Consider the following 70,446-nt stretch of genomic DNA (forward strand, 5'->3'; position numbering starts at 1 on the left):
AATGAGTTCACTAGACTTTAAGGGGACGTCTATTATGGAATAGCAATATTTAGTTGTAGAAAGTATCAAAATTCTTCAAGGATGCCATGGTACATAAGGAATCATCACAACACCATTTAAAGACAAACTTTCTCAATGGGATGAAATGGAGCTGAGAGCATAGTTTACAGGGAAAGAATCTTTCCTCCAAACATCACTGCTGCAGTGAATTACTAGAGCAGGAAACTCATACACACAGCTGATGTTCTTATTCATAGCTAGCCATATCAATTTTGTACTAAACAGATGTGCATCTCTTGTGCTTTTCTAAAACAGATCTTACCCTTCCAGCCACAGCAATGACTCAAATGGATCCTTTTGGAGGTAGAAGAGTACAGTTTCTGTTTTACTTCTTCAGCAAAATTTTATCCTGTTGATACATATGCACACCAAATTATCGAGCAGCAATAGGTAACAGTTTATTTCATTCTGGAGTCCCTAAAAATTCTCTAAATATGGTATTATACTATACTTATATAATACATATAAATGAGATGCTATATATGCACAATACTATCCTTATATATATCTGTACCCATATAGGATACTTCTAATTTTATAAATATATATTTTCATATAGTACACTTAAAATTTATATATATTCATACACACACAAACACAATGCATATATATTATACATATGATACGATCCTTACCGAGAAAGTCTGCTTATCTATCCTCCAAATCTGTGTGGCGCTTGGGAGAAAGCAGGCTGCCACGTGAGCTCTCTCCACACCTGCACGTTCCCTTTGGTCCACGGGGGACAGGTCAGTCACACAGACAGTTATTACCACCTCTCTGCATACTAAACACTGCTTTCAGTTACCTCAACATTAAGCTAGAAGCAATGTTATCACCAAGTAAGAATAATAATTAAAATGTTAATCTATACACAGGAGAGAAAGTGTGAATCACTGTCAAATCTTCTCCCCTCCTTCAACTGTGAAATTCAAGACTCCGATATGCGGGGTTTTTTTTAAAACTTCCTCTGACCTCCCAAGGTTAATTAAAACATACTGTTTTAAAAAGTTAACTTCAGCATATTATCAAAGAGATACTACATTATATCCAAGAAAATTAACTCCCCAAAACAATGGTGTACTTTCTTTCTAAACCAAATTTACAACATACATACTCAAAAAGTCAAAAGGTTGATGATCTCCTATACATATCCTAATCATCTTATCAATAATAAAATACCACATCAAGAATGTTTGCCAAAATAAAAATGGGAATATTTATTATCTCTTCTACTAAAGCAATGCAGATCTTTTGAGATTATACATTGGTCTTTGCAAATGTTTCTACAGCTAAATTCACACTTTTCAGCTCTGTAAAAAATTAGAAACAAACTTGATAAAAACAAAGACACAGGGTATGTCACAGAAGAGTCAGATAGTATTATAACTGTTAATAGGGATGAGCAAAGAAAGCTCATGAGTATATTGAAGTTATGGCATTTTCTGCATCATCATCATATTTGAGTGGGACAAAAATGTTTTAACAATTTCCTCAGGAAGAGGATAGAAGGCATAGGTACATTTTCAGATATATTTCCCAAGCTTTCAGAAGTCTGATAGACCGTTAAATACTGAATTTGATCAAGAGAATCTAAACATTACTTAGTAGTACTACATGCACATGATGCAGGGGAAGAAAAAAAAATTTAGACCCGTGCATACAGTACAAGACAAACTGTTACAATTGTCAAACGTGCGCTGGACAAAATTTAAAGTTTATGAAAAGTTTTATTTGCGGTCATGAAAATAGTTTCAGAAGCACATAATTGTACGCATTTTTCAAAGTCATCTTCACTTGGCCTCCTGAACTTTCTTGGCATTCTGTTTTTCTTTTGCCTAGAAAGCAGAAGGAGACGATGTTAAACTCTGATAAGATAATGATACGTACTTTTTCCAGCTCTATTATAACCTATTATAATATTCCAAGCTCTATAATAACCAGCTCTATTAGCATGCAATTGAATTAGAAATCCAAACAAAGCAGGAAAATCTTAAAAGTTGAATTCAAAATTAAAAAAGAAAAAAATTAAGAAGTAGTTTACATTTTTTGGAACAAGTTTAAACCAACGTATTTCTTCTAGACCTGTACATGCACAGAGAAGCACAAACTCTCTACTGTCTTCTTTATCTCCCAGACAATTTATTAAAATAGTATAAATCTAGACATTTCCAAAACAGCTACTCTTATAAGTAGCCTACAAGCCTACTCTCATATATAAATTCAGCAAAATAAGCTCATTAAATTATATACAGCTCTTTTTCCAATGAGAGTTCAAAATTAGAGAACCCGTCTACTGCACATGGTACACATGCAAGCCAGCATTATGACGTTACTACAATTCAAGTATTTCAGTACCTATACAGTTTAATATCCTTGACAGGGTGACAGGAGATATGTTACATAATTGAACAAACATGTTTCAATTTAAAACTTGATAGAAAAATCAATGTTAATAGGTAGGCACCATATAAAGGCAAAAACAGTGAGCCAGTACACCAGTACCAGGAAAGAGAGAATGGAGAGCTAAATTTCTTCAAGCAGTTTAAACTACCAAAAGTTCTGTGCAAAGGTTGCCATCTAGTGTTGACAGATAGATCAATAGAACTGAGTATTAAGATTCCAGGCAAGAGGGACCAGTCTTGTATATAGACATGATTTAGGCTTCTCCACACTGAAAAATTAAAATTTCTACTAGAATTATGATGTATAACTCCAGTTAGCATGTGGTAGAGTTCCCAGTGCCATTCTGGCATCCTTTTTTGAGTTGAAGATTAAAAGTACATATATTCATATGCTTTGTGTTGTACCATCTTATGTCCTGTAACATCATCATCTAGCTGATATTGGGTTGCCTCTGGATATGTTACCATTAAAAGGCTTTATTTAGGTTATCGAAGGGGAGGTACAGTTTGCCTTTGTGCAGAAAAGCAAAGCTGGTGGCTCCCTCTGTCCCCCCCATCTCAGTTAGAATTGCAAGACACTATCACATAAACCAGCAATACAGCTGAATGTAGAAATTTCCAAAAAAATACAACCCATGCCATGCATGCTTCCTAGGTATTTGACTATAGTATTAATTTCAAGTAGAAGGCATGAAAAATTATAGTAGTGTATTGTTTTTAAAAAGTCATCCAAAAATACTCACTTTTTCTACTAGTGGTATTAACTGCTGGTGTTCTGCTAGAGTCTTTAATAATTCCATGATGAAAGGCAGGTAGTTATGTTTTCTTCTAATATTTTCAATCTAAAAATATTAAAGCAGTAACAAAATTATTATATGACTAAAAGGGGATTTTTCTTTCCAAAAATTGGTTCTTTTCAAGTATCAGCCAGTAAAAAATAAAGTCCAAGTAATAAAATTCTGAACACACCACATAAGAAAGTACATGCCAGATGAATTTACTGCATAAGGCAGAGACTGTCCCTATGGTCTTTTGCCATATTAGCCAAAACCCCTCAGGGATTAAGTAGGTTCTATGGTTTAAGTTACTGACAAGTATTGCCATCTGACAAGTATTGCCATCTGAACTTTTTACTTCCTGTTTAACTTGTGATTTATCATCTTTTGTATTTTTTACACTCCTTAGCAAGTCATGGCCTGAACCTTGGTTGAATGCTTAAACACCTTAGCAATACAAAAACATAATTATATTCATTACGCTGAATAATTTGCAGTAGAAAAGTAGGAAGTTCTGCTTATTTAACTGGGAGGAATGACCTCCCTAGACTCAAAGGGCAGATCCTAAGCGGGGGGGGGGGGGGGGGGGGGAAGGGAAGGACCTTAGGACCTTTGTGCAGTGTTTCCACAGTTTTTCCACATCCAATTAATAATTTTAAGTGTTTTGCCCCACCAATTTCATTTGTTTGCTTACTTGCACACTTGGTAAACTGCATGCTTTTTTTTTTTTTTTTTTTTTAATTTTTTGGTATAATTTCTTCAATTACATCATGATCAAATGGAATAGAGACTGCGAGACAGACAACCATGCCACTTTACAACTTTGAAGAGGCACTTAACACATGTCCTGTAGAAACTGATTCGAAATTATCATTAGAATTACCGAAATATTGCTCTTGTACCTTCGAGAAATTAGTGAAATAAAGTTTCTGAAAAAAAAAAGTTTCTATACCCTTTCATATATACATCTTTATCAAAGTTAATACAGTTCCTTTGAAGGTAACTTATTTTAAAGCTATTAATTTTGTAATTATCTAGGCACTTTCTATCCAAAAAATGTTATGAGATTAAAGAAGGAAAACAAAACAAAACAAAACATGAACCCCCCCCCCCCCAAACACACACACACAATTTGGTTACCTGGATTTATTTCCTCAAAACATTCCCTGAAAAGTATTTTGGAATTATTAAAAAAAAGCTGTAACTTATGATCTCAGAGAAACTTTCCCTTATCTCATTTTCATTAATACCATTTATCCTTTAATTATCCTTCTTCTCAACTGATGCATCAACATTCTTCACTAATGCTAAGGAGGGCTGTAAGAGCTAACATAAATGCTCTGTAGAAAGAGGCAAGACTAACACTTCAAAGTCCTAGTAAAAATGGAAAAAAAAATCCTACCAAGCAGCCACTGTAACAGATAGTAGTGTAATTAGTGATTCTAGCTGTAACATGCTGATCAGCCTTCTGCAGCACATAAAGCAATTCCCTTGCAGGAGTTTCAGAATTCACTGTGCTTAATAAATAAAGCAATCTTTTTAAGTGAGAAAAATATAAAGAAAGCACCAAACAAAGGGAGCTACAGTGAACATCACAAACTGATTTGCAAGCTCTGTGCTAAAAGGAAGCAAGCTTGTAAGCAAGCTGTGAATTCAGGAATAGCATGCCAATTTACATAAAATACATACCACACAGTTCTTTCTTGTACCTATCCAATTCCTTCAGATTAACTGCAATAGCCTCCCACGGACATGAAAGCTGGCTCTTTCTTATGTTTTTTTTCAATAGTTTGGCCAGACAAAGGCTACATACCTTGTATCTTTTTAATTTTTGGTTCTCTTCTTCGATTAGCATCTGGTATTTTGCAACTTCTGACTGTATAGAACTTAACATATTACCACTCTGGTCTGTATCCATAGGTTCCTCCTTCCACAAAAAGAGAAAAAGTTAAATGGATGATGAAGTTACAGCATGCCTCTTTTAAAAGAAAGAAAAGTCTTGTCTTTATGATATTTCTATTTCTATACATAAACAGTCAGTTTTGCTTACAGTTACAGGAGCATTCTAGGAATTTCTGCAACTAGTAAGTCTTTGAGCTCAAGTACTAGGAAAAAGAATAGTTGCACTACTGTGGTATATTAACCGGAACAGAGAGCCACAGTGATGTGGTCATACTGCACCTAGGGTCTGAATTAGCTCACTCAGAACTAACCAGAGCTGTCACAAGTATCTCCACACAGCACTGCACTGTGCTTGACAGGCATCTTATAATCCTTTCCCTGCTTTTCTTGGTTAATGCTCCTTTTGGAGCAAGAGAAGAAGGAAGGACAGAGGAGGGGAATAATAAAGTGAAGACACAAAACTATTATCAAACAGCTCCAGTAACTTAAATACCCTGACCTACCTCTGCAAGCTGCCGCTGTAACTCTGCAATCCTCTGCTCATATATCATTTTTCTGTCAGATACAATGGCCATCAAGTTAAATCTTATCTCCCCTTCGCTGTATCTAAATGAGAGGAGCAAGAAGTTTTCAAAATTAATCTTTTTACATGCCAACTCAAAAACCTCCACCAGGGTTTCTTTCATTATAAGGGAATGCATTTTGCATGGAAAAAAAAAACCAAACAAAAAAAAAAAAAGAGCTATGAAATTAAGTTGCACTGCAGATCTAATCCTATCATGAAATAAACTCATATCTTGGATCAGCACTACTCAAACTGTAACTTCCAGTAACCTGCTCTCCCAAGATGTTACAATATTCCTGTCTGGGTCATGAAAAACAAAAATTTGAAACTGTAACTAAAAGACAAAACCATATATGATAGGGCTGACAACATTACTTGCATAGGACTGCTGACCACTATATATATAATTTTTAAACTTTCTCATCATTGTTACTTCTTGTTAGTAAATGGTTGAGATCTCTTTTCCATAAAACATGAAAAATAAGTTGAACAATTAGATTTGTAGTCCTTTCAGAGTTTAAATTCTCCAAATGTGATTTGGCAGTAAATGTTTTCTTTATCAAATACCACTGTACAAGTAAAAGACTCTTTGAAAATTATTTCCTAAAAGTAGCGCAAAGCCAACATTTCATTTCTAACATGTTTTGGAGGCTGCAGTTTGGGGTCAGAGTTGAGACGCTGGAAGACTTCTGTAGTATGTTTTTCTAGCCTAAATTTCCAAAGCAAGCCACAAGCTACTTAAGGAAGACCTGCTTTCTATAAATACCTTTTGTAAGGCTGGATTATCTGGTATTTTGAGTTAGAGATAACACCCAAACGTTATCCACAGTAATAACACACTTAGTTTTCACTCAAAAGATCCACAACTGTCTAACACAGAGTTAAGCCTTGTTCTTCCTTTGTCAAGAGTACTAGCAGGATCTCTCTTCACAACACAGATACTTACTTTCATTAAATAACGTATTTCATTTAGTCACATATAATATACACATAAAATGATGCATAACCCTAATTTCTTAGAAATTCAGGTGAAAGCCTTTAATCGAAGGAAGTTAAGAATAAGGAATTTTTCCACACATATAAGGTGCTATATTTTAAAAGCATCATGACCATTTACTTTTGTATACGTTTCTCTATGACAGGCCGCACAGCGCTTATCCAGTCATCTTGATTGCATGCACCTAGAAAAGACACAAAGGAAGAAAAAACTAAAACTTCTTTGCAAAGTTTATCGCAAATTCAAGATTTACATAATTCAGGCTTATGCATCACCATCAGACAGACTATCTAACAAATTTTTCGTAGGCAACTGCAGTCTCAAAATATTCAGGGTATCTTTTTAGGAGGAGGATGACACATTTTTGAATAATAATATTTAGCTAATGTACTGGCCAAACAAATGGAGAACTACTAAATTTTAAGGGCAAAAGCATTTAACATTTATTCTGTTGATGACAAGAAACAACAGAAAAATTGTAAATTATGTATGATTTTTGTATGATACAAAAGACTAACTGGTATGACAAATTAAGAAAAACCCAGGCTGATACACAATCCTCCCTCTTCCATAATACTTTATTCTGTTATACATTTAAGCAAAGTTTTCATGTTTTAACAATGTTCAACACTTGCAAAGCTCTTTAAAGAAATAATGGTTACCCATAATTAATTACCTCTTACTTATGTGAAGTACAATGCAAAGACACTAAGACAGAGATTAAATCTCATTTTAAGGCCAGAACAATCAGGCAGTTTCAGAACAACACTCCATCCTGAAAACTTCACACATTCAGAATATCCCAACTGCTGGCAATCTCAGGTCAGCCCTCCTGACTTTAGCAGGCTAAACAGACATCTTCGTTTTCTGTCATCATTAATTATTCCACAGAATTTCTCCCAAGTAAGCTTTGATTTAAATGAATTGTTAAAATAAAAGATGTTTAGAAAGATGTAAAATATTACCTAAATCAATTGGTCCTTCCCTTAATCCATCTAGTTCATACAGCCGTCCATTAACAGGAACATAGCTTACAAAGTGAAATGCATCTTCCTCTTTTGCTGAAGACTTTGCATCAAATTCAAACATCTGTTGCCTGCAAAGAAAATAAAAAAAAATTGCAGTGAAAAATAATTGCCTGAATTTTGCCTACATGCACAACATTTAAAACACCCTGTTACCTGGCAAAACTGTTGTGAACCTGCCGGATTACTTCTGAGTTGCTTAGTGCCAAACCTTTCATCTAAAAATCAAAACCAGAATAAAATTATAAGCCTTTGTACAAACAATACTATAATACTTTAAATTCAGAAAATAGTAGGCACTTACCGCAGCATCAAAACTTTGTGAAAATTCTTTAAATTCTGAGAGAGTCTCTCCTAGATGGATATCTTGATGAGCACAATTTAATAGCACACTTACTATGGCTTGAGTAGCACAAGCATTATTTATTACCTAGAAGAAAGTGCAAGTGTTGAGGATTTGTTCAGTACTGGTGACAAAATTATAATTTAAGTTGGGTAATATTTTCCATTTATAAACACATGTTATTGCTGATTTACACTACAGCTTCACTCTAAAAGCAGGCAGGAAATCGGGTCTAAGTAGCACCCAAAAAACCCTTGCTGCAGAGACTAATACAGAGAACACCACTTGGGCATCATATACAACTCAGTGATAAAACAAGTATTTCACACCTCTGAAACTCTAACATTTTACTGCTTCACCCCCTCCCTAAAGCAATTAATGAAGGACAAGAAAAGACAGGAACCATTGATTATTATGGAATGACAAGTAAAGTACTACTCAAAGCAAGAAGTTAAAATCAGGTTATTATTTCTAATGTCTTAAAAGAGAGAGTAAAAGAAGAAGAAAAAAGAAAAAAGGAAAAAAAAATAAAGCACATCACTCTTCCTAATAGGAGTCCAAAGATGATTGATTTGGGACAATAAGACACATCATGGAACCTAGACTTTTTTTAAGCTGCATCAGAAGAAGCACATCAAATGTTTTAGGGACAAGCCAATAAAATTTAAAGATGTCCCAGTCTTTTCAATGAGACAGTTTGCTGAATAATAAACCATATCAGAATTCAGATTTTTCACTTATTTCTTAATTTGCAATACACCTATCAATTTTAACCTAGCATTTAAGATATCAAATTGTGCAATACTGTTGTACAGACTCTATTGTTGTGTTAAACATCTCATTTTTAGAAAATATAGATAAAGCCCTTGACATTACAGCCATGCCTTTAATGTTGTTTAACAACAATCAAACTTAGGTGCTGTATTTAAAGAAATCAAAACAGAAATTACTAGGATTATTAAATATTATCTCAGAGGATTAGGTATTTTTCTTTCTTTTTTTTTCTTCCCCTCCATGTTCTGCAATTGATAGGCACAATGCAGACTGAATTAAAAACACCATAATCAAATAGTAGGATGGTGTAAGTAATATAATAGGGATTTCATATTAACAGTTTCTTCTCAGTGAGCTGTAAGAGAGGAACAACACGAGAGGAAAGAAAAAAAATGTTGTTTTATAGTCAAAAGCAGTTCCTAAAGTAAAACCTTTCCTGTGACAAAGCGTCATGGGGGTGGCGGGAGAAGAGGAATCCTGATGTCAGAGAACTTTTTCTATTGCAGTTCCTGCAAGGTACAGGATGTTACTCATCTGAGTCCATCACATCATCAGCCAAAACTAAATCAGGCACTGAAAGACTGGATTACATTCCTCTACTGAACTTTTTTATTAAATGACTGACATATAAACTTAACCTCTTCCCCTTGCAAGATGACACTCAGTTTTGCATAGGAAACTGAATTGATATAGAGCTGTTTCATGAAAAAAGTGGAATTATACTCCTGGAATTGCTCTTAACTATGCAAATGTCAGTAAAGGGAGACTAATTTCCCCAATATTTACTAAATTTTGCCCACTCAATATAGACAGCCATAGTACAGATGACAGAACTAGGCAGAAAATGAGCAGCCCATTCCTTGCTTTTCTTTAACCTCATCGCCCTTTGCATTGCTATTTCTGCTTCAGAAACAGCCTCAGACATCACCTGCTTCTTTACATCTTTGGTGAGATTCAACTACGTTAATACTATATACCATATCAGATGCTAGGTTTTTTATACTTCAGTAACACTTGGGTTCAAATCACATCCCTACAGTCCAGATGACAAACAAAGAAATAATAAAACACTTAAGAAAAAGCACAATTTATTTAACTTAAAATGTCATGAAGGGAGTCAGTGATACATGCAGAATACACATTACAGTGATGGAAACCTCACAGACTACAGGTACGCAAGCTAAAGGCTAGAGTTCATACAATTACAAAATAAAGGACAGGGAAGGAAAATCCATCAGGCCAGTGAAATAATAATGAGTAGCAAAAAAAAAAAAGAAAAACAACCAAAAAAAACCCCCACAGTGTAATAGAATGACAAAATTTAAAAGAATTAATGCTATAACATAGGAAAGAGGACCAAGAACTAAAAGTTCTCCAAGATACGACTGGGGAATGATATCACAGACAGTAGTAAAAGTAGCACTAAGATGAATGCAGAAAGATCCCGAGTGGACTACAGTGAGCTAACCTGAAGCAGTAGTTGCAAATTGTATTAATTAAGCTGACAGAGAAAGGAAAAAGAAGGTAATATTAACAGGAGAGAGAACTGTGGCAAAAAGTATGATATTAGAACGAAGGGACACCATAGTGAGCTTCAGCTGCAAAAATGATAGTCAACACACGACATTAAAGGGAGAGAAAACACTGTGTTATAAACAGTTCTTCAGGAAAAGCAATGATGGATGGAATAATCGGTTGCTCTGACAGAGCACTAACCCAATAATGAATTCAAAAAAGTGAAGAGAAATTAAGAGAGAGGTTTTGAGTCTAGACAGGAACTGAAACAGCTGGATACAGGAGTTCGCAATAACAGCAAAATTAGGAGGAAGAATGAAACTCAGCATGGAATTTGTGGTCTCAAATATCTGCCTTTCAGTATAGATATATTTTTTATTCCAACTACAGTATAGAAGTAGTCTGTCTAAGTGTACAAGAACCAAGTTAAACCAAGTATCTTATATTACTCATAGAAAACAATGTGCAACAAATGCGGATCTTAGATCAGCGGTCCCCCGCTGATGAAATGGAAATACATTACAGGCCTACAAACACATCATAAAGTGACAGACTGAAGGTAAGGAAAAGCAAGCAGGAACAGTCCTGTAGCTGAAGAGGAGGAGAAGGAGCAGGTAATAGGTGCAAGGAGACAATGTGTTCCTGGGTCTAGATGACAAGAGAGAAGTACCGAGACAGAAGGAGGAGGTACCTAGCAGAGGTTTCTGGGCAGGGTGAAGAGGGCAGAGCATGAAGGCGGCAATTGCAGCACCAAATGTGGATGAGTGCAAGGTTTATTACATAGGCACAACATCCTATCAATGCACAGAGCCAGTCCAGCACTGCTATACACCCAGGCTAATGAGTCCTCTTAGAGAGACAGGGGTCAGGATACCCATTCACCTTAATTTCCAACATATCTCTGTTACTTAAGGTGTCTCAGCATCGACAGAAAATGTATTTTCTGCACTTACACAGTATTACAATGTATGCAGTTTGTCCCAGAAAGATTCTTTTTGGCCTAATATTTTGACTTGACTCGGGAAGATTTTCTGTATTTGTTCAGAAATCTCTACACTTGCCCGTACGTTTGCCCAGGAAGTCCTGGACAGATATTTGACTGATCAATATTTATAATCCCAGCTTAAAGCAGGTACCCACATTTGAAAAATTTTGCTAATGAAACTACAAGGTGCACTTAATACCTGAAATAAAACAACACTACATATGTACTAGGTGTTGAGGCCAGACTTGGGGAGGGGGGTGGGGAAGAAAACTGCCATGTTGCCAAGTGAAGCTTAGCTTAAAAAACAAAATAAAACAAAAGGCAACATGGCATGGAACCACTTGATTAGACTACTCTGTCATGTTTTCCTATTGAGATTCACAAATTCAAAGCAGGTACCTTTCTCTAATAATCCAATCTGAGTTTCTGAACCAGCTTAAGGCACCAAATACAGCACAAAGGTCCTTGATTTACATCTTCCATTCTATTATTTATTTTGGTTAAAAAAAAAAAAAAAAAAAAAAAGCAGCTCTGGACGGCCTTGTGCTGTAACAGCAAATCTCATAGCCTCATTTACAAAGCATCCACGTGTTACAAAACAGTTGGTTTTACACAGCCCAATGCCAAAAACTCAGCATTAGGACAAAGTTCTAAATTTGCTTAAAACCCTACCGTATTTGACTAAAGCAGCCTTTGGAATAAAGGTATGCTCCTCCTACCAGCAACATTCCACTACCAAAAATCTGTTTCTGATTTGATTTGATGCATTGCAAGCTCACTTTTCTTCTTATGAAGTAAGTTGTTATTCCAAGTTTAGCTTCAACAGTCTAATGTTACAGAATCCAAAAATCTCAAAAAGTTTGATTTTAAATCAACAGAAGCATTGGAAATGTTGAAAAAAATACAAATAATGAGCTCCCATTAGTGACACAAAGACAGCCATAAGCCATTTTTTTTGTTGTTAACAGTATCATTAACTAGATCTCGCTCCTGAAGGTACGTAGCTTTTATTCTCAATTAATGAAGCTAATGTTCTATTATCACAATGCAGCATAAAATCAATACATGGCACAAAATAAAGGCATGAAACTAGTACTTCAGTAATAAAATCTGAAAGGGCTACTTAAAAAAAAAAAAGATGGAGACACCCAATGTCTGCAGCAACAGTATTCTTTCTTCCTCAAGAGATGTTTCTGCTTCTGCAATGATCAGCACAGAATACAGCTGTTCAAAACAGAGCTGAGGACTGCTGAACAGATTGAGGGGTTCAATCATGTAACCACTGTGTGTAAAAATAATGGTAAGGGCCTACTTAAGCAACACAGAAATTAGGAAATTCAGAGTTAAGGCTGAAATTGTATCCTTAACTCACCTCATTGTGCCTAGGTATCCTAGCTCAAAGGGTATGTAAGATCATCCAGAGTTCTGTGGCCTCAAATAGAGGACCATACCATACCTAGGCATAACAGGGAGGCCAAATTTAACATGAGTGCACATAAAAATGACCATAAAAAAAAAATTTAATATGCATGCATATTAGACAGACTTTAAAATTTAGCTTCCCCCCCCACCCAATATACTCATGATTTAACCTTGAATAAGATTTAGTTGCTATTTAAAATTCAGCCAAAACATCGCTATGAAAGTGGGTATTAGTAAAACGTGAACATGCACAAGCTTCTTATAAAAAATTGTGTGTGTTTCCTAATGCAAATTTAGCACTATTTTGCAAGACACACTGTTCCAAAGTTGTGGCCTTTTATACCTGGCTAAGGCTTCCAAATAAACAAACAATTTCAAAATGGAGCATTTAATTAAACATGAGCAGAAATAGAGCTATGCTGTTAATATCATTGTTTATTTCCCATACTGAATGGCTATTATGTATGTAACACCTACTTACTCTTGCTTATAGAAGATTCAGAATGACATTTTAAAACTTCTCTGCAGTAAAACAGATTATAATAGATCTGTTTAGATGGTAACATTTTTAAAGAAAAAAAAATGTATGGGAAGGAAAAAAATAGTCAAATAATCTTTTTGAGATTATTAGTGCTCCATGTCACTTTTGAAGACATAGAGCAATAATCTTAAATGTTTGCTACACAACTGTTTTACTGCAGACTTTCCAGTTTGTCACAAAATTTTGCTAACCCAAGCAAGAAATCTATTTGCTCTGTGATTCCATACTACGAGTGAACATAAGGTTATTCTATTCATCATATTGTTTTAAAGAATAAAGAAAACTTGCACAGTTTTGCAAGATTCAGGCAGCGTGAATTTTTTTTTTAAACTTTTGTATCTCTGTATTATTTATTTTTAGAAAAAAAAGGTCTTGACAAATTATCTGAAAAAGACTGTTGAAAGATAACAAACGCCCACCTCCTCAAAGCCACCATACAACTGGACTTAAACATGTGGAGGGGAAAATAAACAGGAAAGGGACACGAGCCCAGTTGCATGATAGTTTGGGGGGGTTGCTATTTTACAGTAAAATTATTTAATATCAATGCTTGTCTTCCCTTGTGCTGGTGGGTGACTCAACAGGATTCACAGACCATGGTTACAAGAAATGCAACAAGCTCAGCACTATCATAAAGAGGTTCCCATTCCCCCTCACTTACCTTTTACCAGCTTTGGCTGGTACAGACTCAGTGAACCAATACATCTCATAATGTGGCAAAAGACCAACCCAGAAAAGACACAAAGAAAACCTACAGAAAACTGCTGGCTGATGAGCTGAATTGGCTCATGGAAGTTTAATGAGCATCTGAACCATCATGAGAGAAGAACAGAACCATGCAGTCAAAAGCAAATGCAGGTTGGGAGGACCAAGATCTTCTACTCTCATCAGTGGCAAATTACCAGCTCAACCATTTGCTTGAGAAAATATAGCCTTAGAAAACACTATCAGTACTCCCAAGACAGCTTGTCAGTTTGGATCTCTGACAAAGGCTAACTTCCCCCAAAGCGAAAGTGACCAAAGCTAAATATGTATTACAAATCCCCTCAAAATATAAAACCAATTTCTTTCATTTGTCTCTTGATTTTTATTTTTCACTTTCCTGTGACTATCTCAGTACTTATTCAGTCACAATACCTCAGTCCAGGCAAAGCTCATCTGACAAGAAATCCAAGCATACATGTATCTATATCAAAAGTTTTGATTTTGCTAAGCCACTGCACTTGACTAACAAACAAAACTAGAACATTAAAAAGATATTCCAATTTTAAACTCTTGGCAGGTTACTTCTGAAACATATATTTCATGCCACCAAGCGGCATAACTAGGTACTACTATTTTAAAAAAATGAACATTTTTGTTAACTGCTTTCCACACTGGAAAATTAGTAAGTTCTTAGAGTCACTCCAGCACAGTCAGCCTCCTTAAAGAACAGCAGGTGAAGGATGGGGAAGATCAGATGATGATCAGAAAGCTCCTTAATCTCAAAAGGCAAAGGGAAATTTAATACTTTCAGTCTTCAGAAGACAGTAAAATATGAGTGCTTCAAAGAATGCTACAATATAACACAGACTTCTGACTGTTAGCCTTTAATTTTATAGTGTTTTTGTTAACAAGTTTAATGTTGTGCAAATTTTGTGATTTACATTCTGTAACTCCAACTTCAAGCTCAAAAAAAAAAAACCCATCATCTTAGCTACTTGCTTCTAGACACAGTGCCATGCAGCAGAAAGAAACTGGATGGGGGCGGGGGGGGAAGCAAACAAAGTGGAGCAAAGAGACAAGTGCTTTCAAATTTTTCAGAGGCCACAAGAACGGCCATTCTGGGAGAACCTCACCTTGTGACAAGAAACAAGACAGATAAAATGAGGGTAAATCATCTTTAATCTGAAAATCTCCCTAGGTTCAAATCAGAGTTACTTCTTCCTGCCAGGTAATACCCTTTGAGAGTTATACTAAGAATTTTCCCTGAGGTTCTTTGTGTCAAGGCAATTCCATAGCCACAGCCTACTGATCATTAACAGTGTGTTTGATTAGGTACAAAGTGTAACCTAATAAAACAGTATTCATGAGACTAATCAAACTACAAAGATACTAGGTAAACTACTGCTGAGCATCATGTCATAACAGAGACAGACACTGCTCAGCAGAACTGAGGAGCTACAGCAAGGGATGAATAAAGAAAACAGTATTAGAAAAGACCAAGTCATCCAGAGGAGCGTGAAACACTAAGAAATGGGATTATAAACGAATCAAATGAAAGATAATTATCTGCACAACAAAAGCACATGTATGGAGAAGCCCGGAGAGCTAAGGATATACCTAACACTATTTTCCACATTTCTATTTTTACTTAGAAATGCATAGAGACTGCTTTATATCTTGAAATTTACATACAAAGCACTTTTCGGTTTGTGGAAAAAGCAGTCTATGTGTGAGACTTCTTAAAAAACCTGATGATTTGCCCTTTGATGTGAATGCTAAGTAGCTTTGTAATTAAAAGGTATAGGGATATCTTTTTTGTTTAAACTGTTACATTTACCACTGTTTGAGAAGCAGGTGTTCAAAAATAAACACACACACACTTCTACTTTCATTCAAGTTACTTTTTCTTGTCATTCTTTCCTGCAAACAAAAACACTGATGTGCAGAGCAGCCTGTCAAAGCTAACACAGAATTTCAGTACTATTCTGCATTTAATGAAACACAGTGGATTACACTAGCATAAACAACTTTTCTGTATTTTCCAATATAAACTTGCGTTTCTCATTTAAATAATTAAAATTTAAAACTTCCAGACAAAAATGGTCTAGAAAGTCTTATAATACAATCCCACTTGAGTCATACTGACCTGACTAAGTAGCATTTGAGAAACATAAGAGAAAACAACTGTACTGAAGTAAACATCTCTTCCTATAATCTTTGTTGAAAGTGGTTTCAAAACATAGTTTGCTCATTCAGCTTAAAATAGAACATTTACTAAATAATTCTTTAGGCACAGAAGAGTTACTTATTCTTATTTATTCTCCAGCTCTCTCCTAGGAGTTTTACCATTCTATGCATGAAAAATTTTTTTTCTGACTTAACAGATCAATCAGACATGCTTTGTTAATCATCTTTTAATACACAGTTCCTATTCTCCCAGAATTTGTTAAAGTAATTCCACCTTGTAAAATACTCATCTTTGTGCACATTTTAACAAATTCTAGTTTATCTTTCAGTATTAAAAGCTGTTTCATGATCTAAGAAAACTATTGAACTTGCCATACCTGTTTAGCAAAAAATATTGTATCCAGTCTGGAATCCTGAACAACAGAACCTGCCGGTTCTTCTCCGGGCTGCCATTTGAAGAGGAAGATCAACCCATGTACTGGCCTGAAAAATAAAATTGGTAGGGGGAAAAAAAAAATCCACTGTATTGATGAAAAATATCAAAGCCAGAAACCTCTACTATTATTTAATTGTATCCTGGTACAGTAACTCAGTTAATTATTTCTTTCTAAACATAGGGAACCTGTACTGAAATTTGCAGACATGGTCTTTAAGAAGAACATATTTCAGACTTCTTTCCATACGCACCAAACAATCCCAATTTGAAGTAGTGTTTAGTTAGTAATTTTCATAAGTCTGGACTGGTTTTACTGCTCATTGCAACTATTATAGTTGTACAACACCCCTGTGAATTTGTTAGTAACAAATAAATAGCTACTAAAAGCTTTGCCAATCATACATAAGAACAGGAACTAAAGTTTTGGTACCCCTTCTAGGCATAAGTGAAACATTCAAAGATAAAAGGAGCTTCTTGTGAAACTCCACACTTTGAGTTATCACTCTGAGTATTAAGAGAAATCTGTTTTTCTCTTATACTAAAACCTTGCCTTGCTATTCAGACTGCACGTCTGCACAGACAATAGCCTTCTCTTACTCCACGTTGTATTTGGTATTCTAGGAAATAATTCTTTCAGAAAACTTCAGCAGCATTAAAGCAAAAACTTGTTCATCATAGCAATCTGAATTTAAGGTCAGCTCAACGAGCATGCCACAACAGGTTTACCTACAAAAGGTAAACATGCTACATACTAGATAAGAAACTTTTCAAAAGCTCTGATCAGAAGTCTCAGACATCTGCTTAAACAATGGATCTCTTGAGGGATCTAAAAAATCCTAAGAACTAACATATACTTTAACATCTTACTGCTTAACTTAAAATATTAGATGTGTGTCTGAGAAGGAAGGAAGCTGTACATCTTTCTAGCTTTGAATGGTGGCCACCTTACAGTGCGACCAAGCTAAGCTGCAACTTTATGAACAACACAGGTAATGTTCTGATGAAGAACCATATGAAGCATATTGCAGGTAGCAAATAAACCACTGCTAAAGCAACACTTTTGCCATTCAGGTGCAACTTGTCAAATATCTTCAGTCAGACAAAAGTTCTACAATCACATCTTCTGTACTAATTGCTACAGCTTCTGAAAGTGTAACTATACAAGTGTAGGATATCTGCGCAGGAATAGAGCATGGCCCAGGTTAGGTGACATTTTCCTCTTAAAGCCTTATATGTGAACATGGATAACATTTAATGCATCATGGATGGAATGGCAAGAGAATTAATATTGACTAACTAAGGCAGAATTGTTCCATCAGTCATTGTCAGTTACGACAAGAACATTTGACTTCACACACATATCAAGGTGGTTCTGCAGGAAAGACAGGTTCCAAACGTGCATAACTACAGTAAGTAATATAAGGCAACAGATGCAATACTTTATGCAAGGAAAGAAAAAAAAAAAACAAGGAAGAGAAGTAAAGCAATTTGTCAAAGGATATAGCACAAGCCAATGACAAAACCATTAGAAATCTATTTCCATTTTCCAACTGCTATTACCGTCACTTCCCATAAACAGGGAAGCTAGTTTAAGTACAAAGTCGTCAATAAAAGGTCATTTAATTGCCAAGTACTGGATTAAATCAACACCCTAACAGACTTCCTTGGAAGCTGAAAAAAACATTACCATGAGTTGAGTACACATTTTTAGTGAGTTTAAACAGATTTAAATTTAAAGTGCAGATTAGAAAAGAAAGTGGCTTACTTCAATTTTTCAAAGTTCTCTGGTTCCAAACTCCATATTTCTTCAACCTGTGCTCCTCTGCAACCTGAACATGGAAAGATACAGGTTTCTACAACTACCCCATTTAAAAAGGACACAACCAGTAAGAAAAGAGACACAAACAAAATTGGAGTAGTAGTTACAATGTGTATGTCCGCCTCAGAATAAAGTCTATTTACAAGCTCATTTAAAAAAGCACTGGTCAAGAGAAATTATTTCAGGAGTTTCCTCTGTGTATGCTGAAGTTGTCTTTGTAATGCAACTGTATTAAAAAGAGAAAAGAAAAAAAGAGCAGAAGAGATTAATGTATCTTTCATCCCCTCTCATGTCCTGGGAAGAAGAAAACACACCATTGAAGTAAGACTTTAAAGACATTTTCAGCTAGTCTAAAGCAGAACTTGACACATTATGTACCTCTAGACAATCTTCTGAAGGTAGCATATGGAAAATATTGTAAACAATACACTCAAGCAAGACATTAGCATAAGGCAGAGTCTGTAAAAGTTCAGACATGTACTACGTGGAAGATCAAGCTATTAGTCAAATAGAAACACAAAAGAAGAGCTAGGCCTGGGGTCACTTGTGAGCTGTAAAGACACACCAGAAATTATAAATCAGTGTAACCTAGAATAAAATCATTTCGCATCTTTGGCCAAAATCCTGCGCAGACACATCTGCTGTTACAGCCACATACTCACAATACTGCCCATTACAGCAGAAGCAAGTGAACGCTGAGTCTTGCAAATCCCCTTGCAGGACACCCAGCCCCTGCCAGGCTCGCTGCCTGCTCCCCGGAGGAACCAGGGGCCTCTTTCCCGCAGACTCTGAAATCCAGGCAGCCCCCACACGGCCCCCAGATGCCCCCGGCACTCGGCAACGCAGCTGTTCTCCCCCCCCCGCGACACTGCGCCCAGTCCTCCCCCGGGCCGGGCCGGGCCGCGGCCTCAGAGCGCCGCCGCCCGCCCGCCCGGGGCACGCCGCCGCCCCGCCAGCCCCTGCTCCCTCACCGAAGCCCTTGATGAGCTCGGTGAAGACGCCCGGGTCGCTCTCCATGAGGCACCACTCGCCGGCGCTGCTGCCTCCCGCCATGGCGGCGGCCGCGGGCTCCCAGGCGCCGCCGCTGCCGCCGGCCGGCTACGCTGCGAGGTGCGGGCACGCCGCTCCCTTCCCGGCAGGCCGCGCGGCCCACGCTGCCGCAGTCATCTCTATGGTGAGGCGCGGGGCGGGGCAGGAAGCGCCCGCCGCGACCGGATGCGGGGCAGCGGCGGGGCGGGGCGGGCGCGGCCGCATCCGGGTCCTGGAGATGCTGTCAGGGAGCCGGGCGGGGCGGGGCCGCGGTCGGGGGCGCCTCACGGAGCCGCGCAGCCTCGGGCCGCCCCAGGGGGACGCGCCGCCGCCGCCGCCACTGCTCCCCGCGGCGCCCCGGCCGCGCTCAGCGCTCGGCCTCGCAGGCAAGTGCGCGGGGCGGGGCAGGGCAGGGCGGGGCGGGGCGGCTCCCCCCGGCGGAGGCCGCTGCGCCGCCGCCCGGCCCTCGCCCCAGAGCGGCGGGGCCCGCGGAAACGGGTCGCCGCTCCCGGGGGCTCGGAGGCGCCTCCTGAGGCGTCTGGATGGGTGGTAGCGGGGGGAGCTGGGCAGCCGCGTCGCTTCGGGTTTTTGGATCTCTTTGCCCATGATTTGTGTTTTACGCCTTCCTCGCAGCGGCGAGCTGAGCTCGGGGGTTCTCAGGCACCTGCCTGAGGTGCTTTTTTCTCCTCATTGTGTTCTAGATCAGTTAAACTGCCTTTCCTCCGCAGGCTATAGCGTTTTTAAGCAAGTAGGTTTTAAGCAAACCTTTTAAGGAGAATTAAGCAAATTCTTAAGTGGAATTTTTGAGCCAATAAGTAGTTCCTATAGCCTAGTATCCAGTGTAGGAATCTTTATTTGGTGGTTATGGCACTTGTGATTTGGGAAACGCTCTGCTGACATCCCTGTTTAGGTGGAGAGGCTTATATTCTGAAGTGCAACAGCTTATATTTTTGTCAAAGTTCTGCTGTAATATGTGTGTATTTTGTTTAAAAACATAGATGAGCGTGACAGTTAATAGTCTCTCTGCTCAGTAAACTTGAAGTTATTCTTTATAATCCTCAGTTCAATGATAATACTAAACTCTGAAAGAGCAAGTGAATACAGTTTCTTGTAGAACAGAAGGCATATGGTTTTGAAGTATTTGAATTTAAACTGGACAGTGTAAATTATTGTCTTTAAAATTGCAATGCAGTTTTTTTCATAAAACATTCAACTTAGTCAAAATTTAATTCTATGTGTTTTCTCAGAGTTTACTTCATCATCATCGACATAGCAGTTCAGTTTAAGAACTTGTTAAGTTAGAACTTGTATTTCTATTAAAGTTTTCTGCTTTAAGTATGGTTTCTTTCACACACCCCCGAAACTTACACTTTAGGATGTTTTGCTTCTTCAGAAGACCAGGGCTAAATTGTCAAAATAGTTATAAGAGAAATAACAAAGGCTGACTTACAGAACTCAGTCATATTAATGGTACAGCAATATAAGGACAGAATATAATGGGCCCACTGATGGTTATTTACTACATAGTTTTGGATGCAGATAGCACCCTGCTTCAGACGGGGAAGAATGGAGGCTTTCTTTCTTGTCTGTTGCAGAGAAAGGAGAATTTTCTGTCAAATAGAAAGTTGGGAAGCTGTTTGTAAGTCAATATGTAACTTACCTAAACTGAGAAAAAAGTATATTCTGACTACATTAGTGACATTTATAGGCGCTAGCTTATCCTGCTCACTGAAGCAGTGGCTTTTATCTTCAATATTCAGAAAACCAGGTCAAAGATAGGTATCCGCTATCCTTAAAAAGCTTGAAGTTGATTTCTTTGAAATGTCCTTCGTATGTGCTCTTTCAGGATATAAATGTCAACATATTTTGAGGTCTGTCTAGAGTTTGTTTGGGTTTTGGGGGGAGGGTGAGTGGTAAAATAGTACCTCTTAGCACTACTTAATGTCTTTCTATTGACATTTTAATGGTTTTTTAATTGTATTTAACATCCTATTTATATTATTAGGTAAGGACTGAGAAAGCTGACTTTGTTGTTGTCATATTCCTCTGGGGATAGTGGGGGTGATTTTTGTTGTTTTTTTTTTTTTTCCTCACTCATGTTTTTTTTTCCTCATGGTTTCATTTCACCTGCATTTGTTTCCATTAAAATCTTACAGTTTGAATTTTACCATGCTAGATCTTCTTTGAGTAAGAACAGTGTTGTACGCCTACAAGCATTAAAGCAGAACTCTCTTGCAACTCAGAGTGTGTAAAAAACCCTGAAAGACTGAGAATGTTTATGATGTTTCTTGCTTTTTAATGTCAGATGTAAAGTAAAACAGAATTTGGTGCTGTGTCTGTGTATTTTCCTGGACCTCACTTCAAATCTGGTAGAATTTGAGCCTGTAATAAAGAGAACTTTTTTTCTCTCCTTGAGCTTCTGTTGTTAAAAAGCTGTTGTCTAAGCACACTGAAATCCACCCTTTTTAAACTCTCACAGTTTCGTCTGACTAAATTTTTTTTCAGTATTTTACCTGTTTACTTTAGCATTGCATTTCTGCTGTTTCTTCAGTTGGTCAGTAGTACCAATCCTTCAGCAGAACAGAGTTGGACAAGATCTGAGATATGAACAAATTTAGCATGCAATCCAGAAAGCTACCAAGAAAGCAGTATCATATTAGAAGTAGCAGTAGGGCATAGCATAAGCCATCCTTTCTGTATGCCACTCATGGGGTTTAAGTAGCTTCTAGACTGGTTTTAAGGAAATGAATTTATCACCTTTGTACCTTCAGAGATTTTTTTTGTTTCTTTTTCCCCAAGTGGTATGTTTGCAAGTTTAGAGTATACTTTATATTAAAATTATGAAAGAAAAATTACAGGTATGTAGATATGATATATTTACTTACTTAGGGAGTGATAAAAGAATATAGTCAGCACGTTTTCACAGTAGTTTGTAATAAACTTCACTACTCTTCCAGCAGATTTCTTAAACGTGTGAACAATGGAGGAAGAGGCAAACCAAATGCAATCCCTGAATGAAAAGGAGGTGCCAAACTCTGAAAGTGGCTGTGTGTGGCACGTCACCGATATGAATCGACTACATCGTTTCTTGTGTTTTGGTTCAGAAGGTGGTACTTACCATGTCAAGGAGCAGAAGCTGGGCTTTGAAAGTGCAGAAGCTTTAATAAGACTGATTGAAGAGGGTAAAGGTTGTGATGTTGTTCAAGAAATAAAGACATTCACTCAAGAAGGAAGAGCAGCAAAACAGGAGCCCCTGCTTTTTGCTCTTGCAGTTTGCTCACAGTGTTCTGATGCAAAAACTAAACAAGCAGCATTTAAAGCTGTTGCTGAAGTGTGTAACATACCAACCCATCTCTTTACTTTCATCCAATTTAAAAAAGATCTGAAGGAGGGCATGAGATGTGGCATTTGGGGCCGGGCACTGAGAAAAGCTGTTGCAGATTGGTACAATGGAAAGAATGGCATGGCTGTTGCTCTAGCAGTTACAAAATACAAACAAAGAAGTGGTTGGTCTCATAAAGATCTTCTGAGGTTATCCCATCTGAAACCTGCCAGTGAAGGTAATAACCTTTTATTTATAAAGATATTACATTTTAAACCTCCTGTATTTACCATGCAGCTTTATGGAAGCCAAAATACCATGGTAGAATGATTATGTCTAAGTGATGGTATCTTGTAAATTATATTTAAAAAAAAAAAGAGTAGTCATGTCAGAAATTATACCTTTGTTCATGTTAAGAGAAGCTAAAATAATCAACTTCCAGTAATTTGTTCCTACTCACTTACAAATGACAAAATAATACTTTTTCATTATTCAGGAAGATCTGTTGGTTTCAAATATGTTAGGCTTCTTACTTACTGTTTATTTACTACTTACTGTAGTAAATAAAACAATTGCTCTAAGTTGTGTGTGTTTGTATAACTGGCTGTATCTCAGTCTAATTGAGGCCCATCCTTTTTATAGGTAGTCAGCAAGTCTGGGAATGAACGTTTTAAAAAAAAAAAAAAAGAAAACAAACAAACTGCTAGCTGGTTTGTTTGCTAGAATGATAAATGCCAATACAAAGATGGTAATCCTTCTTGGAATATTTTTCTTTTTCAATAGGAATTGCTATAGTTACTAAATATATCACCAAAGGGTGGAAAGATGTCCAAGAGGCATATAAAGATAAAGCAGTTTCTGCTGAGACTGAGAAACTTTTAAAGTATCTGGAGGCTGTGGAGAAAGTGAAGCGCACAAAAGATGAACTGGAAGTTACTCATTTGATAGAGGAATATGGTTTAGTTAGAGAGCATCTTCTGACAAATCATCTGAAATCTAAAGAAGTAAGTAAACTTCTGTACCTTTGTATACGCTGTAGAGTTATACTTTTCGGAGTGTTAAGTCTAGATTTCCATAAAAAATAACTCTTATGCCAGTTTTCTTTCCAAGTTACGTAAATGAGTATCTAATTTAAAATAGTGAAGATCTTTGCATAAGTTGGACATTTATTTTAAATACACCTATTTAATGTCCAGATGTCAATTCTCGTATTTAAGAATCTCATCTTTTTCTTCCTTCTCTTTCATTGGTGATAGGTATGGAAGGCGTTGCTGAAGGAGATGTCCATTCCTGTAGTGTTGAGAAATTTAGGAAAGATGACGGCGAATTCAGTGCTTGAACCAGGAGGTTCAGAAGTAGCAATAGTGTGTGAAAGACTGGGAAATGAGAAATTACTGAAAAAGGTAAGAACTTTTTCATAATCAGTGCTTGCCTTTTTGGTTTTAATCTCTTCCTAGTCTGTATTTCTTCAGATAACTTCACAGAATAAAAAGAATGATTATTAAGAAATGTGTAGTTTACTCTTTTAAAAAAGTGAAGTGGAATACTTGCACCTTTTGTTTAAAACATAGCTAATATGACTTCACCCCTGTTCCTGAAAGCACTGTGCAAGTTAAGTATATTGACAGTTAGGATCTTTTCTTAGATTAGGCCTGTGGCAGATTTTGTTTGGTGGGTTCATCCGTTGCTTCTGAGTCTTATAATTTAGAATTGGCAATAAGAACTTTAAAAGTGAATGGAAGCTACTTGCGTAGGATCCTGGGAAGTGAATGAAGAAACTAGCATAGAAACTGAGAGGAAAAAGAAGATAGAACAGGGAGACAAGGGATAGACAGGGGCAAGAGAGCAAAACGCTTGGGAATTTAATGGTAGATAGGAAAGACAAGTGGCTTATTCTGAGAGTTTCCTGAGCTGGGGAGATTCAAGTCAGGGGACTTACCTTCCTCAAGACCACAGTGGAAATGAGAAGAAGGTGTTTTGTTTTTTTTTTTCTCATCCCACTGCTCTTCCCTTTCCCCCAGTTTCTTCTTTAATCTTACATACCTCCTGGGGCACTGGTGAAAGGAGAGCAAAGATGGCATGCCATGATGGAAGAAAGACGGAGGATAGGCATTCAGATTTGTTAAGGTTTCCTGCTGGTACTGACTAATGATGCAAACACCCCTTGAGGAGAAAGATGATAAATTGTTAATGGATCAGTAAAGCAAAGTTGTGGTGTAGAATACCTAGTGTGCAGCAGCTGCTAATTTGGTTAATGTAACAAAAGCAAAAAAAAGAAGAGTTTGGACTGTGTCCTAACAGTAAGAGGAAAATGAGTGCTACGTTCTGAAAACAGCTTTTTTTTTTGTTTAGTTCTAGTGTATTTGATACAAAATTAGTTTTAAGTTTGTTCTTTTCCTTGCTCAATTCCTTTCTCTTCAGAAGGACAGGGACTTTCTTCTACTATGAACCTGTGGTAATAAATAGCACTGCACGCTCATAGATTAAGCTATGAAATTTCACTGAAATTTCAGGTGATGGCATTAGGTAACATTTGGGATTCATCAGAGGGTCCTGGAAATAGAATGAGAGCCATTACCTGTAACTGAAAGCTGTCAATACATACAAAGCTATACAAAGACTGGGTGAGCTCTTCAAATTTAATAAATTTGAAGCAACAATATACTAAAACAAAAGTTGTGTAGTGAGCTCTTATTTTTAGTATTTGTCACTTTTTTTTTTCTTTTTAAAGTGAGAATTCAGATTTTTTTTAAATTTACTGTTGATGTATTTTGCATATAGGGTAGAATACATCCATTCCATATTTTGGTTGCATCAGAAACCTATAAAGCTGGACATGGAAGTAGAGGGAAACTTTGGTGGCGTCCTGATGAAGACATTTTAGCAGCCTTAGATGCTACATTTTACAAAACTTTCAAGGTAATATAGTTCTTTTTGTTAAGTTTTTGAAGACATCTGTGTGTTCTTAAAGTTTATAACATAACCTAGAAGCTTTCTGTTGGGTGAATAATTGTGGTAGATAACCTGTTTGAAACTTTATAACAAAAAACTTAAGAATTGGGGCTTTATTTTGTGTGTGTGTGTGTGTGTTTGTTTGTTTGTTTGAACAAACAAACAAACACAACTTCATGACGCTCAGCTTTTGGCAATGTTATTATCCTAATGTGGTCCCAGAAAGAGGAATAGTCCTTTCTAGGGTTGAAAGCAGAGGAAGAAAGGGGAAATTAATATATTAGTATATGTATGTGTTTTCTTCTTTTTGCCTTTTAGACAGTTGAACCCACAGGAAAACGCTTCTTACTTGCGGTTGATGTCAGTGCATCAATGACTCAAAAAGTTTTGGGCAGTGTGCTCAATGCTAGTACAGTTGCTGCAGCAATGTGTATGGTGAGGCATTAAACTTCTTTTATTTGTGACTATCCTAAATCTCTTGTGTGCAAAGGTAGCTTGAGCTCCTCTTTTGATACAAAAGTACTCTGAAGCTGGCTAGAAATCAGAAGAAATGTCTATATATTTTGTTTGGGCACAGATAATGTGACTAGTATGACTTTGTGCCTCATTGGTAGACCAGCTGCTTGAAGTTACTGCAACCAAATTGAGTAAGATTAAAAATAAAGAAAAGCGGTCCAGGCCTTACCTTAGCTGATAATACATTTGAAGAATACTCAGGAGCCTTGACAGTATCATGCACATTAGATTAAGAAATTTGGGAGAATGTTTGTATGAATTTGAGTTGTCAGCTTGGCCCTTATATCAGTTTCCTTCCCCTCAGCCTGAGCTTGTAAAGCTTCTTTGAACTTTTTGTTACAGAAGAGTGGATCTGGTTTGTGTTTAAAAAAGTTTAGTCTCTTATGTCAAAGAGATGAAGAAAAGAAATATGGTAGTATCTTAATTTACAGTAATTAGAGCTATTTAGCTCTGGTCTTTGCAATGCCATTTTGTAGTAATATTACAGAGTATTTAAAGTGTGGAGTGAAGCAGTAGTGTATACAAGGAACCATGCTGACTTAAATGTGAAAGGATGTGTTTTGTGTATTCAGTAGGGAATACCTTGATTCAGACATTCAAAATTCTAAATATTGTAACTAATATTTTTTTCCTCTTCTTTCTCAGGTTGTAGCACGTACCGAGAAGGATTCCCATATAGTTGCCTTTTCACATGAAATGGTCCCCTGCCCAGTGACAGCTGATATGACATTACCTCAAGTATTAGTGAAAATGTATGAAGTATGTAAAAAAAAAAAAAAAAAAAAAAAAAAAAAAAAAAACCACGTCGTAGCTATCTGTGTTTCATATCTGTCTGTATAGTAGAATATTGTGGATTTTTTTCTTCCCTTCTACTTAGAGAAAATCCAGCAAATACCATTATTTCAACTACCTAAATATTAAACATTACCATTTAGAATAGCAGTTAGGTCACAATGATCTCATTGTTAGTTAGTTTGAAAAGAATACCTTAAAAAGACTGGACAAAACTGAAGTGAAATGAATAGGTCAACAAAGAAACCTCTGTATAATAAAATATAAAGCTTACATAAAAGGTGATAATTTTGCACTGTTTACTGATTTCTGTAGTAATGTGTTCCATGAATAATGCTTTCCTTCTTTTCCTCTTTAGATTCCAATGGGTACTACCGATTGTTCCCTTCCAATGATATGGGCTCAAAAGACACAGACACCTGCTGATGTCTTTATTGTATTTACTGATAATGAGACCTTTGCTGGAAATATTCATCCTGCAGCGGCTCTTAGGGAATACAGGGAGGTAAATATGCTTCTGACTGTTCATAGTTGATGAATACAATACAAAATAAATATTTGTTATAAAAACAGAGGCTTAATTAGTTGTGTCTGTGAGCAGTAGATACTAATCTAAGTATTGCGAAAAACTGGTATATTCTACAGTAAGGTAGAATTAATAGTAGTAATTGCACATATTTAAACCCATTAAATTACTAAAAAGATTTGTAGTTAACTTACATTGCTACTAGTACTGGAATATCAATAAAAATTACGTTAGGTATTCAGTGAATGTATGCATTCCTGTATGCTATATATAACTGAGTTAGTCCTTTATAAAAATTTCTTGCATAATGAAATTCAGTTCACAGAATATTAAAAATTAAACTTTGATCTCCACAGTAGATTTCACAAAGTTGAATGAAGTAATAAAATAAGCCTGTAGGGGAATTGCCAAGAGGATGAGGTGATAGCAAGTTCCGAAGAAAGCTCATTTATGTTTTAAAAGGGCTACTAAAGTTTTAAGCTGAGCAGGTTCCCATTCCTTAGAAGTTTTTCTTTTGCTTATAACATCTGTAGAGCTTTTTTTCTAATTTTACTTGAAATAGAACTACTTAAAAATAATTTCTACAAGTATATTCCTATTATGAACTGTTACTTGAACATCAAAGTGTTTTATGTTTTATGGGAACTTTTTCTGAATTAATATTTTGTAAATTACAATAATAATTTTTTGCAAACATATATGTGAGGACATTGATCTTTACAACATGTCCAGCTAGTTGAAATTAATACCAAGATCTTTGATAACTCACCTGGTGATCCCTTGCCACAGAGTTCTTCAGTTGAGATTAGTGCTTGTTCCTACATTTGTGCTTTAAACAGAGTTCTCAAACTCTGGCCTTCATACCACTTGCTTTGAATTACCTTACAGACCGCTATCCTGCAAACTGAGCTCATTTAGCTGAATTGCCCAGGCCAAAGCTGTTGTATTTATTCAACAGACACTTGGAAATTCTTGCTTTAGACAAAAATACACTCTGACTCCTATTAGATGATTTGATAATCATTACTGAAAGTTGTCTCTTAAAATGGTCTGCAGAATAGCAAATGCAGCATTTTACATTTGAAATAATCTATGAATCTTAATATTGTAGGAAAGATGTGTTAATATACCTCACTGTAATTATTTCAATTCATTTAAATAATATGGCGATTTCTACTGCATGTTAAGCACAATATTAGCAACTAAGATCTGCAGTTCTTGGCATGCCATCTCTAATTTCTATCAGTATGCCTTTTCAAAGTGTTGTACATATGCAGTATAACAAGTTATGGCCCTCTGGCATGTTTAAGTTACTGTGTATGTGTGTTCTGAAAATATCTTTTTTCTTCTCCTTCCTCTAGAAAATGGGTATTCCTGCTAAACTGATTGTTTGTGGAATGACATCAAATGGTTTTACTATCGCAGATCCAGATGACAGAGGCATGTTGGATATATGTGGCTTTGATACAGGAGCTTTGGATGTTATTCGAAACTTCACTTTGGATTTGATTTAATTTTCTAGGCATCTGCTCTTCCCAGTGGGTCCATTGCTGGCAACAGACTTCACCCTGGGAACTCCCAGCCAAATATGCTTTATTAGAATATGGCACAGTATATACATATCAGAATGTTACCCTTTATAAAAAGGGAAGACAAGAAAAGCAGATGAGAAATCATTTCTTCTTTTCCTGTTGCACACAGTTTAAAATAACAGTGGGAAGCTTGCTAAAAGTAGCTGCAGGGTTACACACTATATAATTTAATTTCATTTATAATAGCTTATAAATACAGAGGGACTTTAAAAAAATTTTGTTTTTCCTCCTGTCACTTTGGAATGCTTGTTTTCAAGAATAAATTGATGAGTTACTCCTGGGAGGGGCAGGAAAGAAAAGTGATTTAGTCTTTTAATAATGTCAGTTTAACAACAACTCAGTTGAGAGGGATTTTTCTTTGGGCTTTTTTTAATCTTTGTATTTTAAACAAGTTACTAAGATTCAGCAGTTTCCATTGTTGTATTTTGAATCTAAAAAAGAAATATTTTCTGGCACATGTGAGACCATGTAACTGTGATGCAGTATAAAAGTTACCTGGTGGAATTTTACATTGATAACACTGAAAGTAGAAGAACTTATGCTAATCTTTTCTATTAGAAAGATTATTATCTGGATTTTCAGGAATAAAATTTAATTCTTTTTTTATAAATTGAGGAACAGGTTCTGTACAATGTAGTTTCAGAAGTGCTGTTATAGAATTGATGTGCTTTGAAGGAAATTTTACAGACTTAGTAGAGAAAGTGCTTTGAAATGGCTGGGAAGCCACATTCATTCCGTGTTTCAACTTCAGGTAGCATCAGTACACTTTCAGTGAGGAAGATCAAGTGCATGTGTCTTAGCCTACTCTTCAAAGTTAAGTGGTAACAACCAGAAACAAATCAGTTTCATTTTTCAAAAGGATAATGTATTTAATGATACAGAAACAATCTTCTTAATGAGAGTATTTCATTTTTTATCTCTTTATAGATTAATATTACTTCTAATTTCTTAATTTAATTCAATCTAACATTTTTCAAAACTACCTCCAGTTTATAGTGAGCAATTCTTAAAAATTTTTCTGAAATGTACAGTTGCCTCCTTCATGTTCTCAAAATCTTGTTTAGGAAGAGATCAAAACTGGATTTTTTTTTTTTTTTAGTCTGATAATAAGAAGGTGAATAAGGAGAAAGCTGGTGAATTTCTTACCACTTTGGGACAGGAATTGATAGCAATTCACGTGTATGCGTATTTAAGTGTGTGTGTGTTTGTGTGTGTGTGGTGGGAGTTAAAAGATCTCTTTAATGGATCACAAACTTAGAAGATGAGAGGGTTTTTTTTAGTGATGTTTTTGCACAATTCCCTAAGACATATATATGTCAGTCTTTTTTATGCCAATTCTGGCTCTTTTAAACACTGAATTTGATGTTAATTTGAAAATAACTATAACTTATGAAAATAAGCCAATTGTGGTAACTTACATGAAGGACCATTATTTTCTGCTTAAAAAAAAACCCACCAGCTTTTAAATGTAAAATTCAAGTTCCTATTATACTTTTGATACTTAGAATACTTTTCATTATGTCTCGTACGTACTGACTGTAAATTCCAAGCTTGTGTTCCGTAGGATGGATATCTTTTTTGGTGCTATCTAAAATGCAAGATTGCATGTTGCTGAAGGTATTGTGCTACATACTCATACCGTACCTTAACAAATAAATCAAAGCAGTGAGGGAAGCCTAGTCTGATGTTAATCTACAAAAACACTATTGAGTTGTTTCAAAACCATGGCTTAAAGAACTGATGGTAGGAATGTTAGCTTTCAGTGGAAATGAATGTCGTTACTTCTGAATTGTCACTGCTATTAAAACACAGCTGTGATAGAATGCTTGAAAAATGCAGGACTACCAGGAACTTGTCAGGTAACATCCAGAAAAAAACGTTCCTACAAAAACTGAGAAATAGCACTTTGAGCTTGAAAAAGAAAATTAGCTACTTTCTATTAAAAGTTTTTACCAATATTAGTATCCTTGCTAATTATGAATATGGTCACCATGAATATGGCAAATAAACTGACTTGATCAATATATGTTGGTAATTATTCCAAGTAAATGCACTGATGTTTCAGGATTGTTTTTGGCAGTAATGTGTTTTAAATGACAAAAGGATTAAATTACTACCAAAAACAGTCTAGTTAGATGTTTACTACTAAGCTAGACATGTTGAAAATAACAGGTAGATAAGTATCTTTTATAAGTACTTTTTTTATTTGAAGTAGTATTTGTGGAGTAATAGGTATTATTTTGGTCTAAATATGAAATGAAAAACAGGTATTCCAAGTAGCTTCATGCAGTTTTTGCATAAATTTACTGCAAATAAAAGTATTAGATTAGACTAATTGCTAACCGATTGAAGAGTAGAGTAGTGCTGCATCTTTGAAAGCAGTCCAGTTTAAATACAAATCCTTGAACTAGAGTGAAAGTGACGGTGAAAATTTCAGTAGAAGTTATAGAAAATGTAGCTCCCTGTATCTATTGACATTGGATAGCTCTGCCATCTGTGTTACAAATTGTATCCTGTCGTCCATGCTGGAGTGCATAATATGCTCCTAAATACTTACCATATTCTCTAAACTGAAAAATACAGTTATAGTAGAATACTGTATTCTAAATGGTTTGGTTGTACTAATGTAAAATTAGCACCAATGAGATCATGTTGTTTTCTGCTTCTTCCAGCTTTCCCACAGGTGGTTAAGTAGAATTTGCTTCTTCCTTCTCAGAAAGATAAAACAGAAGTCATAATTGCTCATCTTTATATGGATGTTTTCTGAGCTTCACAGACATCATATATGGCAGGAGTTGGGAACAGTGCAGAATAGTTCATATTACCTGAATCCTCTAAGGTTTCCACATAGAGGAAAGACTGAAGTAAATGCTAGCAGCTGACCCTTGTCTCCACTGTTTTCTATCTGGTATTGTTATTACCCTACAGTAAGGAGCGTGGAAGAAAGATGCTGCATGTTCCTTTTCTGTAGACTGAATCTTTTTCATCTGTCCATATGTTGAGGCTTGGAGGATAGTGTGACTCATTTGCCATAAATTTGTCTTGGTTTTAGTCTTTAATTATTGAAATTAAGCTGATATTTTCCAAAATGATATATGGACCTGTAAAGAGGCAATAATTACTGTAATGTTAAAAAAAAAAAAAAACAAAAAAAAAGTGAGCTAGGGCAAAGTTGCTAAGCTTAATAGTTAATTCAGTGTATCATAAAGAACTTCTCCTTTCACCAGTCAGGAGACAAGACTCTTTCAAGTTAATGTTTAAAGATTGTGATAAGTTTATTCAAAACTAAAAAATGTAGACAGGGTGAACACTGATTTCCTGATGTCTGACTGTCAGAATTATTAGGCTTTCAGTTTGACTTTCATTTCACTGTGACCACATTAACAATTCTTACAGTCTTAGACATAACAGTCTAATACTGTTAATGTTCAGGCACTTTAGTTCTAAGAAAAAAGAAAGGGATGTAACATTTAGAAGCATAGTAGAGGTATAATGTCCATCTGTAATGAAGGCTGTAACTGATGGACTTCAGAGGTCAGGTTTCTGCATGGGAGTGATAAATCAAAAGTGTGGAGAAGCCAGACAGTACTCAAGGTTTCTTAAAAGTTGTGCAACACATGCATCAGCATTGTGTAATAAACTGAATAAAGACTAATATTTTTGCCAAGGATTAGAATTTTGTGCCAGGTATTTTGGACCTTTAACAATGAAGAGGAGAGTTTGAGATGCTTATAGAACTTGAATACAGGGAAAATAGGGGTCTTTACAATCCTGTGTGTTTCCAAAAAAAAAAAAAGCCGTTTAAAAATAGGCTCGTTTTACAGTCAGCAGGGCCAGTCTGTTTAACTGGCCACTATGTAAAGGACACTAATAACTGGTCATAAAACTTCTTGCTGCTTAAAACCACTGTTAAACCTTTTTGATAAACATAATTATTGGGCTTTTTTGGTTTGTTTGGGGGATTTTTGTGGTTTTGTTTTTTGGGGGGGGTCCATAAATGGGTGTGTCTTTAAAAGGTCAGTATTCAATAAAGTATATATTCTTGGCTTAAAAAGTACACGAACAGTTTTGGAAATGTATTTTAATAATGGCTCCGTTCTAGAAAACACTAGGAAAATATTTTTCTCCAATGCAAAAAATGCCATGCTGCTTAATGATGCATCTAACTGGTAGCTCAGAAGCATTATTATTGGTTCCAGTTCTTTTAGCTCTTCTATGACCTTTTGTCTTTGCCCTTTCTTTTCCTTACTGATGTTGGATTATTTTTTTCCTTTCCCATCTCCTTGACATCTCTGCTTTATACTAGAATCTCTTTTCCCGTACAAACTCTTATTTATGCCTTTCAATGCCTCTGTTCTTACTCTGCCTTGTGTTATTGGGCATGCTAGCTTAGCTAAGTAACTTGCACTAAAACTGACATCATATTTATCTTAATTTTAAAAACTAGTTGAAGTTTTTCTTTTCTTTGATTATATAAATCTCTCAAAAATATTCAGTTTGCTGTATCAATCAAATTTTTGGTAAAATTAAGCATGTAGATCAGTCACAGTAGCATATTTTTTCCTGAAAAATGTTTATTTTAAAAAAAGTATCTAAATGGTTTTATTCTTATAAAATAACCCTTTAGTATTGGCTTGTGCAAATTTAAAGCTTCTCTCTAGAATTGGTTCAGTGGGTAGGAGCTTTCCATTCTGTCAAATGTGACCAAATTGCTGTTATTTATATACTTAGGGAAATGTTTAAATGGATATTCTTGATAGATGGGCAAATTATTTGCAGTATTGGTTAGAGAAAATTGTTAAAGAATAGTATGTAGATACAAACCTGAGCAAAGACTCATTTTTTTGTTTGTGCTTTTAGTGGTTTTAATAGCATTTCATCAGTTTACAGGTTTATTTAGCTATTTGGAATGGTTCACAGTGGACAAATATGCTTTAAGTAAATTGTTTTAAGGGCTTTTTGGCTGGAATAAAAGATATTTTATCACATCATGATACAGAATAATATAGAACATTGCTGAGTTAAGGGTTATGGGGGAAAATGCAAATCAGTAGAACAATGGTATGTGCTTTGAGAGCTAAGATTAAGGTTAGCCAATTTCAGCAGGAGGTATAGTGTCTTCAAATATGTGTGCATCCATTTGGATTTATATTTCTGATACCGTAAAGTGTGATTTTTTTCTTTAGGTATTTCTGCATTCTGAATTTAAGTTTAAATATATATATATGCATTATATATATATATATATGGTACATTAAGAACTTTTAAAAATGCTTCCTTAAGAAATTAATGAATAGAAATAGTTGTTTTGCTAATGTTACCAGCTGCTTAGTTAAGCACGAGTGACAAATAAAATGTCTATTCTATTACATTCTCATATGAAAGTGCAGTTCTACTCTTAAAAATAATTCTGAATTAAGAAGCAACAGATCAGTGCATTCACAACTCCATTTGCTAAGTTAACTTGAGATATTTGTTTCCAGCTTCTCACACTTCTTAGAGGCATGGTATTTGTGCTGGATGAGCACATATGTCTTAAATAGCATCAGTATTATAAATTTAATTCCTATTACAGAATCTTTTAGTGGGTAATTTTTAGCATTCAGATCCCAAGTTGAATCTGTGAAGGCAAACATTATTTTAAGATTAACAGCTTTCTCTTGGCAACATTGCTAAACAAAAAAATATGGAAATCTTTTAATGACAATTTTTGAATCCATTTTTCAGAGTAGAATCATGCTTTAACTGCCGTATCATGTTTAAATAACTTAAACATAACATGGCTTTTTGCCATCCAAAAATGAAGGCACTGTCTTGCTGCTACTTTCTATGAAATGGTACAAAGTTTATGAGAAAACATTTGGATGGGGAGCCTTAATATGGTAGTAATAATAATTAACCCTTTGAGTGCCTTAAGACATATCTTTCTTAAATAAACAGGCACTCATTAGTATCTGCAGGCATACAACATGCTTCCTCAATTGTTAATGGAAATTTGCCTTACGTGACAATGCCCTGGAATTTCTGAACTGTAGAACTCAAAGGGTTATTTTAGACTACTGTTTGGGGTTTTTGTTTTTTTTAAATGAGGAACAAAATGAAAAGTGAAGTCTCTGAAAAATTCCTTTGCATGCTATTATTTTTTTTAACATAATGGATTTACCAGCTTTCAAGTGCAAAAATTAATCTTCTGAGAAAACATAACTGGCCTAAGAATTCTACACAGAGAAAAAGAATACTTGGTTACCAGCATACGTGCAAAATAAATTGCTTTAGTAATTATGGATTTAGGGAGAGAGATACATTTGTGTGTGTTTAACTTGATGAGTGTGTCCTTGTAAACAAATAAGGCAGTGATGAAATTAGCAAAATGTAGTAAACTGCAATAATAATGATGTAACAGGGTCAGTGTGTTTAGTTAGCTCATTACATGTTAAAGATGCACTGTGCAAAGAATTTTATATTGAAGACTTTCTACAAGTTAATGCATTTAAATTTGACACTTGCATCACAGAAATGAATGAATTTTTCAAATTCAGATGATTTTCTTAAGATTTTAGTTATCTGAGCTGAAGGTAAATTTGATGCTTTATTTCCTTGAGGAAAGAAAGTAGTTTGGATGCATGCAGTGCCCAAAACAATGGAGACAACAGGAGCCCTATTCACAAGTAGCGAATAAAAGTGAATTGACTATAAAGTTCTTATTCTTCAACTGTGCACCTTTAATAGTGTAATGGTCCCTTTTACATAAGAAGGGAATATATTTTCCTATTTGCATATGAACATTTTTAAGACACCAGTCTTGGCATTGCCTGGTCTGGCTTTGGATGTACATTATATTGAAACAATTGTGGGGTTGTTTTTTTTTTATGTTTAACTCCAAGTGAAAATTGCTAGTAAACTGCATTCTGACTGTAGAATTTAACTACGTAATAAACTCTATGCATATAAGACCCATTTTACTTGGTTTTAAGTTTCATAATGATGTTGGCTTAATCTTAACCTAGTATGTAGCTGGGCAGTTCAGTGACAGCAAGCCATGTGGCTCCCCCAAAAGGATATTCCTGAATTACAGTGTGTATAGACTGATACTTCACAGTGTAAAGATGAAACAGCAATTATCTATCCCTGTAAAGCTACAAGAATCTTTATTTGCTTTTTCCCTTAGCACTTGGACTTATATTTTGGGAACTGAAATAGGAGGGAGGCAAAGGAAGAGAGACAGACATCCCATACCCTGTTTCCAGAACTGTCAGGGGTGGCTACTGCCTAGATCTTCCAGAGACATTTACAGATACAGAAAACCTATCAGGAAAGGTGGTTAGGACTGGAAGATCCCCCACAGAGGATCCTAACAGGATAAAAACCAAGCTAGTTTTAAAACAATGATTAACTTATTGCAAACATGTCAGAAGGGACTGGATAGTAGTAGATCTATCTAATTCTCTGGTCCTAAAGTTACTAAGCCAAGTCTAGAGTGACAGCACTTCAGTAGCCTTTACTCTGGCTCTTGAAGTTGGCTAACAACTGTTGAACAGCAGCAGCTCATTTGACTTTGATAATTTCTCTAGTGTTGGCATGTGCCAACTTTAAGAGAAGTCTGCATTCTGCAGACTGCCAAAGCCTGTATCTTGAGAAACCAACTGAACCCCTTTTTTGCAGTAGTAACTGAATTCTTTATCCCCTGATGTGACATACCATGTTTGAGAGCAATTCAAATAAAGTACAGGGATTTCAGAACTTTTTGAATACAGATTAAACTCTTCTGTTTAAAGCAGAAATTGATTCAGCTGCAACATTTGCAAAGTAAGTTCTGAAAAGTTAAGTTCCAAAAAGCCCTCCATTACCTGATAGTTTAACAAATGTTTAACTGACGAATACCACCATACAAGAATTACATAATACAAAATCTCATAGATGAAAAATCAACTCCATAAAAAGTTTAATGATGGAGTTATCAGATGCACCACTTAAAAGTTACTGTAACTTTGCACTTACTTTATAAACAATGAATGTAAAAGAGAAAAGTAAACTTATCTCCCATAATACCATCCTCCTCTATTAAAACAGATGACTGAAGCACTTCATATGCCACTCACTGACTAATTCCATATTTGCAATAGCTTATTTCCATAATTTAAATACAGCACAATGGCTCATGGCAAGTTTGTAGAACTACAATTTAATTCGAGTAAACACAGGTATTTCCATTACTATTTAAAATATACATATGCCCCTGAAAACATCAGAAGTTTAACTGTAGACACTGCTTTTAGTAGAAGATTCTAAACTAGGACATAGAATAAAATAATACCAGGCTTTACATATAGTAACATCACTACAAACTTGTTTTGCTTTGTACTTTCTTCACGATGACCCATTCGATATTCAGAGGAGAAATAAATTTAAAGGAACTATTAAACTGAACTTTGACCATTTCTTGTAACTATGTTGAAACAAAATTAGCAAATTAATTTGCAGCATAAAATACAGGATTCTTCAAAACTTTCCAGCGTTGTGGAGAAAGTCTTCAAGGGAAGTTTTGTAGGAAACAGCAATGCAGGTCTCATTATCACCCATTTCACATGCACTGGTATAGTATTTTTCTAACACATAAATCTGTACTTCTCCAAAGCATAGTATCAGGATGTAATAGCGATAAAAGACATCAGCTATGAGACAGCATCACTTAAGAGCCCCAAGAGGTAGATGATGGTTTTTATCACTATTTTGGTTGTCGTAAAGCTGAGGCAAGGAGACCAAATAATTTGCCAAGCCCATGAAGTGTCAGAAAATGATCTGTGGTTCAGAAAGCCATGTCTTGACGTCCTGTTACGTTCAGCTGATGTTGTATACCTTTGCAGTATACCTTTGTGATCTTTTAACTGGTCTGAAATTCCAGCTGTGCAGAAGGCTAAAAACAAGACTAAGCTAGGCTAGATGGCTGTTCAGAATTTTCTTCTCATTTGACATTGATGAACTAATGGAAGCAGCTTGCCTTCCTCGTGAAGCCTTTGAGTATCTGTAGCACCTCCAACAAAAGTCCCATTGACAAACACCCTCGGGACCTATCAAGCATATGAAAATCACATCAGTTACTTTTAGGAACTAAGATAAAAATCTTAAATGAACCCACATAGGGACTGTAGTACTCAACGCCAACCTTCTATGTATCTGATAATTATACTCATAATATGCAAAGATATATATACATATAGTCATAATACATTTTAATATTACCATATGATTCATATACATTTTCATAACATTTATATAGAAGGGAAACTGTTAACATTTCACACACCACTCAAAGTTAGGACAAAGTCATTATGGGAGATTGCAATAAATACAAAAACAAATAAGTCAAGTGAGCCTATGTAAAATTAAAGGAATTGCAACATAATTGTCAAGAAAATGGAGTAAATAACTCTGTACAAACTAAAACAGACTTTTATGATTCAACCAAACCTACAGCCTCAGTGGCAGTACAAACAAGATCACATCTGAGGAATACTCAGTCTCGTGAGGAAAAGACATTAGAGAATCCTTCTGCAGTACCTTGTATTTAATTTAGGAACTCACACTCAAAATTTATCTTGCCTCAAAAAAGTGCAGAATGTGTGGTCATAGTCCATGAAGAACATATCTGCAACATAATGTCTGTCTTTGCTTATAACATCTAAAAAGATATACTTACTGTTCTGCCACCAGTCATCTGCTCAAGAACGTCTTGGAACTGACTTCCGTTTTTATTCACATCAAGTTCTACAGCTGTGTAATTTACATTCATACCCTCAAAAAGTTTTTTTGCCATTTTGCAGTAGAAGCATGTTGTTTTAGAGAAAATCACAACACAGTTGTCTGAAATAATCTCCTGTATGTTCAAAAGAATGTTCAAGTCAGTGTGCATTGTAATTAAGTCCATGTATTTTAACAGTATCTAACAGTCACAAAAACAAATACGTAAGTTAGAAATCTCCTATTATGGTACCAAATACAGGAAAATCACTCCCTTTAAAGGTTTTCTGGACATTTTTAACAAGGACAACTGAGGATTTCCCAGCCATGCTATGGGGATGGCTGGCTAGTTCTTAAGAATCTTCCTAACCACTATGCTTCATTCTCATTTTTTAAGGTAAACTGAAAAGCTTGTTTAGCTTGTAAGTTCTCCCTACTTCTAATCCAGAGCCACAAGAATCTTAATGTGAGGTGTAAGCCACTTTTCTTCAAAAAGTGTTGGCAAGATAGTCAAACAAGGAGCAGAATAGTGACTTCCACCAAGGTGTCTGTCAGGAAGATACCATCCACTGTACAGTTGGCACAAATCATTCACATTTGTCCTGAAAACATCTCTGGTGGCCTAACACCTCCTGTAGGGAAGCATCCCATACTTTTACATCAGAATCAAAATCACTTCCCACCTGACTGCCAGGAAAGTCAGACCCTCGACCTCAGAAGCGGAGCTGAGGCCAAAGCGTAGCTGCTCCAGTGGAACACAAGTGCAGTGAGGCACAACCTCAGTCATCTGCAGAACTACACCAAAGATAAAGTGACTGACTCTCCCTGCTCCTTAAGGCCTCAGTAAAAGGTACACACTGTTCTTCAAGGCTAGCTCAATGATCAAAACTGTCCCAACTGCAAGTAGAATACCTCCAATTAGTTAAAACGTAGTAGTTTCTAACTTTCAGTAATCCTGTAGTTTTTTTCTCTTAAGGGAGCAAAGAAACAGAGTAGAGTTAGCATTAACAATCCCCAACCAGAAGCACTGCTTCCACCTGTGAAGCTGTGTATTACCCACAACAACTGACTTCAGAGTGAGCAGAATCATTGTGGGGATTGTGGCCTACCCTAAGCTTCTCCTGCTCTCTGATCACACACCTCTTACAAACTGTAGAGGCTGTATCTCCTTGAAGTATTTGTACAGCTTTCCCCGTCTGTAAAGCAAACAGGATATCCTCATGATAAGCAAACTGGCAAAAAAGGGTATGAGTGGGAAGAAAGACAGACCCCCTATTACTTTGCTGCAAGGATATCCAAGGTGGTTTTGTGCTGTCACTTGTGTATCTGTTCTTACTTGAAAGCAGTAATTCTACAAGGTTTAATGCCCAATACTGACGGCAACACTGAACTTAACTAGCAAACAGGAAAAACAAAAAAAGGATCCAGCCTAGGAAGACGCAGCCAGTATTTGCTAATAGACATAAAGATCCAATTCAACATGCAAAACTACTTACAGCACATCTTTATATAACTTAAGAAAAAAGCTAAGAATAACTCACTTTTGCAAACATTGAAAATGAGTACAAATCTCATAAATTCATTACCTGTATTTGATTCACAGCAGCATCACTAGACAATTCTATAGAAGTAGGCAGCCTATTTCCCATTCTAAAACTAAAAAGAAATGAAAAAGTCAGACACTCAGGCTTTCAAACAAACACCACATTATTACTGCTCACAAATTATTTTAAGGGCTGGTTTCACTCAACCCATACAAGGGTCGGTTCTGTTTAAATATGCAAGGTGATTTCTCCCTCACACATAAATCCCTTCAGCAGCAATGCCTACGGTCTCATTAGCTCTCACATACCCGCAGTAGGTTCCAAATAAAGAGCCTGATTCAGAGTTTAACCAAAACGGTTGTCTTTTCAATAAGGTTTTTTGGGGGATTGTTTGTTTGTTTGTTTTTTACAACGACAGCGCGTATATACAAGCGTCAAAATAAGGCCCCGGGCATCCCCCTGCAGGGGCTGCTCGGACGCCTGCGCACTCCGAGGCCAGCCAGGACGCCCCCCTGCCGGCTCCCCCCTCAAGACGAGGCCCGAAGACCCCCGCGCCGGCGGGCAGCTGCCAGCCCCGCCGCCCCGCGCCCACCGCCCCGCGCCGCCGCCCCAGCGCCGCCGCCGCCCCGCGCAGCGCCCCCTGCAGGGCCATGGCGGCCCGCAGGAAGGGGCGGGGCTCCCGCGCAGTCCTCACTGCGGTCGGGCGCGCCGCAGGCCCCCGCCCCTCCTCCCGCGGCGGCGTGGGGCTGCCCGCCGCGCTGCCTGTGCCCGGGAGCACGCGCCGGCCGGGGGAGGGGGCTACTCTCCCTGCGCAGGCGCAGCCGTTGGATCGCGGTGCGGCCGTTGGCGTGGCCGTTGGCGGGGAGTGCGGCGCAGCGCGTGGCGCCTCAGGCGGGAGAGCTGCTGGGGCGGCCGCGGGCTGTGGGGAGCCCCGCGTATTTCCCAGAGCAGCGGGCAGAGGGATGGGGCGGCAGGGAAGGAAGGGAGGGAGAGCGCCGGTCCTGAGGGACGCGGCTGCGAGGAGGCTCCTGGGAGGGAAAGAAGGCCTGGGGCCGGAGGCACTGTGTGTGTGGCTGAGGCAGGGTGAAGCCGGGAAAGGCCGTTCAGTCAGTTACAGTTTGTGTTCAAAGAATGGTGGTTACACACTGCTCTTATGGGGAAAAACGTCTTGGAACTGTGGTTTGGGCTTTTGCACCACGTTAATTAAGCTTTGAAGCATACTTGCGAGAGGGATATTATTTAGTGAAACTGCTTAGAGATTGAGTGATTTTCCTGAAGGCCCAGAAGTAAGTTTTGCTACAGTGAATGAAGCCAGGGCCTTGTCTCCTGTCCTTTGTGCCCAACTACAACATGCTAAGATTTTGGGGGGGGCCTTTGCTATATCAACTTAAACTCCCTTCAAATCTTCACCATTAGCATTTTTGTTCTGCTTTTTCTTTCTGCTTTGCAGCTATTTAGTATGAATATATTATTAAGTATATATGTCTTTGTTTTGTATGCATTATAAAAATGCCTCTCTCAACACATGCTTTTGTTGGCTCTCACAGACAAGAAAATGATACTATCTAAGCAAGTTAATAAAATAGGACAATTTCATCAGAAAGGATGGAAAAGATAAGTCTAGAAAAGCCAGTAGCTTTTAATTATTTCAAGGCATTGTTGGAGGTTTTCTAGCCTTATCTCCTGTGATGAAACTGATAAGCCCTGAAGCATCTAATGCCATGTGAAAACAGTTGTTTCTCTGACATCTCTTACCCTGATTTAGTGATAAAGATAGTAGTTAATATTCCTATTATGATCCCCAAAGCAAACTGTGGGAATCTATTTTGTTAATTCCCATCTAAGTTTTTGAAAGAATTAAGGAAATGAAACAACTACAATGTTTTCCTGAAACATGAAAATAATTTTTTCAGCCACTCTTTGCAATTGGTTATGTACCGTATCACTGCTTACTGAAAAACAGATGACAGCATGGTGGAAATTAATGTTTGTTGTGTCGTTGTACTATAATGACTTTGTGTCTTGATAAATAAAGTATTACGTGTCTAGAAGGTGCATCAGGTGCATTTCTTCTGAGCTAACACTGTTTTAGGTGATGCTACAGGCTTTTTTGGATGAGAAACAGGATTTTGGATCATTTGGAAGCATTTCAAATTCCGTTATATTTTTTTCATAAGTAGCAGCTCCAGTAATCATTCTAAATCCCTTTTGAGAAACTATATTGTTTATTGTTTGGGCAGTTTTGTCTCCTAAATAAATGAATGGCATGCTATACTAGTTAAAAGTGAACATTAGAGGTAATTGTAATTATATCAAGTAACTCGAATGTTCACTTTTTAACTAGTGTTGGGTGCCATTCATTATGTTACTAGATAGTATATTTGTGTATATATATTATTTTGATACAGTATGTGAATTGTTACAAAATACTTGTGATATATTCCGTTGTACTGCATGCTTCTTTGCCCTGACATGAAATGTATCACATCTCAGCACAGGAAATTATATAAAATGTTGACTTTCATTCTATTTTGCCAATCATAATGCATGCTACGTACAGGAAGAAAAATGATGCAAGTTTGCTTTTTTCATATGTAATACAGGATAATGTTTTCTGCTAAAATTGAAAAGTGTTAAGAAAATTCTGAGCATCAAAGATTAAAATAAGCCGGCAAGAGGTTTTTCTTCCAGGCCTGTATTTCCAGTATTGGTATTCTGGAGGGGATGCCACTTTGTCAGGTTTTGCTGTACTGGATTTCCAGTTTTTGTGTACTCCTGTAGAAGAAATCAACCTGGAACAATGAGAAAGCAGAAATATGCTTGTTGGAGGAGCCCTGCTACAGCTGCAACTGTTCAATTGCTCCTGTGAGAAAACAGTGTTACAGGAGCTGTATGAAATCCTGAGTGCTGCTTTTTGTACTAACAGTCAAGATCACACTACTGATAACGTGTTTGCTTCACGTTTTGTTATCATTTGATGGGGGGCTTTTCTCCTCAGACACAAAGACAGAATAAATATTTTCCTCTTTTTTTTTGGCTGTGGTATTTTGACTGCTCATTCCTGTCAGAATTTAATTGCATTTTTGTTATTGATAAAACAGATTTTTTTCTTTCTTTATATCCGATTTCCAGATTTTCTTCCTGATCTGTAGTGTGGTTGTAGTGCGCAAATTTAAGAGCTTGTGTACTGGTTTCTTGAATCTATCACTGCTGCCTGAGCAGTAAGGACAGCGTACCACTGTGAAGGGCAGCTGGGGGGGGAACAGGGGAGGAAGGACGCCAGCACAGAGACTGCTGCAATACAACAGCTCCTCTGACTGAGGGTACGTTGCCGCGCACTAGTTGCTCCCTGTTGACTGTCGTTACTGCTGCCTGTGTCGGGCAGGACCTGCAAAACCCCCGTGGCCTGTACGACGGATCGCTTAAAAACAACCCCAACGGACATTACATATAACGCAGTTCTCCCCATCAGGAGCTTTGTGTAACTGGTTTTTCTCCCGTACTGCGCGCACACAGCCGACTTAGCGCGACGTGCGAGGCCTCCCTTGCCGGGCATCACTGCCAACGCCGTGGTGGCCCCGGTGGCCGGGTCAGGCCCTCGCGAGGGCGCCTGGGCCCGGCCGCCGCCGTCCCTCAGCGGCGCGCAGCGGCGGCACGCAGCCCGCCCGGCCCCGCCCCGCGCCCATAAGGGCGGGCCGGGCCGCCCAGGGCGCCCTCTGGAGGCAGCGGGGTGCGCGGCGGCGTTGCGCTCAGGCGTCCGCGGCGGGCAGCCCGGGCCCTGGCGGCTGGCGGCGGGGTCCTCGCGCGGCTGGCAGTGGGGCCGGGCCGCGGCGGAGCGGCGGCGGCCGGCGGCGGCGGAGCGGCGCGAAGATGGCGGACGTGCTGAGCGTGTTGCGGCAGTACAACACGCAGAAGAAGGAGATCGTGGTGAAGGGCGACGAGGTGATCTTCGGCGAGTTCTCCTGGCCCAAGAACGTCAAGACCAACTATGTCATCTGGGGGTGAGCGCCGGGGCGGCGCGGCCGCCGCCGGGAGGGGAGGGGCCGGGCCGGGTCGGGGGGTCGGGCGGGGAGGGAGAAGTTGGCCGAAGTTGGGACAGCGCGGAGCGGCGCGGAGCCCCGGGCCTGCGCCCCGCCGCGCGGGGGCGGGCGGCCTCGCTGCGCCCTCCCGGGGAGGCCCCTGGGGCGGGCCCCGCGGCCCTGCCCGCCCCGCCTGGGGTCCCCGGTGGGAGCCCGGGGGAGGCGGCCGGCCCCGGTCGGCGGCGCGGGCGCGTCCCCATCCCTGTCCGCCTCGCGCGGGGCTACCCGGGAGCCCGCTCTGCTTGGCCGGTCTCGCCGCTGCCTCGAGGAACGCGTCCGGGGCGCCGCCCGGCGACCTGCGAACCGGCGCCCCGGAGGGCGGCGCGGGCGTCCCCCGGGCTCGGGCACGCTGCGGTCGGGGCCTGCCCCCGGCTCTCCCGCTGTCCCTGCGGCCCGGCGGGGCTGGGAGGCCCCAGCGGTGCAGGGTCTTGCCGGCACTCCCAAGGAGATGGGACAAAGCTGCTCCTCGAAGTTTGTTCTCTGTTGTCCGGTTGCTTTTTTTTTCTTCCCCCCCAAGCGTTATGTCTCTACCCCGCTAGCTTCACTGGCGTGTTTCTCTTCTCGCGGGGCTTTGTGTTGCAAAGCCAGTGAGGGCCAAAGCACCCCTCCCTCTGCAGCCACCTGCGAGCCCTGTCCAACTGTGTCCGCGCTTTGTGCTCCTCGCTCAGCCTGCTTCTAGCGGAGTCCTTTTCCCGGGCTCATCCTAATGCAGCCTGCTTCCTAGTTGTCCTTACTGTAATAAACAAGTAGAAATAATGCTTCTGTTGTTTTAGTGGTAGTACCAGATAATATTCTTGCTTTTTAAAGAATTTCAGATTAGATTTGTACATGTTGATTTTGCTAGTTTGAGATGTATTGTTTACTACGCAATGGAGTTAATTTTCTTCATTCTCCTTCTCTCTGCGTTTAGAAGCCACCTACTTTCAACTTCCTAACTAGAAGGACTTCAGTGAATCCCTTTTAAACCCAAGGGAAAAATATTGTCTTTCATCAAATATTACATAAGGAAAGTTTCAGTTACCTGTCAAAGAGATTACATTATCCTGTGAAGCTTGACAGAAAATGAATTTTTCAAAAAAATGGATTTTTCAAAAACACTTGCAGTTCAGTCTGTGGCCTGGGATTTTTTTTAAGTTTTCATAGTTATACTAAGAATATGAGTATTGATTTAAGAGCCTGACTTTTATTGGGGGGGGGGGGGGGGAAGAAACCTATCCATCTATGTTAATTTGTAGAAAGTCTTTTTATTTATTTCACTAATTTTACTTTGCCTTCAGTTTAAAACTAGAAATGTGCCATTTTATTACCTATTTCGAGTTTTCAGCAACTTGTTTGGGATTTATTTGCGCTTCCTGGCTGAGTTGAGGGATACTGGTATCTAGACTGAAGAGGAAGAAAAGTGTTTGTATAAGTATATAAGTTTTAAAATTCTTGAGAAGTCTTAGTTCTGTTTTCTTAAGCAAGTGTATAGACAGCTATGATGTTTCCTTTGCTTAAAGTTTTTCTCCTAAGCAATAACAAGTAACATCTAACTAGACAGGCGAGTTTTGCTGCTACTCTGTAAGGAGCTGAGGAAACGGATATGCCAGCTAAATTCTGCTGCTACCTAGGAAAGCTTAAATTAGGCCCAGGCCCAGAATCCTTAACAAAGGACAGAAGATAGCGCCTGGAGAAAAAAATCTTGTGTGTTAACCATGAAGGTAAAGCTGCCTTGAGGACGGTTTGTGGGTGAGAAGAGGATGCTCTGAGCAGAATAGAAGCAGTAGCATCATAATAGCTGTCTGTGCCCTCGTTTCTAGCGATAGATCCGTTACAGATTTTTTTGGAGGAAGTTAGTAAATCTTGGCTTAGACCAGTGGCTTCTGAGTTTTTTCCTTGGATCGGATTGTTACCAGTTCACAGCACTTCTTGTAAACCACCATGCAACTATGTCTGCCTAATCTTTAAACTGAAGGCATTGCAAAAGTGAGACCAGTTCTGTAAGCCACACTCAGTAGCTTTGAGACCACAGTTTTGGAGCCATTAATTTATGTAATTGCCAAGCTTATGCAGGGACATAGCAGGAAGACCTTAGAAAGCTTTTAAGAGTCAAAACCTTTCATACGCAGGTCGCTCAACAGGATCTGAACTATGCTTGCAGTGAGCAGTTGTTAACAGCTTCATCTTTCATGAAGCAAGTATGATTTCACTCTTAGGTGTCCACAACATGGTTGCTGTAATTGCATCTCTACCAGCAGTCTAGAGAGAGAGTAATCCAAGTCTGAACAGCAGTGGGGGCATTCCATCCGTTCTGGAATTAGAAGTAGTTCCCGTGGATATTTAACACTGTTGCTCCTTGAGCAGTTAGGCTGGCAGAAGCCTGTACGGCTGCCAGAAGAGCTGTATTGCCCTGCACCGTCTTCTCCCTGTGCTAGCTCAAGTGTCAACCACACAGCAAATAGATCTGAGGAGCTGCGCCAGGTTAAAATTAACTTAGAAAAAAAAAAATTCCCAAAATTATTTTAATCCAGGTTAGTTCCCAGATTTAGTTCACAAAACATAATTGTATGAACTCCCTTGCTGGCACAAGGAGAAGGCTAGATGGCCCAAGACTAGATGTTTTGTTTATTTTGATCTAATGGTTGATCTGTAGCCCCTGAAGAAGGATTGTTTATTCAGTTTTAAAACCAAAGAAAGAAAATCACTCCCACAAAGAAACTTACTTGCTTTGTTTACACAGTAGAGGGGGTTTGTACACATAGTTGAGAAGTTTTTAAGTAGTAAGCAGCTGGTCATGGGTGTTGTACTTTGTGTGATAGTCTGTGTGTCTAGTCTTGTAGTTTTCAAGATTACTGTTTTTCTTTGTGGATGAGAGGTAGGCCTTTAGTACCTCCATAAAAATTCATGCTTGGGAACATGAGAGGAAAAAGAACAGTTAAAAATGAATAAACTCCTGATGCCCATGGATTGACGGTGAATGGATGAACTGCAAATAAGTATCTGGTGTTGAAACCAAGCCGATGAAACTCTCTTGCATTATGTAAACATTTTCTTCAGCTTTAAGTTAGAGTTTCATGGGTATTAAGAGTCACATCTCTTAATAAAATAAAGAGAAAATAAAATGTACTGGACTTTCAAGGCACAAATTTTAGGATTCTAATTTTTTATGAAATAATTGCTGAGGTTAGTGGTATGATAAATAAGAGGATTGATTTATTCTGCTACTTTGTACGTTTGTAAAATTGAGCAAAGCAAGCTACGTTTAAATCGGTGTGCTTTTAGTTCTTTGTTTATTACAGGTTCTTACTGTCTGAATCTGCAAGGGTCACAAATTGCTGCTGAAATTTCAGTTTAGACTATTGAATTTTTCTCCTTGCTCTGCAACTGCTTGCCCATCTGACAGTTTTCCTTTAATGAGCAGTATTTTGTGTTATTCTCCTAATAAAGCGTCATCTTACAATCATAATGAGCATAGGGATTTCTTGTGTGCGTGGCTTAAGTGATGAAGTGTCAGATGTGTACTGTTGAGCTTTGGCAATGCCTGTGGCTTTGTAATATCATATTCGAAAATAAATAGGAACTGTTCAATATTAATTTTCTGAATTATGTCACTTATTGCTACATAGTCTAAATAAAAACTTGAATAGATAAATAAGTGGGCATCTTATATAATGTTCCGTGAATAAGATGCAGTTCAAAGAAGTAATGACTTTGAAGTGAGACTATCTAAAAATGTTTGTTTTAAAACAGAAGTGATAAGTGTGTCACATGACTTTGAATTCACTCCAAAGTGAACTCTATGTGAAGGAAGCTTTAGTTGCTACCAGTTCTCTGAATGTATTCACCACCTAATCGAAGGTAGCAGTGAACTAGTGAGATGCTCAAAAAATTCCTTGCTGAGGAATATAGTTTTGTTGACTAATGGTTAAGCCAGCTTTTGGATCATAGTTTCCTATCAGTAAAGATACTACACCTCTTCCTATGTCTATTACCATTGAAATATAATCCCCCCATGTGGAGACTAGGCTGTTGGAAGGAAGGAGCGGTAATAGATCCTTTATTCTACCAATCTTCCAGTATTTGGGGGCATTTTTCTCTCTGAATAAAGATGTATTTGCTTTCTCAGGCAACACTGAGAGTAATGTTTTCAACCTTCTGGTAATCAGTTCTGAATAGGTTGTTGGACCCTTTTGATCTAGTTAATTTTAGTTTTGCTTAGAAAAGCAGCAGTGGCATTGTGTGTGTGGAGAAAATGGTCTTACACTTCTGTCACATTTGGTAAGTGGTCATGTAGCTCTTGCAAGTTAAACAATATTATAATTGAGGTGTAATTTTATGATTTCCTCTTCCTTCCCCCTGTGAGCTTGCCAGTTCTGTGTCAGGTGTTTCAGTGCTGATGGTGAGCCCTAAGGAAAGCTGCTAAACGTAGAGGGGAAACTCTTTATTGTGTTAATGAAAGTTCTTCTTCCTGAAATGTCAGACAGTTTGAGTCAGACTTCTGTGACAATCTTAAATTCCCTTAAATTCTACAGTTCTGGCATGGCTTTTTGGTGGGCCGTCTTCCTTGGGCTTTGAGATGAGCCTGTTGGTTTGGCTGGCCCGGGATGGGGAAGGTGCAGCGTGGAGGAGCCCTGGCCTGGCCTGGCCTGGTCTGGCAATTCAGGCAGCTGTGCTTGTCCATTGCATGGTTGCACTGAGGGCTAGGAAACAGAGAGAAGTGTCCCTTTCCCAGAGCAGTTCAAGTATTTAGGAAGCAGTTCTTGTTTTGGCCCTCCTGAGAGGGGGGCACTGCCTCCCCAGCAAAATCTTCTAGTAACAGCCTGGGGGGTGGAGGAGTGGCGGGGTAGTTAGGTTGGATGCATATGGAGCCAAACCAGAATTAGGATTTTTTTGGGGGGGTGGTTTTTTTGGAGTTGCTGTTATGCAGCACAGATTCCTTTTCAGACTTTTCAAACAAGCCCTTTTGAAGCTGAGATTGAACTTGATGCTACTGTGTTGTTAAGTGGTTTGACTTTAGTATGCAAATTCATTGCAATTTTGTATTTGAACCTTGTGTTCTGTAAAGTTCACTGAATTTGCGTATTCTGAGTTCTTCACTGTGATATCCTTAGTAGTGCAAATTGTGTCTCGTTATATCTGAAGAACATGTAATGCTATTTTTTTCCATTTGCAGTTGAAATACATTGCTTTTCCTATCCCAAATAAGATAGTGCCTTTGACAAACAGAAAGATAAATACATTTGAGATGTAATAGAATATGTCCTTATGGTTTTCCAATGCTTGCCTGTTATATGTTATACATCCTAGCCAGCTCTTATTTCTGATGATTCTGCCCAGTTTTTTAATTCAGGCAGTGTAGAGGCTGTAAGAACAAATATCTATTACTTGTATTTCATAACATGGTTGATAATTCACTTGTTTGGCAATAGTCTGATCGTAATATTGGTGCCTGCTTTTTGAACTGTTATCTACTAAGAACTGAGGAGTTCACTAAATGAGTATGTGTGGGTGAGGCAGAGGCACGGAGGTTAAATGTTAAAAAAAAAATTTTTCATGATGTTACAGGACGGGGAAAGAAGGTCAGCCCAGGGAATATTACACTTTGGATTCTATCTTGTTCCTGCTCAATAATGTGCACCTTTCACATCCTGTTTATGTTCGTCGTGCTGCAGTAAGTAGACCATATGGTATTTTTTTTGTTTGTTTGTGATGAGTGAGGCGAGCATAATTATTATCAGGAAGTGGTGGTAGCATTTAAGTGTCTGCATTTGTCTGGGGAAAGGGAAAAAGATAAATGATAGAGTGTGTGTGTATGTATGTGTTGTGTGCATATGCTCGTGTGTATACATGTGTAAAAAAACCACACTACTTATTTGCGAGTTTGTGATGAGTGCAGTGAGCATAGTTATTGTCAGGAAATGGTAGCGTTTAAGTGGCTGAATTTGGCTGGGGAGAGGGAAGATAATGTACAATGAAGTGTGTATGTATTTGTCCGCATATGCGCACATGTGTATACATGCGTGAAAAAAAAAGAAGAAGCTCACTACTACTTATTTGCAAGTTTGAAATGATGGAAGAAAAAGGCTGTCCTCCCTTTTGGTTTTATAGCAGACAACATTTTTTTGTTTTGTGTAGTTGAATGTACTCTAGAAAGTAATTGCGTTTTTAAGCTGGGTGGCTGTGGTTGCTTGGGAGGTAGAACACCTGTGTTCCTGTTTCTGTATGAATGAATAGTTTTCAGTAAAAGTGAAACATCTTCAGCAATGGACACTCTGAGGAAATAACAGCTTAATGTCAAGTCTGCTGTCTTTTCAGACTGAAAACATTCCTGTGGTAAGAAGACCTGATAGGAAAGACCTGCTAGCATACTTAAATGGGGAAACATGTGAGTAATGTTTTCTGTTAACTTAGTGCACTGCTTCATATTTATCGGGCATATGAGGGTGGGTGAGGGGAAGGGCGGTAAACTACAGTCGACTTGCAGCTTAACTGGGACTGCTCAAATAAAGCTATGTTTTCTTTTATTTTGTTCTGTTTAACTGTTTTTATGGCACTTTGATAGAAGCTGCATTCCTACGTGCAGCTTTAGAACCAAGCTGCTTATTTATTATCTATTAACACTTTGGGGTTAATATAATCATGTGTTAGGATGCTCAGTGTTTATTTCTTCCTTTGCTGTAGATTGTCGAAAACTTTATTAATAATGCATAGATTTTGATGTGGGATAAATTCTTCAATGTAACAGAACATGTCAAATCACTGCTTTTTCAGTTTAGCAGTTTTTCCTGGTATTCAATCATCTTAAAACTTTTGTTACCAATAGTCAGAGAAAAGAGGTTTCTCTGTGACCAGAGAAAGATACATATGACTTACTGTTTTAAGGTGCTGTGTTTTGTAGTTTTTCCTTAGATTATTTTAAAGTATGTTGATATTTGGGATTGTCTATAATATAATAGAACAGCAATAAGCTGTTTTTATATTTTCAAGGGACCCTTGGGTTGTCTTTCTTCCAAAAATTGGATGAACTAGTAGATTTTGATTCTAAATTATAAAGTCATTATCCTTGACTCTGTTAGCTTTTATGTGCTGTATACCGATCATAGAATCATTGACAAATGTGTTGGAAGGGACCACAGGAGGTCATCTGGTTCAAACCCCTTCTCAAAGAAGGGTCAAATGACCCAGAGCAGCATGATCCAACTTCATATTCAGTTGAGTTCTGAATGTCTCCTGATTCAATGTTTGACCAGGCTTGCTATGAATTTTTTTTCCAAATACCTAGTTGGAATTTCCCCTGTTGCAATCTGTCTGTTGTCGTATGTCCTTTTATACTTAAATAAACCTTTTTGTACTCAAATGAAATGATATTTTTGATTATAGCAACCTCATCGAGTATAGACAGAAGTGCTCCGCTTGAAATTGGCCTTCAGCGATCCACTCAAGGTACAGTTTAACTAAAAAATAACCTTAAGGTATGTTTTATGAAAGTGTACTACAATCTTCTATTTTTAATGTCCTCTTTTTCTTGTAGTTAAAAGAGCAGCAGATGAAATATTAGCAGAAGCAAAGAAACCAAGAATAGAGGTAATGACAATAACTGTCATCAATGCAAATTTTGGGGGGAGGGAAATGATTGTATTATTTGTCTATTTTTGTAGCAGTTCAGCTTAGCTACCTATCCTCTAGGTGCACACATTACATCTGTTAGTGTGTAAGTAAACTGGAAAGAGTTTGAATTTAAGAATTTCAGCCTCTAATTTAAACTTAAGAATCTTACTTGCTAGAAATTCTAACATGTTAGATGTATGTTCTAGTATGAAAGGGGAAAGCTTGGCCACATATATACTCTAAGTAGCTGTAAGTCAAACTGCGTCTGTGTACTACACATCTAGTTGGAAATCTGCCCATTAAGAACTGCGTGATTGGAATCTAAATGGTATTTAATGACTTATTACTGTTGTTTGCCTTTCATAACTTGGCATTGTAAATTGAATGTTAGTTTTAGCTCTGTCATTAGATATTTCTTATTTATTTTACCGGTTATTTAAGTTTTTTTGTAGCAATATAAGAAACTGTTGTCCTTATGATTACTATTATCTAGTGCTATGTCTTAGGTAGTTTAATAGTGTATTTGTACAAGTACTTCTTAACAAAAGCAATGTGTCTTGTTATTACACACATGTTATTATTTATCACAGCTGTTTTTAAAAACTGACTTAATACTTTTTTCTTATTTTTTTTAAACTGGGTTAATCCAGTTACGTCTCCTCTGTCAATTATTATAAATCTGTGTGTGTATATTTTCAGGGTAGTGAGGATTTGATCTTAGAAGAGGAATTATTGAAAATATATAAATTCACTTATTCCAGAGTTGGATTTGAACATTGTTTGTGCTTAGATGCAACTGCATAAGAATCATAAGAACTACACATTCTTAATGGTACATGAGCGGATGATTGCTATGAGATGACCTACTGATGATCTTAAGTTCTCCGTTACCCTATGTAGTTGTGATGCTAATATGTTTTGAAACTGCAGTCCTCCATAATTTGGAGAATCTGTGTGTGGTCCTAATGTAACTTATGGCCATCCTTTGTTTCTCTACTGCTCTGCCAGCTCGGAGTCTCCTTTTTTATAAGCTGTTCAAAGATCATCTCGTTGTAGAGATCCCAGGTCTCTCCTAATATATGAGCATGACTGGTTTTGCTGCGCTTCAGCCTTTTCAAAGAGATTTTAGCAGTAAGACAAACTTGATATCCATTTAAGTTTTGCTGGGGAGCAAAACAGGTGGACTACAAGTGGTGCCAGCACTAGAAAGCCGAAATGATGGCGTAAAATTACATCTTTCTCTACTGCTTTCTCTACTTCTGTATGTCTCTCAAACCCAGTTTGAGTAACCAGAAGCTTCCTTACTCATGACTGGTTTTTATATACATTGGGAATGTCATTTATAAAAGCTTTGCATTAAGATGTAACAGTTCTAAGCAATTCTTTTCTTTAAAAACTACCATTGATTATATATCTAGGCAAATTTGAGTGTTAGATATGTTTACCTTAAATATATATGTGCATGTATGTAATTTCCTACATAAATACATGTTTTGGTTGCCGACTTAGTCTTCTGGCTGTTTTTCTTTTCTTTTGAACCATCGTCTGAACAAGGCTTTTAGAAGGGAGTGGTAGTTTTGTTTTTATTATTCTAATTATGCCTGGTGGTTCTTAGGAGGAAATTTCCAGTAGCTGCCCAGTTAACGCTAGTGCATAGTTACAAAAATGCTTGGAAATAAAGACAGTCCTTGCTTATCCAAAAAATTAAACACTGAATAGCTTTAATAGTTTTATTTATTTTAGTAAAAAGAGAACACACAAAAAATTAAACAGTACTGTTACTACTAGGATGAAGAGTGTGTACGTCTTGACAAGGAGAGGTTGGCAGCTCGGTTGGAAGGACACAAAGAAGGTATCGTGCAAACAGAGCAAATCAGGTAGGAGGGTTTTTTTGCTATAGATGATAATTAAAGGGCTAGTAACAGGTCTATTCAGGACACCCATTCTTACTTCTGTCCAGCAGCTCTCAGTGAAAGTCTCCCTCCCTTAGGTACTAGCATCAGTAGCTCCTGAGGAGGCAGAATTTTGTGTGACTAGTCAAACTGCTCATCTTGAGTGGAAGCTCAGAGCTTGTAGCGTGACGTTATCTGTTTGTCTTCGGAAGTGAGCGGTCAGTTTACTTTTCTTCCCCTAATCTGCCATTTCTGCTTTCTTCTGCCATAGTGTCTAAGCAGTCCAATACAATGGGAAGAATTGCAAAGGGAAGCTGGTGATTTTGTGCTGTATTTCAAAGAAAAAAACCTGTGCTGAGGAATGTCTTGCACACAAAAGGGGAAAAAGGCTGTAAAAGCAGAGCATGGGTGACAGGAGCTCTGAGTCCTTGCTCTTCAGTAGCTTGCATAGGCGAGGTTCTTGCTGAGCTTCTGAAGAGACAGTAAGCTATCAGAGGATAATGTATAGTTATTGCCATAAGCAGTAATTAGTATTTGAAGTGCTTTGAATCTTAACACCTGGTCGCCTTTCCTTTTCCATTGTACCTATCCAGAATTCTGTATAGAATGACAGCTGTCTTTTGGGTTATGTCTTCCCAAAGTCAGGCAAAGAGGAAATGAAATTATAACGATACCTTGTTGATGCTAAGAATTTTAGGCTTAGCGAGCACTCGGTAGGATACCAGATAGTTAATTGTCAGCTATGTAAGTTCAGAAGTCTAAGATAAAGCTAGTTGCTTAATTCCCATTGTGTTTCAGCTCTCGGAATGTAAAGTAGGATTTGTACTTCTGGCAGGTAAGGTGTATGAGTATGGATTAACTTTCTGCTTTGTCAGCATTGAATTTTGCAAATAACTAGTTTCTCAAGAGTGCATTTGGTCTATCAAGTGAAATTTATTTCTTGCACACAGGTAATATTATGAATCCTTGTCTGCCTCTATATCAGGATTAAATTTATCAGTTAACTTTGTAACAATTAACTTGGCAAGTATTTATAGAATACATAATTACACCTAAGCGCATGAAAAATATCTTTTGATTATCATCTTCCTGTCTGTCTCCTGTGTAGGTGTACTTAAAAGCAAACTGCAGAAAAAAGAGATCTGATTGCTACACCTGACTAATAATCAAAAGTATAATGATCTATTCACTGTTTTGTGTAAACTACTTTAATAATTCTGATGCTAGCTTGAGTGTATCAAGTAATTTTTTTTCGAGTACCAGACAATGCTGCAGTGAGAATTACTGAATGTAATTGCTTTGTATTCTATATTTATTGACTTTTAATACAGGGTGTAAAAGACTGCCCTTTGAAAAGCACAGCCAACACAGGCACTGAGGTTGGGATGTGTGCATGTCACTCTCGTTACTGTATGCTTAGCAGCAACAAAAAGTTCCTTTTCCAGTAGCTTAGCTGCACAGATGGAGTGCTTCATAACCAGTGCTTGTTGTATTAATTTTTCAAGCTGATCTCAAAAAATGGTGTGAAATTGGATTAGGTGTGTGCAGTTAGGCATGTCCAATTCAGTTCTCTTTATTCTTCAGCTCACCTGGAAAGGAATAGGGCTCACTGGCAATCAAATTCTGCTGTGTGTACAATTAAAAGCAAATGCAGGTAAAGATATTGCAGTCCTGCATTGAGCCAACCACCTCAAATACAGCTTAATGAGGGCAAAGTTACTACCATCTGTTGTTTGTTTGGCCTACATGCTCTGTTCTGGTAACACTGATTTTTCCGAGTGGACAAGTCCACGTTGCAGAATTTCAACCAGAAATTCAACTAAAGCTTTTCACGCCTCACAGCAACCAGGGGTTCATTGACTGGACACAAAGTGGTAATCCACTATCAATAACGGGGAGCTCAAATTCAATTAACATTGTAAATGGAAGAAGTGTTCATCCCGGTGCTTTAAATCTGTAGTCTTCACTGCTGCTTGTTATAGCAGGGGTTTTTTTTTAGTGCTGTATGGAGTCTTGTTGTAGACCCGTCTGGAGTCTTCACGCACAAAAACAGTTCTAATGTCCAAAATAGCACTGTCAGCATACGTGTAATCTTTAAGTATATGTAAGGTGACTATGTTATGAGCTATGGCACAACCATAAACTTCAAGCAGAAGGACATTCACCTTTTTTTTCAGGAGAATCTTTTGTGCTATTATTCAGTCTCTTCTGATATTTTTGCTCGTTTAGGTCCTTGTCTGAAGCCATGTCTGTGGAAAAAATTGCTGCTATCAAAGCAAAAATCATGGCAAAGAAAAGATCCACTATCAAAACTGATCTGGATGATGACATAACTGCTCTTAAACAGAGAAGTTTTGTTGATGCTGAGGTGGATGTAACCAGAGATATCGTCAGCAGGGAGAGAGTATGGAGGACGAGAACTACAATCTTACAAAGCACAGGCAAGGTAATGTTCTAGTTATGAAACTATTTTTATGAAGCAAATAAACTACCTTCTTTTTTCATTTCCCTATCTCTAGCATGGTAACTACAGATGCTTGGGGGAGTTATGCTTAGGGTGCTAGGTAAAGGTAAGCTGGAAGGCTGTTGGCACGTTGGTGAAAGAGTCGGTTCTTAGCTTTTTGCAGTATTCCTAAAATATATCCTAAAATACTTGCTTCAGCCATTTAAAAGATACTGGATAATCACTTATTTCCTCTCAAACAAAGCTGGCTTGAGCTCTACAGTTGGGAAGGCTATATGAAATAAGTGCTTATAGGTTTAATACAGACAAGAGAAATTGGTGAGAAGAGGGGGATCTGATAGGAGAAGTAGCAACACGCAAGCATTGGAGAAAAGTCCTAGGGCTACTAGCTGTAGAAAACATTGAAGAAGCAGGGAGAAAAAATGATAAAATGAATAAAACTAGCAAGTGTTAGCATAAGGAAGCTTTTCTGTTTATTTTTCTTCCTTCGTGCTCCTTGAATTCATGTCTTCAGGTCTAGCCTTGGTTATGTGCCATCCAGAACATGGTTACAAGCACAAACAATGGCTCGCTGTCTTTGGACACTTAGGCTTTCCCTATATTGTAGAGATATTTGGGACTAAATTTCTTAAGGAAGCAGTAAGTATTTCTAATTTCTAATAGATTGCAAATGTTTATTTTCCAGAGTTTATTGTTAAATTGTGCCCTTTGCTTTCATTTCTTCTGTAAGTAGTACCACAGGAAAATAATGTTTGGAAGTAAATGAATTCCCAGTTTTTCCTTGCTGTATTTTTAACAGTAGTTTACATAGCAGTCATTTTCACAACTTAGTCTCGTGGCTTTAGTGATGAAATAAACATTCCTGAATTACGAGGTTATTACTAGGGATGTGGCACGTATCTTTCCCTGCATGCCCAAGTAGAGGGACTGTTGCTGCTTTGAGTCTGAGAGGTTTGGAGTGATCATGCTGCTAAACAGTTGATGATTGATGTTCAAGGTTTTTACCGATTTTTGTCATACGAAATGTTTATATTGCAGGAGTCTGGATGGCTTTTTTCTGCTGTAGTGAATTATTCATGGCATTCATATGTTTACATGTCTTCCAAGGAAGTCTTGCAAAGCTGGTAGGGAAAGAGTTGAACGTTCCGTCCTAGTATCCTTGTAGTAATAGTAAGATGATCTAGTGTGTTAGGCAAAATCTGAGTGTCTCAAAGTAAATAGGAGAGGCAAAAGATAGGAGATCAAGTTTGTTCTTGGACTCTAGCATGCAGTTACTTTGACTATTCTGAGGAGTATAGTAGGCATGGTAGTGAATCTGTATTTCTGTTCGCACAGGATTGTGGGAGCATTTTGATAGCATGAACAGGAATTGTCAAATTTTAGCGTTTCTATTTTTGTGTAACATTGCGGAGGGGGGAAGGTTTGGGAAAGCCTTTGTAAAGACTCCGCAGAAGCTGCTTGGAAGCTCGGGTGTATTCTCTCAAGTAGATCACTCATTTGCTAGGTGCTTGTCTCATTTGAAGAACTTTGATCAAGGAAGCATGACACCCTTCAGTAAAAGACATTTTGACTTTTCTGTATGATGCGTGACTTGCCAATGTGTCTGCTATTTTTTTATTGCAATTTCTCACCTTGTGCCTGGTATAGACTTACCTGGAGTCTCTTGAATCCTCCTGGAATATGTTCAAAAACAATGTTGACTTCGGCAGTAAGTTGCATACCATATAGGGTGACTGCTTTGTATCTGAATTCTGCCTTTAGAAGCCCCAAGTGAATGGTAATAAACTGTGAGCCCCACCTCGCGCATTGCTTCAGTCCGAGACAGCTGCTCAAGCCCTCCTCTCTGCAGAGAAAAGCTTCTGTGTTTGAACTTAACCAAACTTCTCTGTAGTGAACACGGATGCAGATAGGTTAAGATGCAAAAGGAAAACTTCTAGGAAGGCCCCAGCACAAAAACTATCAGCCTCACTAACTTTCTGGCAGTTTTCCTCTGTTTCTGATGTATTTGGAAAGAGTACCAACTCCTTCAGTAAGATGATACTCAAAATTCTGTTTGGCTGGCAGTAACTTTACATTTATGGAGTATTTACTATTTCTCCATTTGGTTGGATTTTAAAATTCTGAAGTTGGCTTTTTTTCTTCAAATAGCCTTCTCTGCTTTATATAACTGCCAGAGTTTTTTACAGTCTTCACATGATCTACTGTTCTTTTTGACATCTTTAGAAGTTTTCATGGTGCATGCATTCTGCCCTTTTAGATGCTGCTTTTAATTTTCTTTTGAGAAGCATCTTCATTGTAATGTAGTTTCCCTTACTTGAAGTTAAATGGTGGTGGATTTTTTTTTCTGCTTGCGAGTTTTTTTCCTCTCTACAACAAGAATGTTGAACTTTAGTGCATTGATACTGTTATTACAGAGTACTCAGCAGCTACATCTCAAAGTAGGTCCTAAGGACTAAGAGATGCGTTTCCTTTTATGACTTCTCTGGCCAGTTGCTCCAAGAAGCAATTGCTTATGATAGCTAAATAATTAATCTCTGCATCACTTTCCTTCCTGACACTTACCCACTCTTCAGGGTAACTGTAGTCTCTCACAGCTACTGTGTTTTCTTCTTTGGAAGTGTCTCTGAAATATATTACTATTCCTGTTAAGATTTGGTGGTTAGCAGTATAGCCCTAATATTTTAATGATTTGGTATAGATTACCATTCATTGTATTTACCTTATTTGACTCTAAGCTTTCTATAATGCATAGCTCAGCTCCTTTATCTGCATGACCCCCTCTGTTACTCTTACATAACTTGTACTCAGATATTGTAGTGATCCCTGGCCATCTCTTTACCGGATTCCTGAGATCATTATTGTTTTTAAAACCAGGCATTTCAAAACTGGGTACCCATCCTTTTTGTTTTAAAATTTCTAGAACTAGAATTTTTGTTGAGGTATTTTTTCATAGTTTTATATCTGATTGTTAAGTATTTCTGCCTTCTTTTGAAAATAGTGTTTGATTTAATCCCTGGTGAGTGAGTCATCCTGCACTGTTTTAAGCATCTGTTGGCCTTCCCCAAGACTTTAGTGTAGTCTTCTAGGTTTTGTGAATAAAGTGACATTTTTGTATAATCACTTTTCAGATCCAAGTTACATTTGTTTAGTCTAAGGTTTTCCCTCCTACTATAGTAGCGTCATTGTTTAGAAGGGATTTTAATTTCAGGTTTGAGTAAAGACATGCAATGGTGCTGTTTCGGTGAGTCAGCTGATAGTCTAGCCAGTTTAAAACGTAGTCACGTTTCAAAGACAGTAAAAGTGCTTGATACTAGAGCTGGTTTTGAATTTTCTTACCGTTCTTTCTTTTAACGGCTGCAGTTGTTGGCAGCTTTAAGAAACTCGTCTCTTTTATTTGGCCACACTCTTCACATAGTCCAGTTCTCACTGTTGATCTTCAAAACAAATGCAAAAATCAGAGAAAGGGAATTGTTGTCTTCAGGCCTAATACAGTTGTAGATGCTAGGAGAAAGAAGTAGTATAGGTATAGCAAGTGGAGTTTAGAAAAGAAAAAGTGGAAGTTACTTAATCTGTCTGTAAGTTGATATTTGGACAAGGTGTCTTGCTGCTGTACATGGCTTATTATTTTTCTGGTAGCCTCGTCATGTATTTCATACGTTCGTAAGTAAGCAGTTAATGAACAGCTAATGGTTGAGGATGCTTATGTACACCATGTTGGAAGTGTATGAATGAGTTCTTGATATTGTATTGCCATTGACTATGAAACCTGTTTCTAGAGCACAGGTGAAGTTTGTCTTACAAGATTCTATATATTTTAAATCGGTCTGAGCTGAAATGTTGTCCAGTGAAGATATGTCAGAACTGATATTTACACTCATGAAACTGCAAATCTTGGAGAATACTAGCAAAGACTTCTTCTGTAACTTCTTTATTATGAGAACCTTTGTATATTGAAGCGGATAGCTTCTCAGGTGGCTGAAGACTGAACCTGTGCATAGTATATTCACCATCAGAAGTGTTTGGAGTATTAAGTTTTGAATTTTTGCCTTCCAGGGGTTTCCCTTCCTGACTGTGTACATGTTTTTAAATAAATATCTGACCATTTTATAAAACAAACCATTGAACATTGAGGAAAAACCTTTATTTTGTGTTTAAACTGCAATCGATTCCCTCCTTTCAACTGTTTCCCTCTCTTTCCATCCATCCATGGATGGAATCTTTGATTTATTCATTTATTTATTTTAAATAATCTCCTATAGCAGGCTTCAGCAATCCTTTCTGAAGCAAAAACCTTTTTGTTCCTTCTCTACTGTAAACGCATTCATAGCACTTGAATTCGTCCTATAGGAACAAATGAAAGTAGTCTGTGCAGGAGTTTGAGCGTTCACAGGAGTATTTGCAAGAAGTCTTTCTGTCTCAGTGACTTCTGATGTACTCATATTAAAAGCCTGTCTTTCTGCAAGCTCAGGATTATTTCTCAGATAAGCAGCATGGTAACAGAAGAGGCTGGGTTGGACACATTTTATTTGTGTGGAGAAATCTAGAACTGGAAACTTGGAAATGTTTATGAGACTTTGAGCAATGGTCTCATGGCAGTAGTGTGTGTTGAGCATTTCTGATGCTTTTTTAAAATGTCTTTCATCCTCTTCTTTCTAGGCATTATTGCTAATACTTTAATTAAATTTGGGGAATATCGTGTGATATTTTATTGAAGGTGTGGGCATATTAAGTGAACTCTAGCCCTATGTACAGGAGAAGAAGCATAATCCATGCTATCCAGCCTGTGGCAAGGCTGAAGAGTTACACCACACAACCTTTCCAGGTTGTTTCAGCTAATGAGCTGGAACAAGTGCTGCACGTGTTTTACATGTGTGAGTACACAGACACGTGTAAGTGTCTGGGTACATGCAGCAACTGCGTGGGAGTTGTCCAGCTGCAGGATTTGTGGATCTCTTGGCCTCTTTTAAGACATCTCCATATTGCTTCTCTGCTAGCCTCCCTGAGCCTTCTGCAAGTCTGTCTAAGGTACAGCAAGGCACTAGGAGTTTTGAGCAACCCATAAGGCATCTTAAATTATTGTCTGCCTGGATGCATTCCAGGAAGAAGATTGTCCATTTGGATCTATACAATAGATAATTGCCAGTATTTTATTTTACTTACCTGTTCTGAATTGCCATTGTTGCCTGTAGGGAAATCTGCGCTTGTAAGGGGTTGAGGGACAGAGTATTAGAGTAAAACTATAAAAAGTAGATGTGGGATATATGAATTGGAGGTAAAAAGGAATTTGTAATGGAATTAGCTTTGTATAAGATTGAAGAGTGCTCAAATATGGGCTCCTTATTCATCTATCTGATAATAACACAGTATTTATTTTAGTGTGTTACAACTTGTTACAGGATCACAATTTTATCAAACTCATCCCTGTAGCTGTTTCATAACGCTTGAATTGTAAAAGGCTTATCTTTTTGTCAATATAAGATTGTTTCTTTGTGTACATATTACTTATTTGCTAGATCTAGGTTGAAGCAAAAGTCTCATTTATTACTTCTTGATGCTTCCTTTCTGCAGACTGCCAAATTTGAGTCTGTCTCAATCTGCATTGTTAATCTTCTCCTTGTTTAATATTTACTTTCCAGAAAAATTGAGCACCCTGAGCTATGACTTTTTAAGATTTAAAAAAAAAAAAAAAAAGATTTCTTCTGTCTTCTTTCCTTTCTAATGAAGTAAGCCTAAGTGAAATAAAATGTTTATTTTCTGCCTTAATCCTGGTATTTTATATTCTCTTTGGAAGTACTTAGATGAGGCTAGGTAGCTCATCTTTTTCTTAAGCCTTATTTTGAAAGCTTGGGAATCTTCTCTGTATTAGAAAATAATTTCTTTCAATAAACAACTGTTGGGGGGGAACCCTTCATCACTTTTTGGATTTAGTATCTGTGGTTTTTATGACTATGTCATAATGTTCTAGTTATCTGTACTCATCTTTGGAAAAGAAGGTTGATGCTACCCTGTGTATTGTGAAAAGGGCATTATTACAGAGGGGTTTGGGCTCCGGCCTAACTTCATTTTAGAGAACATGACTGTGAGTTGTATATATTAAATTCCATAATCTTGGTGGTTTGTTTTTTCCCCCCTGCTTTTGGAAACCTTGTTTGTGTGCATGGTGATGAGAAGTTCAGAACTGAATAAGATGATTGGAGTGATTATAGCTGACCTAGCTAGAGGGATTATTGCTTTCCTGGTATGTGGCCTTTACTGTGGATGTAACACACAATTGCAAACTTAGCTAATACAAAGTCTTACTCTAAGCTACTTCAGAACGTTATTCCTATGTGGTTTTCTTTATTCCTGTACGTGGGTATTAAATTGCAGGACTCTTCGTTTTTCCCAGATGAATCTCATCTTTATGGTGGTCAATATTTCTAATTGTGTTATGCCCTTTGTATTATTTTCTGAAAAATATTACTGCCGCAGTTAGGGTTGCATACTTTTAGAAAATAAAGATCTTTTTTTCATACCCATTTTAACAATAATATATTTGAAATAAAAGCTTCAAGAAAGCTTCTTTAAAGTTACTTTCAGTTCTTATTTTTGTTCGACATCTTTTGAGCATTCTCGTCAGCAAAGTCATCTGTAAAGGGATTACAACTTAGTTATAATCACAGTTTCAGTATAATTTTTAGTATGTTCTTGTAACTGGAAAAGATTTCACTTAAAATAATGGTTTATAGTAAGACTAGTATAGTATTTTAAACTAATCGCTTGTGCCAGCTAAAAGCTCTGAGAGGAAAATTTTGGAAATTTCAAAGAAATTGATTGTTAACGCAGTCTTATATATGGACTCTAGGTGGCAGAATTGTTCTGCGTGCCTTAAATTCACAATAGTGGTGCATTTAATAGCCGAATTGAAATGGGGAAGGTATGCCAAGTTAATAGAAACTCCTATCCTCATTAGTGCTCTCAAATGGAACAAGCGTATGGTTTTAAAATGGCTGTGCACAAATGTAATGGAAGGATATAGCTTATGTTCCCAAACTCCACTTTATTCGCTTACTTACTAACCTTGGGAGACCGCTGTATTACTGCTAGACAGTAGTAATGTTTTGAATACAGCGCATAAAGGAAAGATGGGCCAGCTCATGAAATTTTTATTCACTTCAAATAATACTGTATCTTATTGGGTAAATAGGTACCTCAAATTCATCAGAAAGCTTGTAGAATAAAACATTGTCTGAATGAAGATCATATTTCCAGCTGTGGTGTTTAGTTTAAGAGCTCCTGTGTTAGATGAAGATAGATGCACTTGAACTTAATTTTTGTGAAACTTGTTGGGTTTTTGTGGTTGGAGTAAGTACAGTGCAGAAAGTATCAATAGTTCACATAGCCATTCCACCAGTGTGTTTGCATGCTTGCAGCTACTGCGAATGTGCCTGAATATCAAGCTTGTGTACATTCAGCCTTTTGATTCTGAAGGCAAGCTAATTACACAATATTAAATGCAATGCTTTAAGACTATCTTCAATTAAGAAGAAGAAGGGGAAGAGCAAATGGGCTTCAGTGCTGAATGATTTATGAATTTAAGATACTTTTAGTCACTTAGAAATCAGGAGAGTGATGCCTTAAAGGACTCTAGATTTAAATGTGCACTTAAAAAAATTTAAACTTAATTTACAGTTTCAGTTCATGCTTTGATTGTTAAGTTTTTAATTCCTGCCCTACTTCTATGGGACCACCTGGATACTGTTAACATATCTCATGCCATGCAGCATACAGGAGTTACTAAAACTGTGTGATGGGAACATCGCATTTCTGGTACAGCATCATGCCTTTGTTTGTCAGTGACTGCAAGGGATTTCACAGGATATCTGAGCAAAGCAAACACCTGTAAAGAAGTGCGGTAGGGCACTTGTTTTTTTTCTTTTTTTTTTCCCATAAGTATGTCCATAGCTATGGATAACGTTTATAGCGTTCTACAGCTCTTGACCATCCTGAGATGCAGATCCAACAAGAAATCCTTATTGTGAGGTCAAGTAAGAGTTTATAGGATCATTTCTAGGCTATTCTGTCTCTGCAGTGAAATACCATTATGTAATCTGGTATAAATTTTTTATATCTGTAGGAATATTTTGAAGCTGGATAAACAATTCTGCATAATGCTATATATGTTCCTAATTTCGTATGCCAGATTTCATCTTGCATTTTTGTGTGGATAATTGGAATAAAGTTTAAAAAAAAATTGTTTTTGACAGGCACATAAAGCTATGATTGTGACTAGAAGTCTTTGTTAGTGAGCCTTTAAGGTTATGGCTACTTACAGAAATTAAATACAGGTTACAGAATAAAGATTGCAGTCTTTTAAATAGAGCATAGTTTGTTCTAAATAAAAGTAGCTTGATTGCAAAAGGAATCTTGTTAGTGATGCAGCTTCACTGAAAGTCTTCCTCAGCAGAGCAGGTTGCCTTTATTTGCTCTGGTATTTCTCCTCAAACAGCCTGGTGTTAAGTTAACACCAGTGATAGTTACCACTATGTTATGTTGATCACTATGCTGGTGGGAGATAGAGCATCTGTGCCAGTAAATTTTGAAAATTAACATACTGTTGTTGCAGGCTTTCCTAAAGAAAATATGACTTTTTCCTGTAAGAAAATAGTTCACTGTGTTTATCTGCCCATAGCTCCCATTCTTCTTGATATCCTCTGTTGGCTACCATCCTTTTCCCTTACAATTTACATCTTGTGCATGGGTGGTCTTTTTAGGGGAATGCATGAGGATGGGAGGAAGAAACTATCATTGTAGAGCTTTATTTAAAACAAAAAACACCCAAGAGCCTGATTAGATAGTTGCTGAAACATTGCCTCTCTTTTCCAGCATGATGAATTGTTATTAGGAGCAGGCATGGCTGGAATCAACAGAGAGAGCTTTCATAGGAATAGCAGTACTCCAGAGAGGGAGAAACAAAAGTCGATGAAATTGCCCTTAAATACTAAGGATTTTCTTAAGCATTGTTTTTAAAGCACGTTCAGATTCCTTAATGATTTAATGCAGAGGCACATCGGGTGTTTTTCTGCTCTGTGCCCCAAAGCAGAAGGTTTTGGTAATAAAAATACTACATTTTGTATTAAGTTTAACTAAATTTAGGGCAGAAGTTAGGGGATGATCACAGTTTGACCTCTTTAGAGATGAGCAATGAAAATTTATTGTTTCTCCCATCCGTCGCGGCTTTGCAAACCAGTCATAGCTGTAATGGCATTCTTGCTCAATCACTTTTCTGTCGCAGCAATGTAATCCTGCATCCCAGAGCAAGCCAGTGAACAACAAGATGATCATCTTAGTTTGAGTGTTTATTAAAACACTGCTGTTTTCCCCCTGGCAAACAGATATTAGTTGTGGCCTTGGGGCACCTGCGTTTTCACGCTGTCAGAGAAAACATCAGCAAGAATGCTTTGTAATTCCATGGTTATTAATGACTTCTTTCCTCAGTGGTCTGGAAAAATCCTAGATTCTAGCTGTTGTAAATTGAAATTGCATGTTCTGGACCAAGTTTTAGGTTACCAAAACCCGAGATGCTTATATGCCTTCGAAAAATCCAGAATTTGAAATTTAAGCCTGACTTTAAGAATATGGTGAGCGTAGGTTTTATGAATGAAATGTGCAGGGGAAAGCTGGTTGTAGTTTCTTTGTGACTGAAAGAAGCCTTGGCTTCTACATGGACAGTCGCTCTTCTAGATTCTTCCTTTTATTAATTAGTTTCTCCCTCCTGAATTTCAGAAGACTGGGTAGTTTGTCATTTCCAAGAGGTAGTGTGTGTTGAAACACAGCAATGGCTTTTGTGATTGATACGCTGCCCGGTCCAGAGGTCAGGAGAAATCTGTGCATTTCCAGGAAAAGCATGCAGTCAGACTCATTTTTCAAAGAACAGACTAGAGTTTGAGTATTCTTCTATGACGGGTATGTGCATGGCTCCCAGCTCTTTAAAGTTGTTCTGTTGTGTGTCTCCCCCCTCCCCCCCAAGACTTTTGTAACCGGAAAGAGCTTCAAACACAGTTTTGTGAGAGTTCTTTAAGTTTTTGTGAAAAGAACTGTTTTGTGCAGGAAACGGCTTTGCCTTTCTAAGTCCTTTTTGGTGGTCTTCCAGTTTCAGCCCCTCCGTCCCGGAGTTGCCTGAGAACATGCTACCTGAGGGTAACTAAACTAACCTGGAACAGCTTTGAGTCCTACAAAACTCATGCTGGAAGTTCTTGTTTTATAACTTTTTCACATGTTTTGTAATGCCGACAGTGTTAATTGCACTTCAGTGTTAGCATAGGTTCTTCCAGAGTATTCTAAGTATTTTATGAATACTTTCTACTCTTCTGAACCAATAACAAAGTTATTTTCATATAATAACTGATAGAAGGTTCCTTTTACTGATGAACCGCTGCTGAAAGTTACCAGTAAAGAAGGATGTTGTGTGCACATCATCACTGTAAACTCAAAGTACCTCTAGAGTGTTAATATAATACTGAGCCCATGCCTTTCAAAAAGATTAATTAGCATTTACATTTTTGCTTAGAACAAAACAATTCTAGTAATATTACCTGGAGGAATGTGTTTAAAAGCCTTGTCCAGTGTCTGTTCGGGAGTGCCTCAATGGCTTGGGGTGAGCTGACAAAACACTGCACAAAACTGTAGGAATTATTATCTTGGTTCATTCGCAAGTCCTGGATTCGTGAATGTAATCTCTGTGCTTGCTTTCTCCCGTTCATACTGGGAAGCTGAACTGCTCAAAGATTATTTGGTGCCAAATGGAATGAGGTGATTCATATAATTCAAAATAAATAATAAAAAAGTCACAGTATGACAGAGGCATGTCCGTGAACAATTAAAAACCAGGTCAAGTACATGGTGCTCTGCTCAAGAGCTTTGTTGGAAAGCTTGGGAGGTGGCTGCCTACCTGCCTGGCCTGGCTGCCCTTGGCAGGAGCCGGGGAGCCCTCCCAAGGGCTCGGCTTTGGCAGGATGCTGCCCGCCGGGGGAAGCTGCCTGCAGCAGAGGGGAGGCAGGCGGAGGGAGGGCGCAGCCCCGCAGCAGCTCCGGCGGCAGGGGTGGCGAGGGGAGAACATTTCTGTTCCTGCAAGCAGCAGCATGTGCTACAGGTGGAAGAGTACCGGAGGAGCTGCGAGGGGTAGCTGGCGAGAGAGGATAAGGGCTTTAGTTCACAAGATCTTTGTTCTCATCAGACTGCAAAAAATTTGCTTTAGCATCTGCTCTTATGAAGCCACAGTCGGATTCAGAAAGTTTTTTGGCGTATTTATGCTTTAAAGAATAGGGGATGCCAGTTCAGCTTGAAAGATCTCGTTATGTTGGGAACCTGTCACAGTAAAAATTATCTGAAAATGTCTATTTACTAAGCTTAGTTGTTCTTCTGTGAAGCACAAGTTAAGCAAAATAGTGTTTTCTAGCTGTGTTGGTGTTACTTAAAACAGTCAGTCAGCAAGGTTCACAGGTATTTGCCATGTTTTTCAGAACTTTGCCAAGAATATTTTTGCAATTCTTCAATCAGTAAAAGCCAGAGAAGAAGGCCGTGCACCTGAGCAGAGACCGGCACCAAATACAGCACCCACGGTAGGAGCAGCACTTTGAATATGATGGCTGTGGCTCCCAAAGTGACAGTATGAAGTGTCTTGTCATTATTAAGTTCAGAGTCTGCCTTGGTTTAGTTCCAGTGAAAGAACAACTTTCAAGCATAACTTCACAGATTCTTTGCCTTAAGTTACATTTATTGGTATTTAAAGAGTTGAATATATCAGTTCAATTCGTTCAATATGTTCTTGTTATTTGGAGATTAAACTTAGTGCCAGCTTCCGTATGTACAAAACAGTAGCTACATTCTGCATCTATTTGCAAAAAAAATATATTAGATGAGACTATTGCCATTTCAGACAATGTTTTGCAGGGTGGGTTTTTTTTTTTTTTTTGACAGATAGGGTAGCAAATGTTTAGGAATCTGGAACATGACTCACGAGTGGGAACAGCTTGAACTAGATTTCTTTTGCCTGTGATAAATCAGGAAGACAGATTTACAGTTTTTTTGTTTAAGCCTATCTGCGTTTTAGACAGGAATTGGTTTGTATTGTGATGTTTACTATTGGGCTTTATTAAACTTAATATATTCTGTGAACTCAGTGGCAGTCTGCTGTGAAAGCTATTTAATCTTGGATTTATTTTTGATACCATTGCATTTAACAAAGAACTAAATTTAAATAGCAAGATGAATTTCAGCACTTAAATATTTGCTTTGTGTTGAATTTCATAAATTGTACATGGGACTATTCAAATATACCATTCAGAATAATTGTGACTATGTAACTAAGTCATCCATGAAAAAAGAATGAATTGGTATTTAGTGTGCTGCTAGATTGGCACAGTTTTTAACTTTTTTTTCCAGTATGCATTTTTTCCTCCAAATTTCTTTGTTCTGCAGGTATAGCAGATTTTTAGCTTAATCAGGTTTGCAAGGAACATTGCATGTGTGTGGCTGAAGGCTTAACCATGGGTTGTCAGTTGACAGGGTTTTTTTCTGATTCTTGAAATATTACAAAAATACGGTGTTTTCATAAAAAGTTTTTATTGTACAGTAGTTCCTTACTTCCACTTCAGTTTTGCCTCAGGTTTTTTTTGCCATATGTACTTTTAAACTCTTTCTGTTGCAATACAAGAGAAATGGATGCTAAATGAAATACATCATAAAGTATTACATGCAGCTGCTTAGGAGTAGAAAAATTAGCTAACTTGTGTAAGACTTTCAATGCATTTGGAAACTTCTGAAGTTCAAAAACCACTAAATACCTTTTTGGATATTTTACAAGTCTTCATTTAACCTGTTTTAGGATCCCACTTTACGAAATAAGCAACCTATTCCAGCTGCCTACAACAGATATGATCAGGAAAGATTCAAAGGAAAAGAGGGTAAGTTGATCATAAAGCTGTTTAAAAAAATATGAAAATTCAGAATTGGAGCTAACCAGTTGTAGCATTAGGGTTGGTTGGGAGGGGGGGTTTCTGTGCCACTGCTTGTCAAACCCAAGACCAAAAAAACATGCAACTGTCTGGTAATCAAGTCTAAAAATATTACTTTTTAGAAATTATTTCTGCCTTTTAGGAAGCAAGCTGAAAACTTGAAACCAGAACTTGCTGAAAAAATTTGTTTGGGGAGGATCACATGCCAGCAATAAAAAAGCAGGCTTGCGAAAATAACTGTCAGATGCATAAAATAGTTTCCCCTCTACCACGCCCACAATCACAATTATTCTAGCAATCGTTTCCAATATTCTATTGGAATAAAAGGCAGGAGTATATTACAGTACTACATGGATGTTCAGTTTTGATATCTACAACTAGAGAAGAAAAAGCATAAAATATAACACTAAGAATTTCGTGTCATTAGAAATTTGTGAGGGGTTTTCTTTACATGCACCTCATAATAGGTAATTTAGAAGAATTTCAAAATCTGACTATGCATCTCTGAAGTTGCTAAAAAAAAAAATAAGCACTTATAAGTGAATACACTATTTAGGGTGGTTTTTTTTTCTTTTTTTCTGACTTACTATAGTAAGTTGGTCAGATATTTTATTATATTCTCTTAAACTCTATACCCTATTGGCCTCCATATACTTTTATTTCAGTCTTTGGCTTTCATTTACTGCTCTCAGTGAAAATTGTACTAAGGAGGGGAGGGGAAAAAAAGCTTAGCAGGATACCTGCTAGCTTTTTAAGTATTGAAAAATAATCTACAAATAGCATCTGTGAAACTTCATTGTTTAAAAAAATGCTGTGGGAAGTAGGAAAGAAAAGTGAAAAAGTGTACCCTTCCTCTGAATTTTTCCAAGCAGAATATGAATAATATTGCTACTAGCATCTCTTAGGTTTTGTCTCTGATAATTTTTAAATTTCAAGGCTTGAGCATTTGCCAAGGGGTTTTCCT

The 70,446-nt window shown here is 37.7% G+C and overlaps 4 protein-coding genes across 7 annotated transcripts in view; 2 read left to right on the top strand and 2 right to left on the bottom strand.

The window, feature by feature from the left end:
• Positions 1–1,252: 1,252 nt before the first annotated feature.
• On the bottom strand, positions 1,253–19,649 carry UCHL5 (ubiquitin C-terminal hydrolase L5). The gene is made up of 11 exons (XM_026123414.2): positions 19,426–19,649; positions 18,401–18,464; positions 16,577–16,682; positions 8,032–8,157; positions 7,884–7,945; positions 7,668–7,798; positions 6,823–6,886; positions 5,644–5,746; positions 5,052–5,165; positions 3,206–3,304; positions 1,253–1,895 (listed from the first exon to the last, which is right to left on the bottom strand). The coding sequence occupies exons 1-11, from the start codon at positions 19,505–19,507 to the stop codon at positions 1,851–1,853; spliced, it is 996 nt and encodes a 331-aa protein (XP_025979199.1). The 5' UTR covers positions 19,508–19,649; the 3' UTR covers positions 1,253–1,850.
• On the top strand, positions 19,638–36,140 carry RO60 (Ro60, Y RNA binding protein). 3 transcript variants are annotated; one of them, XR_010390138.1, is made up of 9 exons: positions 19,638–19,869; positions 22,444–23,043; positions 23,589–23,809; positions 24,062–24,208; positions 25,587–25,724; positions 26,076–26,192; positions 26,919–27,025; positions 27,424–27,570; positions 28,953–29,090. XR_010390138.1 is itself a non-coding variant. In XM_064515752.1 (9 exons), the coding sequence occupies exons 2-9, from the start codon at positions 22,464–22,466 to the stop codon at positions 29,103–29,105; spliced, it is 1,617 nt and encodes a 538-aa protein (XP_064371822.1). In that variant the 5' UTR covers positions 19,638–19,869; positions 22,441–22,463; the 3' UTR covers positions 29,106–36,140. The 3 variants fall into 3 exon arrangements, 2 of the variants coding, with proteins under 2 accessions (XP_064371822.1, XP_064371821.1); XM_064515752.1 differs by having other exon boundaries at positions 22,441–23,043; positions 26,919–27,032; positions 28,953–36,140; XM_064515751.1 differs by having other exon boundaries at positions 26,919–27,032; positions 28,953–36,140.
• A 968-nt stretch (positions 36,141–37,108) lies between these two features.
• On the bottom strand, positions 37,109–41,168 carry GLRX2 (glutaredoxin 2). 2 transcript variants are annotated; one of them, XM_064515753.1, is made up of 4 exons: positions 41,062–41,168; positions 40,508–40,577; positions 38,881–39,057; positions 37,109–38,251 (listed from the first exon to the last, which is right to left on the bottom strand). In XM_064515753.1, the coding sequence occupies exons 1-4, from the start codon at positions 41,115–41,117 to the stop codon at positions 38,132–38,134; spliced, it is 423 nt and encodes a 140-aa protein (XP_064371823.1). In that variant the 5' UTR covers positions 41,118–41,168; the 3' UTR covers positions 37,109–38,131. The 2 variants fall into 2 exon arrangements, with proteins under 2 accessions (XP_064371823.1, XP_025979115.1); XM_026123330.2 differs by lacking the exon at positions 41,062–41,168 and adding an exon at positions 40,774–40,977.
• Positions 41,169–44,206: 3,038 nt separating this feature from the next.
• CDC73 (cell division cycle 73) overlaps positions 44,207–70,446 on the top strand; it is a 105,173-nt gene continuing 78,933 nt past the window's right edge. The window contains exons 1-9 of the mRNA XM_064515754.1: positions 44,207–44,466; positions 50,089–50,194; positions 50,839–50,908; positions 51,904–51,966; positions 52,055–52,107; positions 53,920–54,008; positions 56,253–56,469; positions 67,989–68,087; positions 69,353–69,431. Coding sequence (XP_064371824.1) covers positions 44,336–44,466; positions 50,089–50,194; positions 50,839–50,908; positions 51,904–51,966; positions 52,055–52,107; positions 53,920–54,008; positions 56,253–56,469; positions 67,989–68,087; positions 69,353–69,431 — 907 coding nt within the window. The 5' untranslated portion in view covers positions 44,207–44,335. The remainder of the gene's footprint in view (positions 44,467–50,088; positions 50,195–50,838; positions 50,909–51,903; positions 51,967–52,054; positions 52,108–53,919; positions 54,009–56,252; positions 56,470–67,988; positions 68,088–69,352; positions 69,432–70,446) is intronic.

Source organism: Dromaius novaehollandiae, chromosome 8, assembly GCF_036370855.1.
Source record: "Dromaius novaehollandiae isolate bDroNov1 chromosome 8, bDroNov1.hap1, whole genome shotgun sequence".
In the NCBI taxonomy this organism is placed as follows: domain Eukaryota; kingdom Metazoa; phylum Chordata; class Aves; order Casuariiformes; family Dromaiidae; genus Dromaius; species Dromaius novaehollandiae.

What these genes read in the sequence shown, in the direction of transcription:
- RO60 (XM_064515752.1), top strand. Translation starts at nt 22,464, where the DNA reads ATGGAGGAAGAGGCAAACCAAATGCAATCCCTGAATGAAAAGGAGGTG. An exon ending in TTGCTGCAGCAATGTGTATG is followed by an intron (nt 26,193 to 26,918) that starts GTGAGGCATTAA and finishes CTTCTTTCTCAG; the next exon opens with GTTGTAGCACGTACCGAGAA. An exon ending in CTCTTAGGGAATACAGGGAG is followed by an intron (nt 27,571 to 28,952) that starts GTAAATATGCTT and finishes TCCTTCCTCTAG; the next exon opens with AAAATGGGTATTCCTGCTAA.
- UCHL5 (XM_026123414.2), bottom strand. Translation starts at nt 19,507, where the DNA reads ATGGCGGGAGGCAGCAGCGCCGGCGAGTGGTGCCTCATGGAGAGCGAC. An exon ending in CGAGCTCATCAAGGGCTTCG is followed by an intron (nt 18,465 to 19,425) that starts GTGAGGGAGCAG and finishes TTCCATGTTCAG; the next exon opens with GTTGCAGAGGAGCACAGGTT. An exon ending in GAGAACTTTGAAAAATTGAA is followed by an intron (nt 16,683 to 18,400) that starts GTAAGCCACTTT and finishes TTTATTTTTCAG; the next exon opens with GCCAGTACATGGGTTGATCT.
- GLRX2 (XM_064515753.1), bottom strand. Translation starts at nt 41,117, where the DNA reads ATGGCCCTGCAGGGGGCGCTGCGCGGGGCGGCGGCGGCGCTGGGGCGG. An exon ending in GCGCTGGGGCGGCGGCGCGG is followed by an intron (nt 40,578 to 41,061) that starts GGCGGTGGGCGC and finishes ATTTCTTTTTAG; the next exon opens with TTTTAGAATGGGAAATAGGC. An exon ending in AGATGACTGGTGGCAGAACA is followed by an intron (nt 38,252 to 38,880) that starts GTAAGTATATCT and finishes TATGCTTGATAG; the next exon opens with GTCCCGAGGGTGTTTGTCAA.